Here is a 72,089-nt window from a genome sequence, read left to right as displayed (position 1 = left end):
GGTTTGCATGTTTCTCGGGCATCTCTTGCTATCTCGAATTATCTCGGCGATAGCGTCAGCCGTCTCGCTTCCACCTTTACTCTTGAGTGGTATGGCCCATGCGTACTTGCTCAACACATCGATGACGGTGAGTATGTAGTGGTAACCTCTGTTGAAACGAGAGTACGGACGCATCTCGACGATGTCAGCTTGCCACAGGTCATCGTATCCCCGCACTATGACGTGTCTTCGGGGAAAATTTTTCCTTGCCGGCGCGTGCAGTTCGTTCACCAACTGCCGTTTCTCTAAACTATGTTGTTTCATCGCTTCGTCGGTTTTTCTCGATCGCCGTTTGTCGCTCGTTTTATGATTCATTTTCGTTTGTCGTTCTTCAATAGCCGTTCGTAGCCGTTCCTGACCCGTTCTTGAGCCGTTCGTAGCCGTTCCTAACCCGTTCTTGAGCCGTTCCTGACCCGTTCGTAGCCGTTCCTGACCCGTTCGTAGCCGTTCCTGACCCGTTCGTAGCCGTTCTTGACCCGTTCGTAGCCGTTCCTGACCCGTTCTTGAGCCGTTCTTGAGCCGTTCTTGTGTTGTTTACTTCCGTTCTTGACCCATTCGAAAATCGTTCTTGATTCGTTCGCTGCCTTGTTCACAGTCGTTTCTAACCCGTTCGTAGCCTTTCCTGACCCGTTCACAGCCGTTACTGACCCGTTCGCAGCCCTGCTTGAGTTGTTTGTAGCCTTGCATGTAGCCTTTAAAGACTTGTTCGTAGCCTCGTTCGCAGCCCTGCTTGAGTTGTTGGTAGCCTCGTTCGCTGTTGCTAGGCCGTTCATAGCCTCGTTCGCAGCTGTTGCTAGGCCGTTCACTACCACTCATTGTAGTTAGATAGTAGTTCGATAATCCTTCGTAGCTGTTCGATAATTGTTCGTAGCCGTTCGATAACCCTTCGTAGATGTTCGATAACCGCTCGATAGCCGCTCCTAACCCGTTCACTGCTGCTCATTCAGGTTGATAGCCGTTTCTGAGTTAGCGTTAGCCGCGCGTTGAAGTTCGTTTATCACAATCTGTATTGCCCGCACATCCTTCTCGAACGAAGTCAGCTTCTCATCTGATTCTTTCTGTTGATTCATCAATCTTTTAACGCAGGATTCCACATACAGTTTGTTGACGGCATCGGTGTCAGCCTCAGGTTGCGCTACACGACGAATCTTCCTCGACCTTGCGTCATAGTCCGTAACGACGCGACACAGAGCGTTTTCGTGCACATAACTTTTCACCAATCTATCCCAAGAACCGCTTCTGCCGGTTGCATCATTTCTTGGTTCGAATAATCCAAATTTGTTGATAGGCATTTTTTTCCACCGATGAGTGACGCTGATCGACTGATTAGATTTGTCGAGACACCATTCAATTTATAATAATGCCTGCTTCGCGAAGTTCCTCGATGATCGACAGGATCTCATTGTCGTGAGCGTTGTGGCCAGCTCGGCGCGAAGCGTCCAGCAATCGTACCCGATCCACTAGCTCGTTGGGGTCATCCCAGTGTATGTAATCGATCTTATTGTCGGTTAGCGCCATCGCGTGAGGCATGAATACTCCCTTTCCAGATTTTTTCTTTTCAATCGATATCAATGGTGCGATTATATGTTTGTACTTGAATCCCCTGTTGCTTCGTAATTGGCCTTGTGTGTCATAATTGCGTTTATGCGCGTTCGTTGCCAATAATATACTCTTGTATTTACGCATATCATCCTCCGTGTAAATGTCATCATCGGGAATTCTCTTGAAGATCAATTCGTATAATCCTGGTGTACCAATGTACCTCACTTCATCTATAATTATAGAGTCATATTTGTCAATGTCGAATCGTTTATTACCGAGACGAATTTCATCCTTGTCGAAATAGACACCGTACACGTGATCGATTTTCCTTTCTTTGTCGCCACCGAGGAGAGTGCTCATGTACTCTTGTCCCAGTGGTCCCAAGTGCTTTCGCAACATTTCTTGACCTTCCAGCGTTTGTAATGTGTTTCGAACAAACGATGTTTCGAGCGTGCTACCCGAGGTTTCGAAAACATTTTCGTTTGCGAGTGTTTCGGGTATCATAGGTTGTATGATTCTCGTTGTCGCGAACGGTGTAGAGCTTATCATCGGTTCATCCAATAAAGCATTCGATGTACGCGGTGTCGATGAGCGATTCGGGTTTGACCGTTTCCTCTTTTTCGGTGTCGCATCATCCTTCTCCTCTTCCTCCTCTTCCTCCTCCTCCTCCTTGTACCGCTTGATGGGTAAGATTTTAATCTTTGCGGTACTTTCCGGCTCGTTTTTCACCGCGATCGAGTTGTCGACAATCTTTTGTAGCGGCTCAATAATAGGTCTAAAATGGGTCTTGACCGCGATATCGTCATCGATCTTACCGGTCTTCAAAGCGCGATGTTTCTTGCGGATTGCTTCACTCGTTTTCGCAATCTCCTTCGCTATCTTTTCACGTTCGCGAATATTATCGTTCTCAGCCATGTCGGTAGAGTGTCGAACGCTCGTGTTTCACCTCTCTCGACAGAACATCGACAACGACTAATTGTTTTGCGGTATCGCGAACACGTTAAATCCGTTTCTGTATCGGCCGTTCGTAAGCGAGCTATCCTTATCTATCACTAGAAATCCATACTTTTGCTGCCAACAAGTAAGACATAATTCACTGAAATCCTCGTATGACATGTCAGTATTCACGTGATCATTGTACACATGTTTCAAGTTGGTACCGTCCTGTTTAAACAAGATTAGCAGGTTTGCGTTGTCGCGTATAAGATGTTTCGGTATTCTTGCGTATGTCTGACAGAGATAGAAGCAGTCGACGTTCGAGTGGCGTCCCATTGAAAAGTATTCTCTTATCGTATTTTGTTTGTCACACGCCACGTCATCGAAAACGAAAATCGAGTTTGGACATGCTTCGCTCGGTGGAATGACGTCACTGTTATTGGAGAATGTAAAATAGCCGATTTCATCGATCGACGTCAACAAATTCTCCAGATACTGATATTTTGGCTGTTGCAGTGACTTTGAGTACACGTACACGTTTTCAAAGCGGACGCCGTGCGGGCTTTCTATCAAACTAATCAACACGTTAGTTTTACCGCAATTCGAGGGGCCGCAAACGATCGCGCGTATAGTAGTCGGCAGTATCGTACCGTGTCTACGCATCTCCGCATTGTCCCCCATCGATCGTAATCTGGCGTCGTAATTCGTCACGCGTATCGCGAAAGGTTGTCGCACGAATCTCATTTTCCCACTCCCCGATTGAATCGAACGTTTGCCTATTTATAGCTGCGCGGAACCACGAATCGCTCAGTAACGAAAAAATGTTTGTCTTGCTATCAAGTCCTTACGATATTTGTAATTTGAGCGCCGAACAGCTACAATTTGTGTCGAAAACAGTTTTATTGCGAATGTGTGGCAATTACGTCCACTGCGTGTGGGACAAGCTTCCGGAACATATAAAGGCGGATTTGGAGGTTCAAACTTATCGCCGCTGTTTCGAACATTACAATCGACCGTGGCAGCAGACGCACATCGACGGTCCAGCGCCGATGATAAAGGATTGCAGCGAATGTCAACGAAAATAGGTAGAGGCCTATTAAATCTCGCGATAAACGCACTTCCGATCGAATTCCATATCCCCGGCTATCAGTTTTGCGGTCCGGGCACGCGACTACAAAAGCGATTAGCCAGAGGCGATCGAGGTATCAACCCATTGGACGCAGCGTGCCGTGAACACGATATAGCGTACTCTCGAAGCAACGATCTCATCGAGAGACACGCGGCAGATAGGATACTCGCCAAGGAAGCGCAAACTCGCATCGTTGCGAGAGATTCGACTCTCGGTGAGAGAGCCGCCGCCACAGCTGTCTGGGCAGCGATGAAAGCCAAGACGAAGTTCGGTATGGGCCTGAAGACGACAAAGACGAAGACGAAGAAAAAGATGGCGAAGAAGCGAATACTTCCGGTAGCGAAACGTGGGGGTGTATTGCCGATTCTACCAATGTTGGGCGCGCTCGGATCTCTGGTCGGTGGAGCGGCTGGTGTAGCAAAGATGGTGAACGACGGAAAAGCCGCACAACGTCAGTTGCAAGAGATGCTACGTCACAATCGCGCCATGGAAGGTCACGGATTGTATCTCGCTCCATACAAACGCGGACGAGGAGTTTCAACGAGAAAAAAGGGGAAAAAAAAACGTCAAAGAGACGCTAAAAATGCCACAGGGCGTAACTACCAACATACAATTGCTACAACTGGCAAAACGTATGCACATTCCGTATTTTAGAGGTGTTTTCATGCGTGATTCATTACCGATCGGTGGTATATATCGAAACGAGAGCGGCATCGTAAATTTGGATAACGCTAAAGGATCGGGTACTCATTGGGTAGCGTATGCAAAGAGGGGGAATCGCGCTATATATTTTGACAGTTTCGGCAATCTTCGACCGCCGAATGAATTGGTGCGATATTTAAATGTGACAAAGATACAATACAATTACGCACCTGTTCAAACTTACAATCAAAGCATCTGTGGACAATTGTGCTTACAGTTTCTCCGAGCGGTCGATGCATGTGAATTTAAAGACTGACATCGCGCTATTTAACTCAGTATTCGTTAAACAGTTTTGCCGATATGTCTATGACATTCACACTGACCGGGAAGAGTAGTGTTCTCGCGGCAAACTACTTTCCCGCCGTAGATTTGAGCGACGATGAATACGAGCTAGGTCTAGCGGATTTTGAGACTTATCACACGATATCGAACGTGAATTCCTCGAATAATAAATTTTACTTTGGCAAAGATGACGCGGAAATTACGATTCCCGAGGGATCGTACGAGCTGCAAGCGATACATGAGTTTTTGAAACATGCAATTTTACGAAAACGTCCGCGACACGCTGTTCATGACGATGATAAAAAACACGCTGACACCACGCATATTCGGACGAATGACGACGGTGACTTTGAAGATGGAGAATATCCAATAGTGCTCCGCGCTAATTATAATACGATGAGGAGCGAGATCAAATGCGCCTACAGAATGAATTTTAGCAAGCCTAACAACATTGGATCGCTGCTGGGATTCTCGAACCGTATACTGCAGCCGCGAAAATGGTATAAGTCGGACATGCCGATTAATATTATCAACGTGAACATTATCCGCGTAGAATGTAATGTGACCGCGGGCGCGTACAGCAACGGCAAACTCGTTCATACGATACATGAATTTTCACCGAGGGTACCACCAGGATATAAGATATCGGAAACACCTGCGCACATCATTTACTTGCCGATCATCGTGCGGAGCATTACGGATTTAACGTTACGCGTTGTCGACCAGGACAGACGATTTTCGAGGAGAAGAGATCACCATTAGATTGCACGTACGACGACGACAGCGATAACGTACGTGTGTGGCGTATGAGATGCTCGTGTTGAACGGATCGAAAGATACGAGAGATAACACAATCTTTACGGAGCCAGCGACAACAACAACAACGTCGACATTCACTAATATCCAATCATCCGGTTGCAGTAAGAAAAAGAAACTGAACGCATCAAACGTTGCGTTTTTACAATCTTTGGGATTCGCGGTGCGAAACATCTGAACAATGACCGACATCCTCAACATTGGAGACGAGCCAATCTTCGACGATCGCATCGTCAAGATCGAGACTCACACGTACAACCCGTTCGCTAACACAACATTCGGACACAGTGATGAGATAAGAATACCCATACAACAACAGGATCTGTATACGTTGCCGTATGAAAGTTTCCTATACATCGAGGGAGAACTAAAGATAAATAAACCAGCCGAAGGATCTGCTGTGATACTGGGAAATAATTGTGTCGCATTCATGTTCGATGAGATTCGATACGAACTCGATGGCGTGGAGATTGATCGCAATAGAAACGTGGGAATAACAAGTTTGCTCAAAAACTATGTAACGATATCATCCGATAGAAGCGTGATTATGAGAAACGCCGGCTGGACTGATCCGACTACTGCGAATGGAAACTTCAATTTTTGCGTACCGCTCTACATGTTATTGGGATTTTGCGAGGATTACAGACGAGTGGTGATGAACGCTCGTCATGAGTTAATCTTAATACGATCGCGCAACGACAACAATTGTCTGATTGGAGATTCGACGCTGGAGCCTGTGATCAACATATTCAAGATACAATGGCGAATGCCGCATGTGTTGTTGAGCGAGATTAAGAAGCTGTCGATGCTGCGCGCTCTGGAAAGCGGACATTACCTCAGCATGGGTTTTCGCTCGTGGGATCTGTATGAGTATCCGCTATTGCAGCGTACAACCAAGCATTCATGGGCCATTAAGACAGCGACTCAGCTGGAGAAGCCACGATATGTTATCTTCGCTCTGCAGACAGGTCGGAAAAACATCATATCTGAGGATATGAGTCGATTCGACGATTGCAAGATGACCAATGTGAAACTCTATCTGAACTCGGAATGTTATCCGTACGACGATATGAATCTGGATTTCGATAAAAACAGATGGTCGATTCTGTACGATACGTATGCGCGTTTCTGCAAGAACTATTATGGATACGAGTATCTCGAGCCGAGTCTCACCGTCTCAATGTTTCTACGTAACGGTCCGTTCGTGATCATCGATTGTTCTCGACAAAACGAATCGGTCAAGAGCGCAACCGTGGATGTGAGATTGGAATTCGAGTGTAAGGAGAATGTGCCGATGAATACCACTGCGTACTGTCTCATCATACATGATCGCGTGATCCAGTACAACCCGTTGACCAACGTTGTGCGCAAAATCACCTAAACACACCAACAATTTAAAGAGAGGGGGAAGCATAGCAGAATATAAATCAAAGTGTTATGAGATAGTTGCCATTCTTCTTTTTAACTGATACATCGAAGAGAGAGAGAGAGATCTCGTCATGTCCGTACCAACGTTTGTGGATCTACAGGGGTTTATCCTCAATAAACAATTCATTGTAAAGGAAGCGGCAATCCTGAGAAGAGGATTTATTTTGTCACATTATTTTTTCGCATGTCCTGTACCATGGAGTGTACTCATAAAATCGGAGAGACACCAAGCCTCATGGTTGACTCGAAATCATCATGGATTGCAATGGGAAGATGGAAACGTTCCATACAGCATGGCTCAGCGTTTGATTACAACAGCTATCATTGGTGGACCACATGAAGAAGAAGAAGAATCCATTCTCGTATATGTAAAAGGACTTGAGAAGCGAGAATGGTTAGCCGATATATTGGATGATGCGGGAAACGGTTTCATTATTGAGACCTTGGATGCTGATTACGACGATATCGAGTCTCTAAATAATCTAGATGTTAAAAACACTATGCGATGTGGAAAACATGTTAAGAATTGCGCATTACAAAATGTATTCAAAATATTTAACTGGTGGTCGCAACGCCAGAAAGAATTGCAAGATTTGGAAAAATAAAATATTTAAACATTAATGTGTTTTATCTCTTATTCCCCTTCCCCAATCCTTTCCTCACAAATCGTTTCTAAGAATTCTTTTTATCCGAGTGCCGTTTCCCCTTCTCCTAAATTTCATAGCGCCAATAGTATTCTAGAATCTCCCACCACATTTACCCCACTACTTTTAAAAATAAGCGTCACGTATATTCTTAATTTTATACGATCAGTGTAGCGTTAACCGTTCATACTGGTGGTTCACTTTTAAAATCTGGAAATATGTACTACGCTAAAAGAAGCAGTGGCTCCGGCAGACCTGTGAATAATTACGTCCCGAGTCGTGATGACACTCCATCGTTTGAGAATAAATGTGACGAGTAAGTTTAACTTCTTTCTATCTTTATATTTTTTTTTTTTTTACAAATTGTATTATTTTCAAACTAATTTCATTTTTACAGCATTTCATTGGAGCGTCGTGCGGTTCGTATACTAGGCAGACGATACGCATTGACAGCTACGGAATTTAAATTCCTCGAAATTGGTATCAAAGTGGATCCACCGAGTTACGTGGAAATCGCCATAGGAGATCATCGAGGAAAGGAACTGATACTATCTCTCGAAGCGTGGAAAGGACTCTACGAGCAACGTCACAATATTCAGAATCTGCTTCGAAACGATTTTAAAGATGCCTACAGTTTTATAAGCGTTGGACCGGTAACAGTGCGAGTTCGTACGATTAACGATGCCAAGTTAATAAGTCTTGAATCTTCAAATGTATGCATGATGATGATCGAATCGACGTTACACCGTATGTTCGATCTCGATCCTTGCATTGATGTAACTTTTGACCGATTGGTTAAAATTACCAATACAGTCGATATCAAGTTTACGCAATTTTCAAATATCGCGTCCAATGTAACGAATCCTAAAGAAGTATCAAATGTAATACGCGCTAGCGACGCCTTCAACAAGCATCAGCTCATCGATTGCGAGCTGGCAGCTTTAGTTTTTAGTCCATAATATGTAAGAAAAAAATATTTAAAAGAAGAATAAAGAGTTTTTAAGTCTAAATTATGATGTAATTTCTTTGCATGCATTTCCATTCTCCATCTTTCTCCCACCCATAACCAGTCCCAGCTCTCATACGTAGCTCGTTGCACGGTCTTTGTGGGGGATGACGTCATGCGGGGAAGGGGGAACGTGACGCTAGAGACTGAGAGGCTAGGGATCGCGAGACTAGGGACTGAGAGGCTAGGGATCGCGAGGCTAGGGACCGAGAGGCTAGGGACTGCGAGAGAGGTAGCGCTTAGGAGAGAAAGAGAGAGCGCGAGGTGAACGCGAGAGAAAGAGAGGGTGTGAGGCGAACGTGAAGGAGAGAGATGTTGCGGCGAGGAGAGAGAGAGAGAGAGAGAGAGAGAGAGAGATGACGCGAGGTTAGGGACTGCTAGAGATAGCGCTTAGGAGAGAAAGAGAGAGCGCGAGGTGAACGCGAGAGACAGAGATAGCGAGAGGCGCATGCGAGAGATGACGCAGTGAAGGAAAAGAAGAGGAATTTTTAAAATGAATATATTAATTTAATATTAATTATTTTTAATTATGAATAAATGTGTATTATACATTTGTGTGTGTGTGTGTGTGTGTGTGTGTGTGTGTGTGTGTGTGTGTGTGTGTGTGTGTGTGTGTGTTTAAAAGAATATAAATGGATATAAATGTATATAAATGTGAATATATAAATGTGAATATAAAATGGATATAAAATTTTAAAAAATATATATAAATGAATATAAAGATAAGAATATAAAGATGAAAATATAAAGATGAAAATATAAATGAATATCATAATATATAAAAATTGTCGGTGATGGAGGTGGCTATGGTAAAGCCGACGATTGTGGATGCGAGGCGGTGAAGCAGCTGAATGCTAGGTGCTGTGAGAAGCGGAGGCGACGGCTGGGCGGGGACTCCTGCATAACAGAAAATTTTTATTAATTATTTTAATAATTTATAATTAAAAAGAAATACTTACTAGTTCCAATTTTCCACCACAGGTTCTGGTGGATATGGCTCTAGGCCAAACAGTTCCCGAAGAGCATACATGTTCTCCCATAGCCAACTGTTATTGGCATCCATTTCCCGCGCCTCTGCAGTTTCGCACCACATTTCTGCAAACATTTGTCGATGTTCCCACCTCAGCATTCTCACCCACTCTCGTTCAGTTAAACCTTGCTCCACCACATGTTGCGACCGTAAATTTTGCACAATGTTATAGATCATCTGAAAAATATGAATATTTAATATATATCTAAACATATTGCAATATTCTGTACAATAGTTTTAAATAAATTGTACAACTTACTATTTCGGGGAGCGTACGGCGCAGAAAACCTCCAGTCATTTTTTTCACTATTTTTTACACTCACTTCGCTCGGCGACTGTTCGAGACTTTTTGATGTGGAGACAGACTCTCTCTCCATAAGCTTCAACCCCACCCCTCTCAAAATTATCGCAATTCTTCCTTAAAAGATATTTAGAAAAATGTTTCGCTCTCGTTTACGACCGATTTTCCGCGAGGGTACAAAGCTGCCGAACGTCAACGCTTTTACATTTGCACCCCTATAAATAACGTTTGACATGTTCGTCGCAGCGTCGGCCCTAAAATCTTCATTCCTTTCCTAATGATAAAATGTCCATAAAATGAAAAACAGTTTTATGGCTTCGGGTAGCCATAAATCACAAAGATAATCAGTTGCCGAGCATGCTTAGACCCCCCCCCCCTCCTTTGTCGAAACATCCCCCTCCACCCGCGTGACGTCAGCCCCCGCGCCCCCGAGATACCCCCGCCCCGCGTGACGTCATACCCCTCGCCGCGGAGAACCCCCGCGCCCCGCACCCCCCTCGGAGCCCCATGGGTTAGAACCGGCATAGTATTACTACTGACGATAACAAAACTTGTTTACAGAATTAAAATTTCTTAAAAAATGACACTATTAGCTGTAACATCAATTAACAAAATTCGGTATATTTACACCTATAAAGATACAAACAAAACTGATAGCGGTACAAACGTCTGCAGGCAATTACAAAACAGCACCCGTATACAAAATTGAAATATCCCAAAAATGACATTATTATCTCTAATATCAATTTTGAACATTCGGTATATTTATACCTGTAAAGGTACAAACAAAACGGAAAACAATACAAACGTCTGCAGACGATAATAAAACAGCACTTGTTTACAGAATTAAAATTTCTTAAAAAATGACACTATTAGCTGTAACATCAATTTTTAAAACTCGGTGTATTTACACCTGTAGGGGTACAAACAAGACGTAAAGCAATACAAACGTCTGCAGACGGTAACAAAACAGCACCCGTTTACAGAATTAAAATATCTTAAAAAATGACACTATTAGCTGTAACATCAATTTTTAAAACTCGGTGTATTTACACCTGTAGGGGTATAAACAAAACGGAAAGCAATACAAACGTCTGCAGACGGTAACAAAACAGCGTTTACAGAATTAAAATTTTTCATAAAATGACACTATTATCTGTAACATCAATTTTTAAAATTCGGTGTATTTACACCTGTAGGGGTACAAACGAAACGGAAAGCAGTACAAACGTCTGCAGGCAATTACAAAACAGCACCCGTATACAAAATTGAAATATCCCAAAAATGACATTATTAGCTCTAATATCAATTTTGAACATTCGGTATATTTACACCTGTAAAGGTACAAACAAAACGGAAAGCAATACAAAAAAACGTCTGCAGACGGTAACAAAACAGCACCCGTTTACAGAATTAAAATATCTTAAAAAATGACACTGTTACGTCCTGGCCTGCACGAAGGAAAGGCCGCTCGAAGGTCGTAACAGCGTTTTCCCGAAAATCGGAGTGATTTCGGGTCGAACGGACTGTCTGGCCCTTTTGCAGGTCAACGACTGGATAGTCGCTTTTACCTGGCTTATTTCAGGGGTTCGTTCGTCGGTCCTTTTCGGTAAGGGAATTAAATCCCTTTTACGCGGGATAGGACCTTGTGCGATCTCGGGGGATATATGAAGGAACGCAGGGGTTTAAATAAGACTTTAAATTCGCGTAATGTAAATAATTATCATTTATTCAAAAAAAAAATAATAAAATCTTAATAATATTCGGAGAATTAGACATTTGAATTTGTGGACATGTATAAACAATTATATATGAGTGTGTGTGTAACGTTGATGTGCTATGAGGCGGTTGAGGATTCGCGTTGGCTTTTGATCGTCCCGTTTCAATCGGAGAGCGCGTTTCAATGCTCGACGGGCAGCGATTTCCACTACTTATTAAGTTTAGTCGCGATTCCGGGGATTTATTCACTTCCGTGATCGTAGAAGAATGAAAGTACTCACTGTTGGCTGTATATTATTTGGTGAGCGGGTTGGCGGCTATACGTTGATCCTCAGGATCGCTGGTTCCTTCGAGTGGTGTGGGCGAAGGTGTAGGTTGACTGGTAGCTGGTTGTTGAGCTCCGACGGTCACAATATATGTTTAATGCGAGGATCCAGAAGTGTGTAACTGCCACGACGTAGGCGGAATTAATAGAGCGTTCTTGGAAGATTCGCTGCTTTTATACTATTCGTCTGCCTTTCCTATAGGGCAAAGGGCGTCTTCTTTTCTTGTGACTCATAGTCATACGTTCGGTGTTTAATCCCCTTTACGCAACGTATTGCTTCCTTGTATGAAGAGTTCTTTCCTAATTCCGATCTTTGGTCTACTGATAGCGTGTGTCGATCGTGATATTTCAACATTACCTATGACTTATTGATCAAAGTGTAGGTTTCGTAATCTCACCGATCGAGTTGTTTCACAATCACTGTCTTTCTCCGTTTAATTCTTATAACTAATTTCGGTCTTATAATTAATATGTTCGCGGAACGCGAATCTGCGTAAATCGGGGAGGAGAAAAGAATCGTGCAGTCCACAGGACGTAACAACACTATTAGCTGTAACATCAATTTTTAAAACTCGGTGTATTTACTCCTGTAGGGGTACAAACAAAACGGAAAGCAGTACAAACGTCTGCAGGCAATTACAAAACAGCACCCGTATACAAAATTGAAATATCCCAAAAATGACATTATTAGTTCTAATATCAATTTTGAACATTCGGTATATTTACACCTGTAAGGGTACAAACAAAACGGAAAGCAATACAAACGTCTGCAGACGGTAACAAAACAGCGTTTACAGAATTAAAATTTCTCATAAAATGACATTATTAGCTGTAACATCAATTTTAATAATTCTGTATAATTACACCTGTATAGATACGAACAAAATGGAAAGCGGTACAAACGTCTGCAGGCAATTACAAAACAGCACCCGTATGCAGAATTGAAATATCCCAAAATTGACATTATCAGTGGCACTGTCCGCTCTTAGCATCCTTCGCAAAACCTTGCGAAGGGTGAGACCCCTCACCACGTCAAGATGGCGGACAACGAGGGGGGGCTTCTGCGACCTAGGTTTGATATATTTTTATCTGTAGGGATACAAAAATAATAAAAAGCGGTACAAACGTCTGCAAACGATTACAAAACAACATTCGTTTACAGAATTAAAAAATGACACTATTAGCTGTAACATCAATATTTAAAACTCGGTGTATTTACACCTGTAGGGGTACAAACGAAACGGAAAGCGGTACAAACGTCTACAAACAATTACAAAACATCACCCGTTTACAGATTTATAATATCTCAAGGAATGACAATGTTAGCTCTAATCTCAAAATAGAACATTCGGTATATTTTTTTTTAGGGATACAAACGGAAAACTTATGTTGTTGTTTTTTACGATGTACGTTTGCAACGTTTTCATGAATTTACTTTACAACATTTACCTCACATGAAGATAGGATTAGGATGAACGGCGGACTTCGAATACTTGATTTGTTGGCTTCTACGGCCTAGATTTGTTATGTTTCCATGATTTCAACGTGCCGTATGCACTTTTGATGAAGATAGGATCAGGATGTACGCCGGATTTCGAAAACTGGAATCGCTGGCTTCTACGACGTAGGTTTGCCTAATTCTCATGATTTCAACGTACCGCATGCACGAATGATGAAGATAGGATTAGGATGAACGGCGGATTTCGGAAACTCGATCCACTGGCTTCTGCGACCTAGGTTTGCCTCTCTCTGTCAATATCTTTGTCAGAGTTCAGCAAGAGCATCTCAAATATGGCACAATTGGAAGCAAGTTTGTTGGAGCAAGCCACAAGGGTGAATTCGGTGGAAGAATATATTGTGTGGGAGCAGCAATGTGACGAATACATCGAATCACTGGAAGAACAAAGTCGAATAAAACGACCACGATTACCGATCGGAGTTCGACAATCGCTTGTCTCCCAAATGGCGCGTCTCGAAGGGTTGAAGAATTCGGTACGCAGACGTTTTGTACATGCAGGTGCTGGAAGCAGTTCGCGAGACATCGGACTCATATGGCGAGAGATTGATACGGCGTTCGAGAGCCGCATCTTGACTGGTGCGGTGATAAACAGCAATCACATTGAACCTCGTCAATTTCTAGAGGAGGCCAAAGACATTGTGATCAGATACGTGCAAAAAGTGTTGCAAAAACACACTAGTGTGAAAGTGAACACTATATTTAATGGCGAGTTCATGTCGGGCGATAAGCGTGCTAATAAAAGTATGAATACGAAAAACTTTGAAATCTTTCGCACCTCCGATTTACATGATTGGTATAAACGCCGCGTTATCGACCCCACACTAGCATCGCTAGAATAGTTTCAAGAACGCGATAGTGGTTGGGCATTGTCGCGAATAATCAATTTAATTGTAAATATAAACAAGTATAATCCAATGCGTGCGGGATGCCACATTAAATTACCGCGAGAAATAATGAACAAAAGAGCAGTGGTTAATGTGCAATCAAAAGACTATGCATGTTTTATTATAATGCGCGTATTATTATACTCTCCCCGTGGGACGCCATGTTAAAGCATACACAAATTACGTTCGAATTACTTACAGACGTTGACATGATAATGTTTATCGAACGGGGTATACGCGGCGGTCTGAGTCAATGTTCAAACAGATATGCACACGCTAATAACAAGTACATGCAGTCGTACGATCCATTGAAACCATCTTCGTATCTAATGTATTTCGATGTAAATAATTTGTATGGATGGGCAATGTGTCAACCATTGCCTTATGCTGATTTTCAATGGGTCGACGATGTATCTAATTTCGACACATCATATATCGCGCTCGATTCACCCACAGGCTACATCCTCGAGGTAGATTTAGAATATCCACGACATATTCACGACACGCACACTGACCTACCGTTTTGCCCGACACGCGACAAGCCGCCAGGCAAGCGGGAAGATAAGCTTCTCGCAACGCTATATGATAAGAAGCGATATGTGATACACTACCGCAACCTGCAGCAATGTACGCGTCACGGCCTTCGCGTTGCAAAAATACATCGCATATTACAATTCGCGCAATCTCCATGGCATATATTTACAATTAAATTGATTATTCGCGACAATGCCCAATCACTATCGCGTTCTTGAAACTCTCCTAGCGATGCTAGTGTGGGGTCGATAACGCGACGTTTGTGCCAATCATGTAAATCGGAGGTGCGAAAGATTTCAAAGTTTTTCGTATTGATACTTTTATTAGCACGCTTATCGCCCGACATGAACTCGCCATTAAATATAGTGTTCACTTTCACACTAGTGTGTTTTTGCTGTTACGTCCGGAGCGCAGTCGCGGCGTGAAATTCGCGAGAAATAATTATCGCGGTACACGTGCTCGGATTATCGCGCTGAACAACGTCGTATTTCGGAAAACCTTTCCGGGGATACTCACGACGAAGGGTGTTCTGCCAAGGCTACACGCAACGGTTCAATGTCTTGCGGAGTGGAGGGTGTCGCCTTAAGATTCGTACGAGGGAGTTGCAAATGTTACTCAGGAGTATGGGGATATTATCGAATATAATCCTGAAAACATTCGAGGGAATCATCGACGGAGTGGAAAATTGTAATCACGATGTTACCATCGGTGTCGATACGAAAGGTTTCTTCGCCGTTGATGTACCGTAGGTAAGCGATCTGACAACGGTAACAGTGGAGATGAAGGTCGCGAGTTACCGACAGTCGATGGAAGTTACACGCTGAGCAAAGTATTCCGGTTGGTAAGTTACCGATTACGAGCAAATGTTTGGCAATGTTCAACCATTCGTTTCGAGCAGTACCGCGTAAACGCATATGGCAGTCTACACAAAGGGCGGCATTTGTTTCTTTATTAATAAACCCGACTGATATTTGGCAGTAAGGGGTTCCCTGTTCAATCTTCTTCCTCTTCGGGAAGAGGCAAGATGTACGTGGCGATGAGGTACTGAGGCCTTATTGGGCACATGGGTGAATTATTTAAATAAATGGAATTAAATAAATGAATAAAACGTTCGCGTTATTTTATTTGGAATTCTAGAATATTCATTGAGTGTGCTACGTTAGTTGCGCTTAGTTTGCAAAAGAGAAATCGTCGAGATCCCTTTTTTTTATCAAGGGTCTAAGGGTCAGTTTTATGACCCTAGGCAAAAAACAGAGTTTCACTTTTATGGCCCTTGGAAAACGCAGTTTTCCAAGAGTCTTTACGAATATTCTAAAGACCACGTGTAAAGTTATATTTCAAATTTCGTAGAAAATATTAATTTTAAATATGTTTAAACAATAATTATACACGCACGTGTTTGAAATTATTTCGATAATTTGGCTATTTGTGACGGCAAATAGTCTTATTCTTTAGTACTAGAATCTTAGCGTTGAATTTTATTATTTATTTCAATTGTTTATAATAGTTGAGACTTACCTTAGTGGATCTCTGGGGGGTGGACAGTGGTTCCCCGATGCTCTGGAATAGGCGCGTCGTAATGGGTGTGCAGATGTCCGCCCTGATTTGCAAATACCGGGTGCGACGAGGATCGTTGTCCGGGATGTCGTCTCTCGGAATACGAGGGTTCTCGAATTCGATTGGAGTCAATTGCACTGGCCACTTTCTCAGTTTAACGTCTTTATTATTAACAGCGAACGGCGCGGTTCCGTCAAATAAATTATCGTACTCTGAGTCGTTATGATAGTAGGTGCCGATGAGATTTGAATATTCACTCGATGATGCCGGATAGTAGAGTCGCGCGGTTAAACGGCGAAGTTGGTTTTTCCTGCCTGCACGGCGTGTCTTAGGCATAATGATTTATAATATAAAACATTATGAATATTGCGTCACTTTTACAATAAGTCGACGTGCGGCGGTCCTCACTGTCGGTTATTGTTCCAGTGCGTAACTACGAGCGGTTCGTCCTCTCGAAGTAGTCAGAACAGAATTCAGAAATTATAAGAAAAGTGAAATCGTGCGGCAGCGACGAGCGGTTCGTCCTCTCTAAGTCGCAGCTTGGATTCCACTAAGAAAATTATTTATATAATAGATTTTCACTACACGTGCAGATTGGAAGAACTCGTTTTAGAATATTTTAGAAATACTAAAATCGTAATATTAGAATAGTAATAATATTAAAGCAAAATATTATATTGGAAACGCGTGAAATTGGAATTGGAATTGTTTAAAATAAATGTGGAGAATTATTATAAATGAAACACACACTTTTATTCTAAATTAACACTGCACGATACAAAGTTAACTAAAGTTAAAGTTTTAATACTAGAGTTAGGACTTATAATATTAGAGTTAGAATGTTAGAATTGAATTAGATTTAGAATTAGGAGAGCGTTCAAGGTATGACTGCTCTAGTCGGAGTCGCGATATGATCTGCCGGATTTTGGGACCGCTCTGAGGTCCTTCGTTTTCGGTGGCTCGGCGCTGCGGCGGCCCGAGAGTGGGAGACGCTCGGTGTAGCGGGGGCGTTTCCCCGTAGTGGGAAGTTCCTAGACGTTACGCAGCGCCTCTCCTAGTCACTAGGCTGAGTTAGGCATCATGGCCGGCACTGGCGCGCTTTTCAAACAGCGCTTAGAGGACTTAGAATTTATTTCATGTGAAAGTAAAAATTTTATGTGACCGGACGTGACACCTCCCCCCTTAAGAGAAAATGTTGGATCATGTTCCAATGCTCCTCTGGCAATCGTGTTGAGCATAGAGGGCTTTTCCATGGGAAACATGATATGATCGCGGAGGCGATCAAGGTCCTCGCTGGTGTAGATGCCGCTAGAGGCGAGTGAGTCGGGACTCACGTATTTCCATGATGGTTTGGTTAGCGGTTTGATCGTTGACGGCGCCATTGATTCCACGAGTTTTGGCGTCAGTCGATACCAGGTGCTGCGGATTTGATACAACGCTGGTAGAAGTCCGTTGCAGTCCCTGAGTGTTCCAGATTTTGTGATTGTATTTTTGATCTGGGTAATAGGAAAAGGGATTTATTCTGGTGGGTGACGGGAAGCTCGTTGTAGCAATTGTACGTAGACCTCTTCCTTCTTTGGCTCGATGTCGTCGACTTTGCATTCTTCTATGTCCAATAGGGAGAGCGTAGTGATATTTAAACCGCGGCCACCGCAATCATAGCCTATTAGCCCGTTTGAGGCTGAGGCTAACAGTACGGTTATAGCTAAGATGGTTACGTATGTCTTCATTCTACTGGGGTTTGTCGACTACTGGCCGGTCCTCCGCCGGGGCATCCAAGTCGTCTGGTTCGGAGTGGGGGTCTTCCTCGGTGGGGGCCCGATGCGGCGAGGCTTTTAATTTATCCTCGTGTACAATTCTTGTTTTAGTTCTACTTATAGCTAACTTAACATTATGATTTCCTAAAAGATTAATTATTTTATAAGGACCCGTGTATTGGTCGCCCAATTTTCCTTTGCTCGGTTCTTTCAACAAATATACATAGTCTCCTGCTCTGAATTGTCGAGTATTAACTCTACGGTCATAATAAATTTTTGATCTTTGTTTAGCGGCAATTAGGTTTTCGCGGGCGATAGCCTGAATGTCTGTTAATTTGTTAAAAAGAGTTGTGAGATAGTTAGCATAGCTTTCGTCCGCGACGTCGGCGACGTCAGGATTGCTGGAAGGTGCCCTGGCTATCCTCCCGAAGACTAACTCGTGAGGGGTGTATCGCGTCCCCTCATGTACGCTCGTATTATAGGAGAATGATGCTAATTTTAGGTATATGTATATCCCATTCGTTATTTTTATCTACGTACTGTTTTAGGTATTCCCACAAAACGTGGTGGGAGCGCTCTATTGAGCCATTAGATTGCGGCCTATAGGCCGTAGTTTTAAAGAGTTTAATTCTAAATTTCTTCGCTATATTACGCATTAGGCTATTTAGAAAATGCGATCCCTGGTCCGTTAATATAGCTTTCGGTGCTCCGAAAACGCATATTAATTCATTCGTGAATGCGTCTGCTACATTAATCGCGTTTGCAAAGGGATCGTTAAAGAATACTTAGTTAGGAGGTCTTGTACAGTGAGTATATACATGTTGTTAGTTCGCGTAACGGGTAATGGACCCATGATGTCCATCGAGACCTTGTCGAAGGCCGCGTCAGGTGTATCTATCAATATCATGGGTTGTCTGGTTTTTACGCGGACCAGTTTCTTTAGTTGGCAAGGGCGGCAATTTTTGATGAACGTTTGGATATCGGTTTTCATGCCGTTCCATTGGTAGCGCTTTTTCATACGTTGGTATGTTTTGGAAATACCTTTATGGCCGCCAATCGCCGAGTTGTGATTTTCGGCAATAATATTTTCTCTTTCGTCCTCCGGTGGGACGGAGATTTCATTCCTACAAATAAATATTTTTACATTGGTTTCGCTTAAGACGCGCGTTAGCAATGAGTATACGATATCCCAAGGGACATTATCGATGTCGCCTCTGATTATCGAGATAGACGACAGCTCCGTTTCCCTGACGACGTCTAAAAGCGATCGAAATGATTCTTTTAGTATCTCTCTTTCCGTAGCTCCCGATTCGCGTTCTTCAATGACAAGCGATATAATTTGGCCATTTCCGTCGCAGTTTATTCTTGCCCTGGCTAGAGCTGCTCCTCTAATCATAGGCAAGGATTTACTTTCTCGGAGTATGTGAGCTCCGCGGTCGACTGGTACGCCTTGTTGTGTGACGAAGATAACAAGGTTATCTTTTCGCGTAGAGAAGTTATCTGGAATAGGTACCACTTGTGGTCCCATTCTAGTTCCTTGGACGAATGGTTCGTTTATGTTGTCGAAAATCGGGGCGTTGTCGCTAAGGTCGGAACTGTTGTCGTTCTCGGTCTCGCTTGTTTCACCCGATTCGTCATTAGCTTCGGTTTCGCTAGAAGATCGCGGGTTCGGCGGATCATCTATATTATCGTTTTCCGCTCGTTGCGGGGTTTCCTCGGTTTCTCGAGGCGCTTCTTCGGTTTTCTTTCTTTTAGCATTGAATAATGACTCTTCTGAGCTGGAGAGCTCTCGAGTCTGTTCGAGGGGTAGAATTTGTTCTATTTCGTTTAGCTAAAGAGTTAGATGGAATAGGGTTTCTGGAGAGTGCGTCGGCGTTATCGTTAATTTTACCTGGCTTATACACTACGTTATATTCGTATTCCGCGAGTTTAAGGCGCCATCGGATGAGTCGTGAGGTGGGATCTGTTACGGAGTGCATCCATACCAGCGGTCTGTGATCCGTGACTAGCGTGAACTCCGTCCATTGTAACGTGGTCGTCACGACGCGCGTCCGCCCCAGCCTAATCGCGGAAGCTTCTCCTTCCATCTGTCAACCGCGCGCTGCCGGGCCCTCGCCCTCTCCACTTCCGCCGCTCTTTGTGTCAGGGCCAGTCCCCGCTCGCGGAGGTCCCTCTTCTGATTGTACAGTTCTTTGTACACCTCCGCTAGCAGAGACCATGGTATCGACCCTGACACCACACACGCTGCTTCTACGGGGACGGTGCGATAGGCTCGGACAAGCCTGACAGCCAGCTGCCGCTGCAATTCATGCAGCGACTTTACGCTGGCGACTGTCAGGCTGCCCGACCACACCGGAGCCCCGTAGAGCGCAATGGACCCGACCACCCCCATGTAGAGGCGGCGGGTCCTCTCCTGGGCCCCCCGATGTTGGGCAGCAGTCGGCCAATACTGTTGACCGCCGCCCTAATTCGAGGGGCCAAGCGACGAAAGTGATCCTTCCAGTCCCAACGGCTATCAAATGTTAGTCCCAGATATTTCATCTGGGGCTTTACTTCCATTCGGACCCCTTCTACCGAGATATGGGACCAGGGTGGCCCTCCCCTTCGTTCCCCGGAGAAGAACATGATCTCTGTTTTTTGGAGGGCCACCCTTAGTCCCAATGCGCGAATCCGGCGAACGACGAGAGTCACCCCCGCGCGCGATCTGCGTGCGGCTTCGTCCCAATTATCCCCACGGGCCAGCACCAGCGTGTCATCGGCATAACACACCAGGTGCAGGCCCGCGAGGAGGGCGCCCCGCAGCACCCAGTTGTATCCAAGGTTCCACAGGATTGGTCCAAGGACCGAACCCTGCGGAACCCCACAGTATACTTCCCTTGTGTGCAGCTGTTTGTACCGTCCCCTGTATGTGATGCACCTATCACTAAGATAATAGTTCCCGATCACCTCCTGAATATAAAGAGGCACTTCGTGATAGCGAAGCGCCTCTCGTATATATCTCCAGGGCAACGTGTTGAAGGCGTTCGATATATCAAGGCTCGTCGCCAACAACACGTCGCCCCGGCGGACCGCCTCATCCGAGAAGGCCTTCACGCGCAGTACCGCATCTATCGTAGATCGACCTTCTCGGAATCCGTACTGACAGTCCGCCAGATCGGGCCCTACCCGCGACAGGTGCAGTCTGAGGCGGGCCGCAATAATACGCTCAAAGAGCTTGCCCGCCTCGTCCAACAAACAGATGGGACGGTACGCCGCGGGAGAGTCCGCGGGGCGCCCCTCTTTTCTTAGCAGAACGAGTCCCACCTCCTTCCATATGCGGGGAAAACGTCCCGTTTTGAGGCAGTTGTCAAACAACTGCCTCATCCGGCCTCCGAGAGCGCTCAGCGCGATGGGATCCCAGGCCTTTCCTGGGATCCCATCAGGCCCCGGGGCGGTATTTTTTGCCCGAAGCCTGCGGATTACCCAGGTGAGCTCCTCCCCCGTTATTTGCAAGTCCTCGGTCCAGTTAGTTTGGACCTCAGGACCTGCTGGTCCTTCCCCACTCTCCTCTCCGCTGTCACAGGGGAAGAGAGTGGAGACGACCTCCTCCAAGAATCGAGGGTGGAGACCCTCCGTGATCGGCGGACCCCCTGATCGCAGTTTCTTTCTAACGATCAGATAAGGGCGCCCCCACGGGTCCCTATCAAGGGTCTGCAGGAGCTCGTCCCATGCCTGAGCTTTCGCCTCCTTGATGGCTCGCTGAAGGGATTTCTTTGCAGTTTGATATCCCTCCAACAGCTCGGCCTCTGCTTCTTCATGGCGCCTGCGACGACAACGGGTGTACCTGCGCCTTGTCCGGATACATATGGCTCGGAGCCTCGCTATATCCGCGGACCACCAGTACACTCTCCTCCTTTTATTGTCGGCCTGGCACCGCGGCATGGCCGTATCACATATATCGGTCATGGCCGCTCGAAACCAGGCCGCCTCTTCATCCACGTCACAGGCACCAGGCGCGGGAGTTTCCTCCATCGCCTTTGCAATAGCGGCCACCCTCAAGGCGTCCCTGTCGAGATGCTTGAGCGCCCATCGGGGGGGCAGTGGTCTACCCCCGCCTGGAGAGCGCGGCTGACTGCCCAAGGAGGGGTCCGAGACCTCCATCCGTATGTATCTGTGATCAGAGAGGGTCTCAGACCCCCCCATCACACGCCAGCCGGTCACCATGCGCGCAGCTCTGGGAGATCCCCATGTCACATCGACAATTGATCCCCCGTTCTGCCGCACACAGGTGTGAGTCGATCCTTTGTTTAAGACTAAGAGATCGAGCTCCGTCCCCCATTCACCAAGGACATCGCCCCTTGCATTGGTCACGGGAGAACCCCACTCGCCAGATTTGGCATTGAGGTCCCCCATGACCAATAGCAAGCCGGGCAGGAAACGGTTAATCTTCGCCCCCACCCGTCCCAGATATGCCTCGAATTGGGCAAGGTCCCTGTTTGGCGAGAAGTAGACCCCCACCACGACGATCTCCCCCCATTTTGCGATCACATATCCCTCACCGCTCCCCTCAATGGAGAGCGGGAGGGAATTTGACCCCCTGTCCCCAATAATGGCGACGGAGCCCACTGTGTCCCCTAACCAATTTGTTCTTGGGAGGACCTGATATGGCTCCGCCACCACCGCCAAGTCAATATTCCACTCCGCCATGTGCTGCAATAATAGGTCCTGCGCCCTGGCGGAGTGATTAATATTTGTTTGGAGAAGGCGGCTATTGTGCAACATTTATGTTTGCACAGCCGCCTCCTCCTGGCAATTCTCCCTAGGGGCCACTTGGGCCGCATCCTTGGGGGGGAGGGGAGTTGTCTCTCCTTCTTCTTTCTCCTTCCCCTTATCTTTGCTTAACTCTTTTGAGTTTTTGACCCCCCCTTTCTTTCCGGCACGGGAATAGGAGCATCCCCCTCCCCCGTACCGGTGATCAGCCTTGCGCCCATTGTCACGGCAGAACGGGCAGCAAGGCCGGTCTGTGCAGCCGGCAGCTGTATGGCCGGGCTTTCCGCAGCGGTAACATAGTCCGCTGCGGTCCACCTCGGCCGTACACGTGGCCCTGGTGTGGCCCGCTCCCATGCATCTGTAGCACTGCAGTGGACGAGCCGCCAGGGCTTCTACTCTTGCCGTGATCCATCCTATTTGTATTGGACCCGAGCGCAGGATCTTGCTGGCTGCAAGAGCCGGGCATTGCACCCAGCAACTCCCCAGATCGCCCCTAGGGGATCTGGTGATTTTACCCACCTTGATGTTCCCCTCAGGACAGGCCCCCAGTTGAGGCCAAGGCCTCGACTATTCCCTCTGGGGATGCCGAGTCGTCTAGGCCAAAAACCCTGAGCTCGGCCATCTTTACGGGTACGGAGACCCTCACTCCTTTCGGCTCCAGAGCCGCCCTGAGGGTCTCCGCAAGTTTCTGCGCTTTGTCTGCGCTCCCCTCTCCTACTACTTCGTAGAGGATGCCGCCAGTAGCAGCCCTTCTCGGCTTGAGAGTGGGGATCCCGAAGTCCTTGAGACGAACATCTTTTTAGACCCCCGCTACAAGCTCCCCGAGTTGCCTATTAACAGGTTGCCCGGCGGAATCCGTCACCTCCATAGCGTCCCCCCCCTGAACGGCCATACTAATCAGTATAGCCGTTCTCTTGGGGGGGTGGACTTTGGTTTTCTTCTTCGCCTGAGGCTGAGGGGTATCCCCAGCCTTCAGGCGCACTGCTTCCTCTTTATTAGGAGTCCCCTTCTTCTTCTCGGCGTTGCCCCCTTTAGGCAAACTTCCTTTTGGGGGCTGCGCCTTTTCTACGGAAGGCTTATTGGCCTTCCTTTTGCTCCTCCTTGATTCCACTTTGGTGAAGCTGCCCTTTTCCACAGCTATCTTAGTCTGCTGCGGTGTGTCGGACTTCCTTAGTGGAGCTGCTGGGGCTTTGGAAGGCTACGCTGTCGCAGCGCCCTTAGCTTTTTTCCGCCCCTCTCGGGATGTGGAAGCTTTAGAGGGATTAGCCCTCTCGAGCATCTCCTCCCGGACCCTCCCCCCGGACTTCAACGCTGCTGCGTATGATGTCGGGGGGGCGGCCCCAGGCGGTTCCCTCTTTTTAGAGAAGGAATTCCCGAGCTCGGGGCGGAAGTCTTTATCCGCCGGAAGCCTCTCCTCGACCACCGCCAAACGGGCCGAGACCATCTCCATAATCCGTTTAGAGATGTTGGCCTCCATGGCGATGAAATTGGGATTTCCCCCCAGGGTGGTGATGGGGGGCTTACTACCTCCCTCCCCTATCCTCATAGCAGCTCCTTCTCCCTTTCGGGAAGACTGGGTGGAGATTTCCATGGGGGAGGGGGTACAGGCAAGGAAAGCCTCCCTTCGTTGAAGGGAAGCGATTTCTCCCCTCAGTACCTGGACCTCCCCTAAGATTTTTTCCATATTTTGCCTCGTTAAGGCTAGTTCTTCCTTAAGCCTGTTATTTTCTTCTAACAGCCTCCTAGACTCGCCGCTTTGTGTCCGGCGGCATAATTCCATCACTGCCGAGGTAAAAACCTCGGCAGTTTCCCTGAGAGTTTTACGAGAGGTACCCTTGTAGCCTTTCGTAAAAGTGGATATTTTCTTAATCGCCCCCACACTCTTCATTGTCTCTGCAACGATCTCTGTGGCAGTGAGATCCCTGAGCCCGCGTTGGTCCTCCATCCTCTCCTCAGAGGGGCATCCCAGAAGGACCTGCATGGAGCGGGTGCTACACCCCTCCAGCCAATTTTCTCTAAGCTCTCTATCCGCTTGGAGGTAGGTATCTTCTTCCTCCTCCTTCTTCATTTGGCGGCGAACTGCTTGCACGCCGATTTTCAGCCCTGTGCTATAAGGCATTCCCTTCCTTATTTTTGGACGTCATCGGGAGTAGTCCCCATGATGTCCATTTCCTCCTGCTCCGAACCAGAGTTGAGGGAGGACCTATCTCTACTCCGGTTCTCCTCCGCATCCCCCTCATCGTCGCTATTTAACGCCGCAGACAAAGGGGTCAAGGATGTCCCTAACGTCCTCTTCTTTGAATAGCCTTCCGTCCTTACGTTCTTCCGGCGTTTGTCCCTCATGAGTCTCTCCCGCTTTTTATAGTCTGTTGGAGGGACAAACGTTCCCCCAACAGCCTCCTCTGTTCCCATTTGCACGCGGTCCAGAACCACTCTGGGAGAAGCATCCCCTATAAGACTCCTGACCCGTTCCTGAGTCAAGGCCCCCTCAGTTGTAGTGGAGACAGGGGTGTTGGGAGCCGAGCTTGCTCCGTTCCTCGTCGCCCTCCTGTTCTCTCCTTCTTCTCCGTTCTCCCCCGCTGTAAACGAGGGGTTACTGCCCGTATTTATTTTTTTTGTTGTAATTAGATCCGTCATTTTTAGTTAATCCCACTACCCCCAGCGGCTCGGTGGGCCGGCGTATCTCCCACCGACCGACGAAGTGCCCGAAACGTGACCGGCACACTCCGCCGGCCGGGCCCGATGGACTCACCGGGAGCCCACCTATGCCGAAACCAGAGGGGATAAAGACCCCCCCTGGCCCGGCTCCAGCCCCTTACTCCCCCGTGTGAAGCTTTGACACCGCACACGGGTTTTTCGGGGGTCCCGCGCCTCCGACAGCGCGGGCACCGCTGGGGTGGCGCCACCCAGGGGGCCCCACGGACGGTTGGGGTGAGGACGCCGCTCCCCGTCCACACCTTGCCCGCCGTGGCGACCAGCACGTCCCCCCGCCGGGAATCACGTCCAGCGGAAGAGACTACGCCTCTCCTGACCGGCCGGTTCGGAAGGGGAAACGGTCCCGACCGGCCAGGAGTACCTGCTCTCGCCGCCGAGCCCTGCCTCGGAATAAGTCCGAGCGGCCTCGGCGGCAGGTCCGCGTGGCACCCTCCGGGCTATGCCCCTTGGGTAACCCCTCCGGGCAAAGCCCCTCGGGTAACCGCGCGTGACCTCCGCGCCGCGCCCGACCCGAGCTCGGAATACGTCCGAGTGGCCCGGGCTCGGCTACCCCCCAGGGACGCTGGGACGGAGACCCAGGCTACCCAGCCTGGGAACTCCCAACCAGCACCCTGGGGTACTTCTTGTCGCCGGGCCCCGCCTCGGAATACGTCCGAGCGGCCCCGGCGACTGACCGCTGTGATCCCCTCCGGGCGCCGCCCCTCGGGTTAAACCCTCCGGGCAAGGCCCCTCGGGTGATCACAGCTGGTCCCCTCCCCCGCGGCCCAAGCCGCATGAAATCCCCACCCCGAGACCCCGGGGGGAATACCCCCGGGAGAAAAACCCCCGAAAACACCCCCCCGGGAAAACAGAGCAAGAACCCCGCGGCCCGGGCCGCAAAATGCATGGCGGTAGGGCAAGCGCCGAAGCGCCGTGCAATGCCCTCTCCTAACGGTGCCATGCCACCGGGCGTTTGTATTCAAGGTCGCCATCCTCTACCACATACGAGCCGAAGCTCTGTAGGGGAAGTGGGCCCCCTCCTCCCAAAGGGAGGGCTCCCCGGGACTGGGGAAAACTCCCAGACTCGGGGAGTTGATGTACCCGACGTTACTCGGGTACGGGATGCTGTTAGCACCCCTTGCAAGACTATCCTCTTGCAAGGGGTGAGCCCTCTCGCCACGGCAAGGCCGCATCCCACGAGAGAGATATAGGCTAAACCTTTTTTTTTTTTTTTTTTGATTCGTAGTGGAAATCCTCATGGATACCCCCGCCTCCGGGTAGAGGACGGGTGGTTATGTGGGACTCCTTGCCCCCCTTGGCCGATCCACGTATGGATCGGTCAGGGGGCGCAAGACCTACCCACTAAAACCACTACGGATACCTTCTCGGGCGTTAATGGGGGACGGCCAGGATGCTGGAATCCCATGCCGTCTGGCCGCCCCCCCCGCCTTTATCCCTCCTAAGGAAAGTGCCGCAGAAGGCGACACTTTCCCCCCGTAAGCGCGGGTTCTCGCGGTTGCGGCGCAGGGCGGTATCAACCCCACGCCGCGCCCTCCCATAAGTTTGGGGGGCGGGGTCACGGCTCGAGTGTGCCCGCTCGGAGCCCTGGGACCTAAACGTCCCCAGCCCCCACCCGCAGACCTCATCCCGCGTCATAGTGTGACGCGGGTATGTGTTGGGCGGACCCTCCCCGATCCCCGCCACCACAGACGAGCAAGCTCGCCGATGGCGGGGAAAGAGAGGGCCCTCCCCCGTCCTCCGCGCTTTCATCACCTATTCTCCTCCTTTTTCTGAGGGCGTACCCCCCCCGATCCCCGCCGCCACAAGTGGGCAAGCCCAGCAACGGCGGGGATGGAGGGGGCACGCCCCCCTTCTCCTCGCTACTCCTTCTTCTTACACTGGGGGTGCGCCCCCCCCCGATTCCCGCCACCACAAACGAGCAAGCTCGCCGATGGCGGGAAAAGAGGGGGCCCGTCCCCGTCTTCCATCTCCTCCTGTTCATCCTTCTCTTCTTCTTCTTCTGAGGGCCAGGTATTTCTCCCGGCCCTTTCCCTCTCTCTTTCCGCTTCCTCCTTCGAGTACTCTCGCAGAAGGAGGAAAAAGCTCCCCACCTTTCTTTCGCACCGACTATTGCGGATACTACCATTGGCAGGGACAGGTCGCGCCCCACTGCGGCCACCAGGTCAGCCCTCTCGCCCACCCACGCAGGACAATCCGCGAGGGTGTGCTGGGCGTCATCCCTTGGATGGTCGCAGTGGTGGCAGCTTGTTGTCCTCTCCCTGCCTATGCGACCCAGATACTCACCGAAGCATCCATGCCCGGTGAGCACCTGGGTCATCCTGTACGTGACACCCCCATGTTCCCTGCCGAGCCACTGGTTCAGGCAGGGAAGGACAGCCTCGACGGTCCTGCGGCCCGGCAGCCTCGGGTCTTGGAGGCGGCCGGTCCATCTCTCTATCAGGACCCGTCGCTGTTGGACTCTTATGGCACAACGAGTACGGTCCGTTATGACAATCCCCTCCATTTGTAGCCCGCGTGTACACCTATAAACTTCGGCGTACATGCGGGCTAACAAGTCTGCAGGGGGTACTCCAGAGAGCACCCCCACTGCTACACCGCTTACTGTACGGTAGCCCCGACAGATTCTACACGCCACCCGCCTCTGGACTCTGAGGATCGAGTCCCTCAGTTTGCGGGTGGCGCACACCTTCTCCGCCCATACCGGGGCCCCGTACAGCAGCATTGAATGGACCGTACTCGCGTATAATCGACGAACACTCCCACCCGGTCCCCCGAGGTTTGGAAGTAGACGACATAGCGCCATCGCTGTTTTTTCCACCCTCGGGGTCAATTGGCGGAAGTGCTCGCCAAAAGTCCAACGGCTGTCCAGGTGGAGACCCAGGTACTTGATATGGGTCCCCACCTTTATGGGGGTGCCTTCCACCACGAGAGAGAACCTAACCTAACCTTTTTTTTTTTTTTTTTTTTCGTGTGGAAATGCGCGACCGCATACCCTCACACCTCGGGGGAGGTGAGAGGGTTATGTGGGGCTGGGATCAACGCCCACCGGGACTCAAATGCGTCCCGGGGACTCCCCCGACCCACTAAAACCACACGGTGGCCCTCTGAGCGCTTGTGCAGCGGCCCCGGGAATCGCTTTCGCATACGCCGGAGTCGCTGCACGCTGAGCTTGCGCTCCAAACCTTGATAAAAGGACCGGGTTTTACCCCGGTCCTGGAAGGAAGAGAATGGGGCCACCCATTCTCTTCCCCCTCGTGAGAGCCCGCGTGCAGTGGATCTCCGAAGCCCCCGCTCCAAAGATCCTGCGAGCCCTCCGCCCCCCCGTGTCACGGCTCCCTCCGCCCCCGGAGGGGGTTAGGATTCGGCCGTGACACGGGGGGGGCACCTCTCGGAAGACCCCCTCGAGAGAGGGAGTATCCCTAAGCGGGAGGGAGGGGCCCGTGAACCTCGTCCCGTGGGGCGAGGATCGTGTCCCCTCCATTCCGCCTCTCTTTTGGTTTTCTTCCGGGGATCGGGCTCCCTCCGCCCCCAGAGGGGGTTGGGATTCGGCCACGGTCCCCGAGAGAACCTCCTCGCGAGGGGAAGAGCCGTCCCCCTAGAGGAACGACTCTCCCCCCCCTCCGAGGCGGGATCTGGGGAACACTGTTCTCCCGATCCCGCCTTCTTCGCACAACTCCTTCCCGCTATCCTCTCGCCGCGGCTGCGGCGAATCTCCTTCTCCGGACGCCAGCCCTCTTGCGACGCATCGGGTCGGCGTCCGGGTCTTCCTCTCTCTCCCTTTCCGCCACCTCCTTCCGCGTTAGGACGTCCTCGTAGAAGGAGGCGACGGCGCTCCACTTTTCTTTGCTCTCCAGCATGGCCTTGATGCTGGAGAGCTGCAAATCTCCCCCTATTGCATCGGTCAGGGCACGGCGCTGTTCCGCCCATGCTGGGCAGAATTCCACTGTGTGTTGCGCCGTGTCCCTGACTTCCGTACAGTGGTGGCACTTCGTCGTTGGCTCCCTCCGCGCCTTATCGTGCAGGTACTCACCGAAGCACCCGTGCCCGGTGAGCACCTGCACAACCCTATAAGAGAGTCCGAAATCTCTCGACAGCCAATCCGATAGAACCGGCTGAATTGCTTGGACAGCGCGCAGACCGGCCCTCGGTCGGAGTAGTTCCTCCGACCATCGTTCCACTGCGCGCTGTCTTGCCCTTTGCCGGGCCACTTCTGCCGCTTTCGGTGTCAGGGCCAGGCCCCGCTGGCGAAGGTCCCTCCTCTGCTCGTACAGTTCCTTGTACACCTCCGCCAGCAGGGTCCAGGGTATCGACCCCGACACCACGCATGCCGCTTCCACGGGGACCGTGCGATAACCGCGGACGATTCTGATGGCCAGCCTTCGCTGCAGACCTAGCAGCAGTCTTTGACTGGGTACCATCAGGTCGCCCGCCCACACAGGTGCCCCGTAGAGCGCCATGGATCCGATCGCCCCCATGTAGAGGCGACGGATCTTCTCCCTCGGCCCCCCGATGTTGGGCAGCAAGCAACCAATACTGTTGACCGCTGCCCTTATCCGGGGGGCTAAGCGACAGAAATGTTCCATCGGCTGTCGAGCGTGAGTCCCAAATATTTCAAATGGGGCTTCACCTCCATTCGGACTCCCTCTACCTCTATATGGGACCGAGGTGGTCCCCTCCTTGGACCGTTGAAGTGAATAACTTCGGTCTTTTGGAGGGCCACCTTCAGTCCCAAAGCGCGGATCCGTCCAACAACGAGTGCCAGACCCACCGATGCAAGTCGGCGGGCCCCCTCCCAATTGTCGCCCCGGGCAAGCACCAGCGCATCGTCAGCGTAACACACTAGGTGCATGCCCGGGAGAAGTGCGCCCCGCAACACCCAATCGTATCCGAGGTTCCACAGGAGTGGTCCTAAGACCGACCCCTGCGGAACCCCCCGACTCATCCTCCTGCGATGCGGCGTTTGGTACCGCCCCGTGTAGGATATCCACCTATCGCTGAAGTAGTCCCCGACCACATCCTGAATGTACCGAGGCACCCGGTGGTACCGGAGTGCCTCGCGGATGCATTCCCAGGGCAGCGTGTTGAACGCGTTCGAGATATCTAAACTCGTCCCGATCAACACGCCGCCCCTTGCCGTTGCTTCATCCGAGAGGGCCTTGACGCGCATAATAGCGTCGATCGTCGATCTGCCCTCTCGGAATCCGCATTGGCATTCCGCCAGGTCGGGTCCTACCCGCGATAGGTGGTCCCTGAGGCGGGCAGCTACTATTCTTTCGAATAGCTTGCCCGCCTCATCCAATAAGCAAATGGGGCGGTACGCCGCAGGTGAGTCTACGGGGCGCCCCTCTTTCCTAAGGAGAACCAGTTTGGCCTCCTTCCAAATATTGGGAAACCGTCCCGTCTTGAGGCAACTGTCAAACAACTGTCTCAGACGGCCCCCGAGGACGCCTAGGGCCATGGCCCAGGCCTTGCCCGGTATTCCGTCCGGCCCCGGAGCAGTGTTCTTAGCCCGGAGCCGCTTAACCGCTTGGACGAGCTCCTTCCCGGTGACCCTTAGGTCCTCCGTCCATTGATTTTGGACTATTGGACCCAAGGGTCTGTCCCCGCCCTCTTCCTCCGCGTCCGGAGGAAAGAGAGTGGTGACCACCTCCTCTAACACGTCGGGTTGGAGACCCTCTGTGATCGGGGGTCCACCGGACTGCAGCTTCTTCCTTACAATCCGGTATGGACGCCCCCACGGATCCTTATTGAGGGTTTCCAGGAGCTCGTCCCAGGCCCGGGCCTTGGCCTCCTTAATGGCTCGTTGGAGGGATCTCTTCGCCTCTTTATATACCTCCAACAATTCGGCCGCCTCGTCAGCAGTGTGACGCCTGCGTCGACAGTGGGTGTACCGGTGTCTCGAACGGATACACGTCGCGCGTAGTCGCGATACTTCCTGAGACCACCAGTACACTCCCCTCTTCTTATGATTGGCCTGGCTCCTCGGCATGGCGGAATCGCAAATCTCCGTCATTGCCGATCGGAACCAGGCCGCCTCCTCGTTTGCGTCGCAGGCGTCAGGCGCGGGAGGTTCTTCCCACGCCTTGGCTGTGGCGGCCGCCATTAAGGCGTCCTCATCAAGGCGCTTGAGCGCCCATCGGGGTGGCAGAGGTGCACCGCGTCTTTCCTCTCGGGGGCGTGGCCGGCGTCCTAAGGAGGGGTCAGAGACCTCCATCCTTATATTTCTATGATCCGATAGGGTCTCCGACCCCACCATCACACGCCAGCCACTTACCATACGTGCGGCTTGAGGGGATCCCCATGTGACATCTACGATGGATCCCCCGTTGTCCCGCACGCAGGTAAACTCCGACCCTCTGTTGATGACCAGAAGGTCGAGTTGTGCCCCCCACTCTTCCAGGATCTCACCCCTTGCATTGGTCACGGGGGAACCCCACGCGTCCGATTTGGCGTTTAGGTCCCCCATGACCAAGACCCGGCCCGGGAGGTGGCGGCTTATTTCGTCCGCCAACCTACCCAGGTACTCCTCGAACTGGGTGAGATCCCTATTGGGAGAGTAGTACACCCCTACTACGACGGTTTCCCCCCATCTTCCGGACACAAAGCCCTCCCCTTTCCCCATTAGGGATAATGGTAGGGCTTCCCTTTCTCCTTTTCCAACAATGGCAACGGAGCCCAAAGTGTCCCCCAGCCAGTTTCCCTGCTGTGGGATCTGGTACGGCTCCGCCACTACCGCCAGGTCGATGCCCCACTCAGCCAGGTGTTGCATGAGCAGGTCTTGTGCCCTGGCCGAGTGGTTAATATTAACCTGGAGGAGATGAGCATTGTCACGAGGCATAATTACACCTTGCTCACCTCCTCCAGGCCAGCCTCCCCAACATCAGCAGTTACTTGAGCTGGCTTCTCGGGTACTTGCTTCCCCTTAACCCCCCTTCTTCTTTTTTCTTCGGCTGCTCCTGCTTGCTTCCGTTCCCTCCCCTTTTTATTTTCGCATAGGCACAGGCCCTCCCCCCGTACCTGTGGTCGGCCTTGCGCCCGTGATCTTTACAATACGGGCAGCAAGGCCGCTCTGTGCATCCACCCATCTTTACCGCAGCGGTAACAAAGACCGCTGCGGTCTGTCTCAGCCTTACATGTGGCGCGAGTATGACCCGCGCCCATGCACCTGAAGCACTGTAGCGGGCGGGCCTCCAGTACTTCCACTTTCACTGTGGTCCAACCAACCATCAGTGGGCTAGCCTTCGCTATCTTACTGGCCGCTATAGACGGGACTTGCGCCCAGCAAGAACTCAGGCCGTCCCGGGGGGACCTGGATATTTTCCCGATCCTGATATCCCCCTCGAGACAGCCTCCTGCCCCAGCCAATGAGGCCAAGACGCCTTCTGCTGTCGCAGAGTCGTCCAGGCCGGAGATACGCATCTCCGACCTCTTTACAGGGACGGAGACCCTGATTCCCTTGGGTTCAAGGGACTTCTTCAAGGCCTCCGCCAACAGTTTCGCCTTTTCGGCATTCCCCTCCCCGGCCACTTCGTACAATAGGCCCCCAGTGGCGGCCCTCTTTGGTTTCAACGACGAAATGCCGAAATCCTGCAGACGAATCTCCTTCTGGATTCCGGCCATCGCTTCGCCCAAAGACCGTTGGGTCGCCACTCCGTCGGCGTCCGTGGTCTCCATCTCGTTTCCCCCATGAGATGGCATGCTAATTAGGATTGCCGCTCTCCTGGGGGGGCGGATGTTGACCTTTGGTTGGATCCTTTTTCAGCCGCTCCACTGGTCTCCTTTGCCGCTGTACCCTTTTTCGCTGCTGCTCCCCGATTCGCTGCCGCTACTATCGGTAGAGCTCTTGCCTCCTTCCTGATAGGCTGAGGAGGATTCTCGGAGTTCTTCGTCCCCTTCTTCTTCTTGTTCCCCTTCTTCCTCGCCTCCGCCACCATCCACTCCTGCTCCTCTTTCCTGTTATGAGGAGCAGAGAGTATTTTGACGTCAGTGCAGACCTCTTGGATTAAAGTAATCCTCGGTTTCTGCACTGCCGTCACGCCAACTTTTGGCCCGCTCTTTGTTGGAGCGGAGTTCTTTGGGGGTTGCGGAGGTTGACAAGTCTTGCTCCTCAGCACCCTCTTCTCCTTGGGCTCGTCGCCGGATTTTGCAGCCGCTGCTGCAGCATATGTTTTTGGAGCCTTCGCCCCTGCCGGTACTGTCTTATTGGCAGAAGCTCCCACCGGAGGTCGAAAGCTCCTTTCCGGTGGGAGCCTCTCCTCGACCGCCGCGAATCTTGCATTGATCATCTCACCTACTTGTTTGATGATCGAGGCCTCTATGTTGCCTATTGCAAGTTCGCTCTCCTGTTGACAGGATCTCGGTGGTCCCCACTCCTCTCTGCCTGATAGGACATTGTCCTATCAAAGTCGGTCCAAGGGCAACGCCCTTGTCGCTGCACTTTCCCTTCGTTTTGAGGTTGGCTAGAGACGTGTCCTCCTTGGCGGCCAGATTGTCACCCCCTTTTCCGGAGGTGACAAATTCCTCCCTCAGATTCCGAATTTCCACCCGAAATCCTTGAACCGTCCGATCATGGAGGCTATTTCCGCTTTCAATTGGCGGTTTTCCTCCCTCAGCTTGAGGTTCTCCTCATTTGCCGTCCGGCGACATAATTCTTTAGTAGCCGTTGTGACCACCTCTGCCGCTTCCTTGAGGACTTTGCGGGAGGTCCCCTTGTACCCTTTGGTGAAAGAGGAAATTTTCCTAATCACCTGGACAACTTTGTTGACCTCCGCTATAATTTCGGAGGCGGGGAGATCAGGGATTTCCCGTTTCTCCACCTCCGCCTCTTCACCGTCCTCGATGATCTCACCCTTGAGAACCTTCATCGACCGAGTCTTGGCCGCTTCGGTCCACTCCTCCTCTAGTTCCCTCTCGACTTGGAGGTATTCCTCCTCCTTCGCCTTAGCGCGTCCTATGTATAGGCCGTACCCTTCCTTGGGAGGCCATCCCCTTCCTCTCTTGGGAACATCTATCGGCCCCTTAGCCGTCTCTACGGCTTCCTCCACGTCCTCTACTTCCACTTCCACCTCCTCTGTCTCCGTAGAGGAATACTGAGCAGGTGACCTGATTCTCCTTCTCTTCTTTCCCTTGCCGCTCTTCATTCTTCCCTTCGCTCCACTGATCCGGATAACTTCTTCCATCCGGAAGTCCGCGTCCGGGGGAAGAGGAGTCGATGCAGCAGCATCCTTCAGCTCCGTGCTGAACTTCATCGCCTCCTTGGCCCCAACCCTGGAGCGTATTTCCTCGACTTTACCCGAGGACTTCATGCTCGCGGAAGACGGGCGTCTCTCCTCCTTACCGATAGCCGGTGTATCCCGACCCGAGCCATGGTCACTCTCCGTGTCCATCTTCTCGGTGTCGTGTCCCGACTCATCCCTTTTGCTGTTAGGGATTTCCGCCTCCCTCTTTGTATTCGTACTTTTAGTTTTATTGTTAAACCTAACCTAACCTAACCTAACCTAACCTTTTTTTTTTTTTTTTTTTTTTTTGCGTCAGGAATGTGTTAAACACATACCTTCCACCTCGGGGGAGGCTTCGGGTTATGCGGGGATGGGAAAGGGCGGAAGGCCCATTTCCCGACCTGCTAAACCTGACGGTGGTCCTCCTGGCGCTACTCGGAGGCCCCGGGAATCGCTTTCGCATGCACACGGGGCCTCCGAAGCGCCGTGACGCACCACTTTCTGGTGCGTCCCCTCCGTTTGATAGGACAATGTCCTATCAGGCAGAGAGGAGTGGGGACCACCACCACTCCTCTCCCCTCCGTGGGGAGGCGGCGTGCAATGGGACCCGGGAGCCCCCGCTCCTAAGTCCCTGCCGCCCCCCCCGGCCCCCAATGTTGCCGCTCCCTCCGCCCCCAAAGGGGGGTTAGATTTGGCGACAACAAAGGAGGCCCCCTCTCTCGACGGCGGCCGCTCCCTCCCCCCGGGAGAACCCCTAGGGGGTATACTCCCGGTGGAAGGGCCACAAACCACCGCCTACCTCGCAGGGGGGGAACCGCGTGCAATGGGGATCAAGCCGGAGCTTGGACCCCCTGCGGCACCCTCCCACTGCCAGACGCCATGACTCCCCCCCTCCCCAAAGGGGTTAGGAGTTCGGCCAGTGGCGTCCGGCACTAACGCCGAGGCCTCTCCGAGGAGACGCCCCGGCTGGACGGGGACGCAGGGCCGCCCGCCATCCCACCGGCCAACTCTTACGAGCCGCCGGCGGGCGGGCAAGCGGCCAAGCGCCCCCGTCCCTCCTTCTACTCACTATGAACTCACAGCGCTCCTCCCTCCTCCCCCCACTCCCCCTTTAATGGGGGAGACAGTCAGGCCCACGCGCCCGGGGGGCCTCCACCTCGGCTGTTTCGCCGAGGGAACCCCCCCGAGCCCGCGGCCGGGTTCTCTCCTCATTCCCCCCGGGATGCGCGAGGGCGCCGCCCTAGCGCATCCCGGCCCCCCAAGTTGGTGCGCAGACGGTCGTCGGAGGTCCACACACAGTGGACACCGAGGGCCGCCCACGCACTCCGACGCCCTGTGGCCAGGGGCGGCGCAGCGATAACACCGTCCGCCCCTGTCCACCAACGAGGTGCACCGGTACCGCACGTGCCCAGGGCACAGGCACCGGTAGCACCTCGCCGTCCCCATTGCATTGGCGGCCGTGGCCCCGCCGAGGGACACGGCCCCCGCAACACCCTTAACCCTAACTCCATCTCCATTACTACCCCTGACACCAGCGCCAACGCCGACGCCAACGCCAACCCCCGCTCCCACAATCCCCACAACCCTTCTCCTCTTTTTTCCACCACCTCGCCCCACAACCTCCACCCATTCCCCCTTATCTCCCCCATCAGAGGACGAACCGGACAAGTCCGGCTCCTTCCTCTCCATCCTCTCTTTCTTCCTCCTCGCACCCGTCTTGTTCTCAGCGATCCCCTTCTCGAGCAAGGCGAGCCTTTCCATGTTGGAATCCAGTCTGGACATTATGTCGTCCAGCCTGGACTCCAGCCCATCCTTCATTTTGTCCCGAGGCGGAGTCTCCGGTGACGCGGCCCGACCGATGACTTCTTCCGTCATCGTGGCCGCATCACAAACCCTCACCTCGGGCCGACGCTTGAGCCGCTCGCATTCGCTCTCAAACAAGCATGCCCTGCGAGCCAGCTCCATCGTCCCCTCCGTTATGTCATTGATTTTATCCGTCAATGCGTTTAGTATTTTACCTTGGTCCACCGTAATGTCCATATTTTCCACGAGCTTGTGGATTAATTCCTCCGCATCACATCGGTCATCGACACATCTCGCGGTAATATCGCGCGAAGGACGATCGGCCAGAGACTCCTCGTACCAAGTACCCATTTCTGGTCCAAAGAGCTCCTCCATCTGAAGGGCCCCAAGCTGTTCCCTCTTTTTTGCCTCTTGCTGCCCGTCGTTCGATGACGACAGGGTAGAGGCCGGGACTATACCCCCCTCCCTGCCGGGCCCTGAAGCATCCGAGTTCTTCTGGGCCGGTACTACCTTCTTTGTCTTTTTGCCTCCCATATTTGTGTTTTTATTTCGGGGTGAGCTCCCCTAGGGCGGTGGGCCTAGGCTCTTAGGCAGCCGCCCACTGCCATCATACACTCATTCATACATAGCCCCCATGTTTGTCTACTCCCCCGACGGCCCGTCCGGCATGGGTGGCCCTACCGGGGCGAACCCCGCCGGCATGGCCCGTCAGGATCATCGTTAGACAATCATGAGAACTTCACGCATACCGCCTTTCCAGGCATGGAAAGGCCTTGTACCAAGAATTCTTGGTACTGGTCGCTCTTAGCACCCAGTACGACAGTGTACTGGGTGAGCCCTCTCACCACGACAAGGTGGCGACCGACGAGAGGGGACGGGAGAGAACCTAACCTAACCTAACCTAACCTAACCTAACCTTTTTTTTTTTTTTTTTTTTTTTTTAATTTAGCGATACGGCGCTGGGCAGGGGAATCCATTACGGATACCCATGGGGCCGGCCCCATGGGTTATGTGGGACTCCTCCGGTCGCGGCTCCACGTCTCAAGTGGTCGATCGGGGTTAATACCCAATCCCCCACGAGGGACAACAAGCCACGGTCGGCCCTACCCACTAAACCCCTGCCCGTGACCGGAAGGCATTCCTCCTTCCTGGTCAATGTTGGGCCCAGGAGAACTGCTGTCGGCATTACGTTCCCAGACCCAACCCAGCTTCGCGTTTCACTGCGAAACCCTCCTCACGGTAATCTCCTTAAAATACATATATACACACACATATTTACATACACATATGCATACACATATCTTCGTTATACATACACACACACATACACTACACTCATACACACTCAGAGCTAAGTTAAATACATAGCTATACGGTACATAGAGTATAGCTCCCAATAATACATATATATACATAACGTATTTACATATATCTGCAAACCTATATACACATTGCACACATACCAAGCAGTATTGCGCACATCCCTATATGCTTAGTTCTAATTAGAGCTAAACCAATCCAGTCCAACTATTAGCTAGACTAAGCCATCCCTATGTAGATTATTCTAGTATATATATATATCGATATACACATACGCGCATGATCTTTCCTCTCTTATTTACACCTAAACTATATACAGATTAGATCATCACTATTCGACACTTCCTTATTGTGACGAATCACTTGTGGAAGTGTCAGACTCCTCTTCATCGCTGGACTCGGGTGGGATCAGTGCCTCGCGCGCTTGTCTCTCCCTTTCCCGATTTTCCTTATTGAGCATAACTGACTCAGCAAATTGAGTCAGCGCTCTCCAGGCTGTCTCTTCCAAGGTGATAGCCTTCACCACCGTTTCCAGTTTCAAGTCATTCCCAATAACAGACTTCAGGACATCTCTATCCACGTTCCACTTCACGCACTCCTGTAAGGTGTGTTCAGCTGTGTCCACCTTGTTCTCGTCACAGTGTTCACACACTAGCGATCCCATTTTACCTATTCTATACAAATAGGAGGCAAAACAACCATGTCCCGTCATCAGTTGGGTCAGATGGAAGGCCATTCTCCCATGTTTCCTGTCTAACCAAGCTGAGAAGTTAGGCAGGACGGCGTCCCTGGTGCGGATTCCAGCGATCATAGGTCTTCGGAGATAAATCTCCCATTGTCGCCTTGTCAGCAGAGCCTCGGAAACTCTGATCTCCTCTGCTGCCTTCGGAGACCAGTCATTTTGCCGTCTCAGATCGACCGTCCTCGCATATACTCGTTTCCTCATTGCTGCCATCAGGTGGAGCGGTGGCATTCTCGCCAAGATTCGCCGCGTCGAGAGAGACTGTCCGGTATGCCGATATCACCCTCAAATTGGTGATTTTTATCAGCCGATCGAGCCTCTCGCGATTACGTCTCGCCGTTGTCAGGGCGTCGCACCAAATTGGCGCGGCATATAACACAATTGATATCACAACATTGGCGTAGAGTCTTCTTTTAGCTTCTCTGAGGCCCCTTAGGTTGGGCATGAGCCTGCCTAATGCTCGAGTTACTTTGGAGACTTTGGTCTCTACGTACTCAAAGTGGTCTTTGAACATCATTCTGTTGTCCAAGATAACTCCAAGATACTTCATCGACGTTCCGGTTGGGATTAGTTCGTCACCGATAACAACGCTCGGATGTTGATCTGGCTTCCTCCGTCCATGAAACAATACCGCTTCGGTTTTGCTAGCTGAGACCGATAAACCCAATCTTTTTATTCTGTTAAGAATAAGAGCCGTCTGTGTATTGGCCCTCGCTGTGGCCGTAGCAATCGTGTCGGCAGTCGCCAGGATAAGAGTGTCGTCCGCGTAACAAATGGTCCGACACCCATACTCACAGCCGTCCTGAAGCACGCTGTCGTACCCAATGTTCCATAGGGTCGGGCCGAGGACCGATCCCTGAGGTACTCCGGCAGTCATTGGCCTGGTAATAATATCGCCCTGTTTATCTACATATTCGACAGTTCTCTGATGTAAATAACTGTCAATGACTCTTCGTAAGTACTCGGGAAAGCCTTTCTGTTCGAGTGCCTTCCTAATAACAGGCCACGGGAGTGAATTAAACGCATTGCTAATGTCGATGCTTATCGCAATTACCACACCGTCCTGCTGAATCGCTTCCTCTATTGCGGTCTGAACCTGTGCAAGGGCGTCGCAAGTTGACCTCTCCTCTCTGAAGCCAAATTGGTCCTCCGAGAGCTGGAACCTTGGGTTTTCCTTCATCCATTTGTTAAGCCGATCTACAATGGTCTTTTCAAAAACCTTGCCCAGTTCATCGAGGAGACATATCGGGCGGACTTTCGGCATTTCCTCGATTGAGTTGTCCCCGCCTTTGGGTATTAGAACCAGCATAGCTCTTTTCCATCGCACGGGGAAAGTGCCTTCCTTAAGACATGTATTGAAACATTCGGCAATGTCGAGGATCATTTCTCCTGGCAGTTTCCCAAGGATTTTAGCCTTGATCCCGTCAGGTCCTGGCGCGGTATTGCCACCAGCTTTACGCTTGATGACTTCGAAAACTTCCCGACCAGTTATGAGGTTGACCTCTTCTTCCTCCTCGTTCCATCGCCAATCTATCCATGCCTCCGCTGGGTTAGATTCTCTGCCACTGGGAAATAGAGACTCCAAAAGGGTCTCAACTATATCCTCATTTAAGGTCTCGGTGAGACTTGGAGATGACCTCCTTAATCTCTTCAGAACGATTTTATAGGGTAACCCCCAGGGATCATCCTCAATCGTCTGAATGAGTTCTTGCCAAGCTTGAAATTTGGCCTTATCGATCTCATGTTTCAGAACCCTTCTGGCGTCTATATACTCATTTCTGAGTTGTTTTGTCATTTCCGGGCGTCTGCCTCTTTGCTTGGCTTTAGACCAAGCTCTTCTTTTCATTATCGAGATCTTTCTAAATCTCTCGATTTCCGAGCTCCACCAATACGTTTGCTCTTTCAATGGATGCTTCTTTATCCTGTTTGCTCCTGCATCGCAGGCTTGATGGATAGCTTGCTCGATCCGTTTAGCCATTTGTTCGGCCGTTTCTTCGGCATCCAGTTCACTGGCGTTTGCACAGTTCCAGGACACAACTGCTCGAAATTTGTGTTCGTCCAGTTTCTTAACATTCCACCTCGGGTATATTAGTCTTCTATGATCTTTGTTCTTTATACTCGAACATTTGTCATCTTGACCGATCAACATTTGTATGTATTCGTGATCCGATAAAGATTCGATATCACGCATAACTTTCCATTCACTAATGATACTGCGGATATCCGCAGTTGACCATGTGAGGTCGATTATCGACCATCCTTGTGGTCTGATGCAAGTCGGAAGGGTACCTGAATTTACTAGTCGCAAATCATGTTCCGCGGCCCACTCGTCAACCAACTCGCCTCGATGATCGGTGCGCTTTGACCCCCAATGTGAGGACTTTGCATTAAAGTCCCCACATATGAGGGTCCTTCCACTCAAAATTCTGATTGCCACGCTCAGCTCATCAAGGAACGCAAGGAATTCTTCCCTGGAGCTGTTTGGTGATATGTAGCACGATATAATGTTGATGCCACCGTGTTCCACTACGACGAAATCCCGAGCTTTGTAGACTAAGGAGCAGGCTTGAAAAGCCCCCACAGGTCTCCAATGTATGGCTGCTAACTTGTTGCAGCTTCCATACCAGAAGATATTGTCCGGTATATTGCGTGGTTCAGATACCGCGCAAATGGCGACATTTAACTCCGCCATGTATTGATCCAGCAGATTCTGGGCTTGCCAGCCTCTGCCCAGATTACATTGGAGGATTTTCCGTTTCATCCTCGATCTCCATCGCTACCGGCCTCCGATCCGGTCTCTTTTCCAAACCAGCAACGGGCTTTGTTTTAAAGTCTGCCTTGCATTGGTTTGAACCCACTCTGTGGTTGGGATCTTTCCCTTGTTCTACACAGAGGATGCATCTAACTGGGTTCTGACACGCCAGTGCAGAATGGTTCATCTCGCCACATCTGAAACAGGTCTTGCTTCTATCCACAGTGGCGGTGCACTTTCCTCTCAGGTGTCCGTGTCCCCAGCACTTGTAGCACTGGGTCGGTCTGGCTTTAAGAAGTTCTATTCTGGCTACTGTCCAGCCAATCTTTATTTTTCCCTGTTGGGTTGCTTTAATCGCAGCCGCTAAGGGACATTGAGCCCAGACCGTGAACAAACCATTGGACATGGGTCTTATTATGCCAACTTTCACCTCCTCGGATTTGCATTCTCCCGCAATAGCGATGACGTCCGCAACTTCATCCGTGACGACCGAGTCGTCTATTCCAATTAGTCTAACTTCACCCTTGACTACGGGTCTTGTGACTATTGCCGTTTCACCTAATACGCCGGCAACTTTCTCTTTTAAGGCCTCAGCCTTAAGAGCCTTATCTTTGCCAGGTACCTCGATCACAATGCCACCATTGGCCGAGTGCCTTATGGATGGCTTGTCTATCTGTAGGTCACTGAGCGAAATTTCCTCTCTCAGTTTTTTCAGGGCAGCAGCGTAGGAGAAGCCATCTGCTACTCCTCTTATTGCGACTGCAGCTGTTCTGGGAGGTCTCCTCCTCTTAGCTTCACCGCTATTGGCTCCTTTCGGTTTTTCAGTGCCGGACTTTTGGCTATCCAAGACAGCCTGTTTAGCCTTCTTCCTTCTTTGTCGCTTGTCTTTTTTCGACTCTACCTGTTGCCAGGCTTCGTCCTTTTTACTGTTTACAACCATTGAATCACTTGATTGTGTCTCGAGTAAAGTCTGTGTCACTTTTCCCTTGGGGGCAACAACTTGAACGTTGCTAATTATCTTAGGTCTGTTCGCTGCAGCCACTTGTGCAACTTGAGCAGGAACAGCTCCTGGAGCGGAGTTCTGACCATGTTCCTTAAGGGATTGCCTCAGCTCTTTTCTTTGTGAGGTTAACTCTACAATGCGGCGTGATAGTTCTGCATCAACGTCTTGATACGCTTTCAGCGTACTCCTCTCAACTGCTGGGATCGGCACAGAGATACCTTTTAACGGGGGTCTCATGACCACATCTGTAAGTTGCATATTAGCCACATTTACACTAGGACTTGCAGATATGTCCTTTCTTTCCTTAGATTTAGATTTGGATTTAGAACCCTTATTGGGGATCTCGATCGGGGAGGTTGCTTTTTCTGATTTTTCAGTAAATCGACCTCCGTCTACAGCCTTTTTTAGATCTCCTACTATCTTTTGGAGATCTTGCACGTCCCGTCTCAGCTTGGCGGTCTCCCTTTTCGATAAGGCGAGTTCCGCAGCTAACTCTGTGTTCCGTCTCCTTAAATAACCAGGATCACCGGAATCTTCAATTTTCTCACCAAAGACTCTTAAGATTTCCTTGATGACACTGACTCTCTTTCTTATTTGGCCACTCAGGTAACCCTAATAGCTACTATTAACCCTAATCGTTTCAATGTCATCGAGCCATTCAATGGCCGACGCTCTTATCTGTGAGACGGGGGTCCAATTCCTCAATGTTTTGCGGGAGTGGGCGGAGCCTCTGCTCAATTGTCGGCTCATCAACGCTCCTCTTCCTTCTTCCAGGTTTCTTAGGAGGTTTCCTGGCACCTCTACCCTCTGCCTCGGAACACGATTGTGATTGCGGTTCAGAGTCCGTATTCACATTGATATGCGTACTCCGAGTGATCGCATTTGTACCACGCGTGATCCTCTTACTGGAAGTTTCTTCGTCCGTGGCAACGCATGGGACTTTGCTCGTTCTCGAACTCCTCCTGATTTGTGGAGTCGGATCGTCCGTATCACTATCCCGATCCGGTTTCTTCCTTTTCCCCAGAACTTGAGCTGAGGATGATGCCACTGAGGCATTGTCTATTTCAAACTCCATCTCTTGCGATGGATTATAGCTAACTTCAGATCCAGTAACCTGATTGTTTACACTAAGGTTACCTAACTCTCCCTTGCTCAGAAGAAAATGCTGAGGGAAGACATCGATTACACTTTGTTCCGGTGCATCGATTGTCACCGCATCACCATTGTTGTTATTAACCACAGAAGATTGTGGTTCTTCCATAGGCTCTGTGTCTGAGCGTGTATCCCGTTCCGATTGATTATGGACCGGTGATTGACTCAATCTTCGCTGAAGATTCACCAAGGATCGAATCAGGGAGGCATCCTCCCCGTCGGTTTTTTTCCCGGCCTTCGCCACTATGTTGGCGGGCAATGTCTCCCATGGTTCACCGTCCGGCAACCAATCTTGCAGAACCTGCTGCACCGTCGTTCTTGCAGGAGCAAGGCTGTCGCTCACTGCTTGCGCATCTTCTTGCGCATCCTCCCTCACCTCCTCATTCTCCCCAATTTTGATTGTAGATTTGTTGATGCTCATTGTAATGTATCCCACTCCTTGCCGCGGCTCGACCGGCCGGCGAATCTCCCGCCGGCCGGGGAGACGACCCGAAGCGTGACCCGAAACGTGACCGGAATCACGACGGAGTCGCCCCCCACAACCCCGGGACTCCCGGGGGGCCGGCTTATGCCTCTGGCCGGGGGGAATACGCGCACCCCGGCACAGGACTCCGAGCCCCTTACCGGCCCACAGGAATTTTAACGTTCCTGTGGGTTTTCAGGGGTCCCCCTCCTCCGACAGAGGGGGCACCGCGGCAAGTGGCGCCACCCGGGGGGCCCCACGGACGGTTGGGGTGAGGACGCCGCTCCCCGTCCACACCTTGCCCGCCGTGGCGACCAGCCGTCCCCCCACCGGTAATCACATCCAGTGGAAGGGACCCCACCTCTCCCGGCCGGCCGGTTCGGAACGGGAAACGGTCCCGACCGGCCAGGAGTACAAACTCTCGCCGCCAAGCCCCGCCTCGGAATAAGTCCGAGCGGCCCCAGCGGCAGGCCCGCGTGGTACCTTCCGGGCGATGGCCCGGGCGCGGCCGACCCCAGGGACGCTGGGACGGGGACCCAGGCTACCCAGCCTGGAGACCCCCAACCAGCACCCTGAGGCCGCACTTGTCGCCGGGCCCCGCCTCGGAATACGTCCGAGCGGCCCCGGCGACCGACCACCGTGACTCCCTCCGGGCGATGCCCCTCGGGTAAACCCTCCGGGCAAAGCCCCTCGGGTAGTCACGGATGGTCACCCACCCCCGCGGCCCCAGCCGCACGAGACCCCACCCCGAGACCCCGGGGGGAACACCCCCGGGAGAAAACCCCCGAAAACATCCCCCCCGAGAAAACGACGCAAGAACCCCGCGGCCCGGGCCGCAAATACATGGCGGGAGGGCAAGCGCCAAAGCGCCGTGCAATGCCCAATCCTAACGGTGCCATGCCACCGGGCGTTTGAATTCAAGGTCGCCATCCTCTACCACATACGAGCCGAAGCTCTATAGGGGAAGTGGGCCCCCTCCTCCCACAGGGAGGGCTCCCCAGGACTGGGGAAACTCCCCAGACTCGGGGAGTTGATGTACCCGACGTTACTCGGGTACGGGATGCTGTTAGCACCCCCTTTTTTTTTTTTTTTTTTTTTTTACGTCTGGAAAATGCGCAACCGCATACCCACCCGCCTCGGGGGAGGCAAGGTGGGTTATGTGGGGCTGGGGGTGTAAGCGACCCCCGACCCACTAAAAACCAGACGGCGACACTCGGCCTTGCGAGATGCTCTCGGGAACCGCTAAAGCATGACATCCGAGAGCATCTCAGGCTGCGCGTTGACTCGCGCCCTTCTCGCGAGGAGGGAGACGTTTGTCTCACTCCTCATGAGGAGAGGTGGGTGTCGCGCCACACTCTCCTCCTCACGGGGGACTACGTGCAATGACCCACAAGTCCCCCGACTTGTGGATCTGCAGTCCCCGTAAACCCCCCTTGACTGGGGGATTTACTCCATCCTCCGAATTGAGGATGGTGGTCTGCGAGGCCGACTAAGTGTCGGTCTCCATCTCCTCTTCCTCCCTACAACTGGCCGGTTTCTGTCGGCCAGAGGACGATGCTGTTGGTGGCCCGGCAGGGACTCGCTTCGCCGCGAGTGTACCGGGCTTTTTCGCCTTCGTCAACGACGCTTGCTTCGAGGAAGCTGTAGTTACCCTCTCGGCGAGCGGCATGTCCTCCTTCCGCCTCGAGGGAGGCCTGGGTCTACACCCTTTGCCTCCCAATCGGTGCGCGGCTGGCAAACCCAGGTCGGCGCAAGCCAGGCATTTGGGCTGCGCCGTGCACCCCTTGGCACTGTGGCCCAGCTCCCCGCACCGGTAACAGGCGGTGCTGCGGTCCACTGCCGCTTTGCACCGGGCCCGGACGTGACCGTGTCCGAGGCACCGGAAACAAAATACGGGTCGAGCCTTTAGTGTCTCCACCCTGACACTGCTCCACCCGACTTGCAGCTTACCTGCTCTGGCCAGCTTACTGGCCACCGAGATCGGGCAGCAGACCCAGACTGAGCCTGGGCCAACGTCCGAGCTGCGCCGGATCTCCCCCACTCGAATGTGCTCCTCCAGGCACCCCGTCTCCGCGGCGATAGCCAGGGAGACATCTTTGGAGGTGGAGGCCACGTCGAGACCCCGGACCCTAAGCTCCGCGGTCTTCTGGGGCTGCGTGACCTTCACCTCCTCCTTCTCCTTGAACACATCCTTCATCCGCTCGGCCAACTGCCGAGCTTTGGACAGGCGGTCCTTTCCGGGGATCTCTATAACAAGGCCCCCCATCATTGATGGCCTGAGCCTCGACCCCGAGATGCCGAGGTCTTGGAGGGAGATCTTCTCCCTCGCCTCGCCCATCACCCGGGCATAGGTCAGACCACTGCCCGCATTGTCCGCAATCGTGACCGTTACGGCCGCGGTTGCGGGCGCTCGCGGGCCCCTCTTCTTTTTCCTCCGCGATGTTTTGCGGCGCCCCTTATCTGGCTTCGCCGCTTGACCCGCGCCTGTCTGCTCCCCGGCTAGCGGAGCCACAGACCCCTTGGAAGCCCGCGGTAGGCGCTTATCAGCGCTCGCGGACTTCCTTCCTACGACCTTCGACCATAGTTCGTTCGTGTTCCCCCCCGAGCCAATACAGTCCCTCACCCCAGAAGATCCCCCCCCCTTCCCAGAAGACGACGGACCCCCCGTAGTTTTAACCCCCCGCGGAACCCCGGCTGATGGAGGTTTATTCCTCCCCCGGAGTTCTAGTTGCCCACGCAGCTCTCTATTCTCATCCCGACATTTCTGCATTGCCGAGATGGAGGAGTCCAGGACTTCCGCCATCTCGGCCCGCGTGTTGTCGACTTCCTGCTTTAATTCTGTGATCCTGCACAGAAGAGCCTCAACCTCTTGTGGGCTAAGCCCACTAGAGGCCGCGTTGTCCTCCACTACGGTTGGGCAGGGGGAGGTCCCCCTGTCCACTGTTCTCAGAGCAGAGCTTGGTGCCGGAATGTTCGGGCACCACTCCGAATCCCGTGCAGGCGGGTCGGACTCCTCCTCCTTCTCCATGTCGACGTCCCTGTTTCTGAGCTTGCGCTTCAGAGCAGGGGGTCGGCGCGACGGAGAGACGGATGCCCTCGCAGTGGCCAGCTCTGCTTTGGCTGCCGCGAGTGATCTCTTGAGATCATCGATCTCGGCATCCGCCTTCTCCTTACCACTCTTAAGCGTCTGAACGTACGCTTTCAGGGCGCTCAGCTCCTGGGAGGGGACCGGTTCCTCCGAGGCGCTGCGCGCTCTCTCCATCAGGACGCCCAGCGCGACCTGGACCTCCCGCGCCGCTCTCCTTAGCGCCGTGCTAAGGGTCGACTGCAGCCCCTTTGAAACGTCGGAGGTCTTGTCGACAGCCATAAGATGCCGACAAGCCTTCGCGTAAATCTCCGATGTTTTCTGTGTTGAGAGCACAGTTCTCATCTCCTCCTCGGTGGGAAGGCTGTCCCTTCCCCTGGTGCGCTTTGGAGGGGCGTTCGCGTCAAGGACGTAGAGCGCCTCCTTCAGGCGGACCTCCTTCTCTAATATGGCAAGGCGGTCGGCGCGGGCCGCCGTCATGCCAGTATATTCTTGGGTAGTTGGGGGCCGACCTCGGCCTCTCTCCACCGCCTCCGTAGCCTTCCTCTGATCGCTATGGACCTCCTCCACGTCCACATCCATGTCCTCCTCCTCGTCAGAAGACGAGGAGGAGGAGGAGGAATGTTCCCACTGGGGGTCCGGGGAGACATGCGCCTGCCTCATCGTCCCAGTGGTGGCTTTACTTCCGCTCTCCCTTTTGGTTAAGGGAGCGGTGCTTGCGGAAATCTTTCCGCCTCGGTCCACTCTTGTAAGCCGTAAGTACTCTGCGTTGATACCACTGCTTGGACTAGCCTTAGGCTTCCCCCGCACTTGCACGGCCTTAAGCCCACCCTTGGTGAAGCGGATAGCCAATTCACCACGGGAGCTCGCTTCCAACTCCCGTGGAGGCCCGACGTACGATGACGATGAGGAGGCTGCCGGGACAATACAGCCTCTCCCACCGGCCGCTGCGGTATCCGATCCCGCTGCGACAGTAATGATCGTCTCGTTCTTAGTGTCCATCATGAGTAGTGTAAAAGAAGTTGGCTTTATTCTCTGGGGATCCCACCCATAGGACGGTTGGGTACCAACCCTATAGAGCCCGTCCTGCCCTCATTCATTCATCCACACACACACGCATACCGCCTTTCCAATCAAGGAAAGGCCTTGTACCAGGAAATCCTGGTACTGGTCGCTCTTGGCACCCAGTACGACAGTGTACTGGGTGAGCCCTCCCACCACGACAAGGTGGCGACCGACGGGAGAGTGCCACCCAGGAGGGTGCGATAGATTTCGGGTCCCCGCAGAGACCGTCCACCCCAAAATGTCCCTCTGCCCGGACATACCTCTCGTTTGGGGGAGGAGCCTGTACACCTGCTAGACAGACATCCCCCCCCGATCGCGTGTCACTCGCCGAATGTTTATAGTGGACCGAGTGATCCCCACTAGACAGACGTCTGTATTGGCAGGGAGTCGCCTCTCCTGCGAAACCCCTCTTGGCACCTAGCCTCTGACAGAAGAGGGGAGGTGGGCCGCTCCAAGTGTCATATGGGGTGAGGGGGCTCACCAGGGACCCACCCCGACACAAGGAACAACCGAAATCGCAGGAGCACGTGCCCGTCCACCGGTCAGACCATGCCATTTAACCAGGATGTTTCCATTTCGAATACATCCCAGCACCGGCCGCCTTCGCGTTTTTATACGAGGGGAAAGGCGGACCCCTGTTTGTATGATGCATTGCCCTCTGAGTAAAGACCCAGAGAACCATCATCATCTCTACCCGTGTCCCCGCCTCCGAGTTTTTATACGAGGGGGAGGCGGACCCCTGTTGCTGGCGATGTCAGGCTTCGGGATCCCCCTTCACTTGACATCACCGCGCCCCGGTGGGCATCCGTGTCTCGACATAAGTGACTCGATGTAAGTGTGCTTCCGTATTTCCGGAGGGTGAAGCACAACCCTCATCACCCACTCTACTTGGGTCTCTTTCGAGCCCCATGCGGAGCGGGTAACGCGTGCAGACCTCAGGCGATCCGCGAATCCCAGCCAACAGATCACCCCGGCACGGCCAAAGCCCACCGGTACATCACCGTCAGCCAGGACGCGCAGTGAGGCCGCTCCTGCCCGAGCATCTCCGACCCCGGAGGCGCAACCTACTAGCGGAGAGGATGGCTGTTCCCAGTAGGCTCGTCGAGGCGTGCCTCGCCTCCCACCAAGCCGCCACCTCTCCGTGAGCACCCCGCAAGCAAGGCACCCGAGCCGGTTCTCCCTCAGATTCGGAAACAAGCCAAGCTATATTTCCTTCCTCCTCAGGTCGGCCATCCCGAGGAACAAGCTTCCTCGAGATTGCGCCTAATGCGCCGCGATGACACCTTTGCGATCACCCGACATCCCCTGCCACGGCTTAAGGATAATTACCCCCAGCCTATCGACCGGGCATTCGCCCAGTTTTCGGCTGTGACCGCAGCATTCGAAGGGATATCAAGCGATCACGCCAGTGTCCAGAGACACATAGCGATATATGCGCTCTGCCCGAAGCCAGTGACCCGTTAGCCGCCGAGGGGGTACCTCGACGTTTCCAACTCTCACCACGTGGAGGAGGGTTTGGCACATGGACCGTCGTCCTTTGAGAGTCAGTTAGCACCCCTTGCAAGACTATCCTCTTGCAAGGGGTGAGCCCTCTCGCCACGGCAAGGCCGCATCCCACGAGAGGGAACCTAACCTAACCTAACCTAACCTTTTTTTTTTTTTTTTTAACGTCTGGAAAATGCGCAACCGCATACCCACCCGCCTCGGGGGAGGCAAGGTGGGTTATGTGGGGCTGGGGGTATATAAACGACCCCCGACCCACTAAAAACCAGACGGCGACACTCGGCCTTACGAGATGTTCTCGGGAACCGCTAAAGCATGACGTCCAAGAACATCTCAGGCTGCGCGTTAACTCGCGCCCTTCTCGCGAGGAGGGAGACGTTTGTCTCACTCCTCATGAGGAGAGGTGGGTGTCGCGCCACACTCTCCTCCTCACGGGGGACAGCGTGCAATGACCCACAAGTCCCCCGACTTGTGGATCTGCAGTCCCCGTAAATCCCACTTGACTGTGGGATTTATTCCATCCTCCGAACTGAGGATGGTGGTCTACGAGGCCGACTAAGTGTCGGTCTCCATCGCCTCCGCCTCCCTACTACTGGCCGGTTTCTGCCGGCCAGAGGACGATGCTGTTGTTGGCCCGGCAGGGACTCGCTTCGCCGCGAGTGTACCGGGCTTTTTCGCCTTTGTCGACGCTTGCTTCGAGGAAGCCGTGGCTATCCTCTCCGCAAGCGGCACGTCCTCTTTTCTTCTCGAGGGAGGTTTGGGTTTACACCCTCTACCTCCCATTCGGTGCGCAACTGGCAAACCCAGGTCGGCGCAAGCCAGGCACCTGGGTTGCGCCGTGCACCCCTTCGCACTATGACCGAGATCACCGCAGCGGTAGCATGCGGTGCTTCGGTCAACCGCTGCCTTGCACCGGGCCCGGACATGGCCATGTCCGAGACACCGGAAACAAAACACAAGTCGAGCCTTTAGAGTCTCCACCCTGACTCTGTTCCACCCGATCTGCAGCTTTCCTTCTCTGGCCAGTTTGCTGGCCGCCGAGACCGGGCAGCAGACCCAGGCTGAGCCTGGGCCGTTGTCGGTGCTGCGCTGTATCTCCCCCACTCTGATGAGCTCCTCTAGGCATCCCGTCTCCGCGGCGATTGCCAAGGAGACATCCTTAGAGGTGGAGGCCACGTCGAGGCCCCGGACCCTCAACTCCGCGGTCTTCTGGGGCTGCGTGACCTTCACCTCCTCTTTCTCTTTGAGAACCTCCCTCATCCGCTCAGCCAGCTGCCGAGCTTTAGAGAGCCGGTCCCTACCGGGGATCTCAATGACCAGTCCCCCCATCATTGATGGCCTGATCCTCGACCCTACGATGCCGAGGTCCTGGAGGGAGATCTTCTCCCTCGCCTCGCTCATCACCTGGGCGTAGGTCAGACCACTGCCCTCTTTCTCCGCGATGGTGACTGTAACAGCCGCGGTCGCCGGAGCTCTCGGGCCCTTCTTCCTTTTCTTCTTTGTTGTCTTGCGGCGCTTTCTGTCTGGCTTTGCCGCTTGACCAGAGCCTGTCTGCTCCCCGGCTGTCGGAGCCGCAGACCCCTTGGAAGCCCGCGATTGCCGCTTATCGGCGTTCGCGGACTTCCTACCTACAACCTTAGACCCAGGTCCTTAGTGTCCCCCCCAGAATTAGGAATATTCCCCGTCACATGAGATCCCCCCCCCTTCTCTCGTACAGCATCGAAGAAAAGAACATTGTCTCGATACGTCTCAGTGAGCAGAAGAAAGACAGACACGTCAACTTGCTGTACGTGGAAGACAGCAACAACATTGGACATTTCGCATGGATCAAGAATCTCTTCCGGCTCGTGAGCTCGCAATTGAGCAAAAATAATGACAGAAAATATATCTGCGATCGGTACGTATATTTAATTAAAAACGCAATATATATATATATACATATAATATAAAAATGTAATATACAGGGTGTCCTATAATTTGCGAACCACCCGTCAGTTGCAGGTAGAGCACGTTGAACTGAATAGAAAAGTCCTCTACCATTTTGCGATTTTCGCAATAATTAATGAGAAATAAATTAAAGAAGATCAGCCAATTCGCGTGACGACGGCGAGAAAAGACAGCCCAGTTTCACATCGTTACTAAGCATGCGGCGAAAAGAAACAGTATAATGTTACACGGTTGCTAGGCGCGCGATGAAGCGGGGAGGAGCGCTTTACAAAAGACAGTAACTACATACGAGTAGCGCTAACTCTGGACCCCCGAGTGGGCTGTCTCTTCTCGCTGCACGCTTATCATCGCTTGAATTGGCTGATTTTCTTTAATTTATTTCTCATTAATTATTGAGAAAATCGCAAAATGGTAGAGGACTTTTTGACTCAGTTTAACCTACTCTACCTACAACTGACGGGTGGTTCGCGAATTATGGGACACCCTATATAAGTTATATATGGGAAAAAAACTAATTATTTGTTTTTACAGATGCTTGCATTATTTCGGTTCGGAAGACAAATTGCAGTCACATACAAAGTCACCGAAAAACTTTTAAATACGATATACAGTAACGTAAAAATTGCTGCTCCGGCAAGATTCAAAGTAGGCTGTCAGGTACGCGTGAGTAAATTCAAGACCATCTTCGAAAAAGGTTTTACACCAAATTGGATTACCGAAAATATTTAAAATTATCAAAGTGCAGAAAACTAATCCTGCGACATATATACTTGAAGATTCGCGCGGAAATTCCGTCGCCGGAGGATTCTACGAGTACGAGTTACATCATGTTGCAAATCCCGATGTATATCGCGTGGTAAAGGTTTTGCGGAAAAGAGGTGATGATGTTTATGTGAAATGGTTGGGACTGGATAAATCTCACAACTCATGGATTCATAAAAATAATATATTATAAACATTTACTTAAAATATATGTACACTCTTTATTTTACAATATATTTATCTAATAATTTTATAAATACAAATATACATATAATATACATATTTATACAAAATATTTTACAACAAATATTATTTACAAAGATATTTTATAATGTCTCCATGGCAATGTATCAGTGGTTTCAGGTATGATATACCGCTTGTCATCGTGAGGACTTAGAGCAATTTTTGTCTCGCGAATGGTGTATACTTCATGCAATTTCGATCTTATACATGACTGACTACGTGTCATTTCAATCTCTTCATTCAAACACCGCGTATAATCATCAAACGTTATCGTTCTCGCGACAACGTTACTCTTGACTCCTTTTACTTTTTTCGTATCTTTCTTGCCATCCACTCGCATACATTTTTGCTCTAAGCCCTACAAATTCGGTCATATCACACCGTTATTTTTATCTTTCATTAGACCAGGTACTTTTTTATTCACGAGCGGTATACCGTACACATTGTCCGCAGCGTAATCGCTCGTATCAAATTTGTCGAGGTTGCGCTTTATATTCTCGTACACATCTTCACATTCGAAGTGGTATATTAGGCTGTCTGTGTCGGTGTACATTACCCTGCATCTGTCACGATACAGCGGTGACATGTACTCATGATGAAATTCGTATAAACATGTTTTGGAGATGTCGAGTATGCACATGCCGACATAGATTGATTTGTAAAATTTTACTTCGAGTTTACGTAATTCTACAGCAATAAGATTTTCCGAAAAGATGCTTCTACTGTGGAAATTTGGTTTCGCAATCATTGCCTCTGCACCGTATCTTCTTTCCCAATGTGTGATAAGTTTTACAATCCGATTACGCACATTTTCCATCGTTTTGCCGAATACTGCATTATTCATCATTTTATATAAATTTTTTTCAAAATTATTTTTCGCGTGTGTTCTAAATTGCGTATTAAGTTCGATATAATTTTGAAGCCAGGGAGATTGCGCGAATTGTAATATGCGATGTATTTTTGCAACGCGAAGGCCGTGACGCGTACATTGCTGCAGGTTGCGGTAGTGTATGTAGTGCAAAACGGTAGGTCAGTGTGCGTGTCGTGAAGATGTCGTGGATATTCTAAATCTATCTCGAGGATGTAGCCTGTGGGTGAATCGAGCGCGATATATGATGTGTCGAAATTAGATACATCGTCGACCCATTGAAAATCAGCATAAGGCAATGGTTGACACATTGCCCATCCATATAAATTATTTACATCGAAATACATTAGATACGAAGATGGTTTCAATGAATCGTACGACTGCATGTACTTGTTATTAGCGTGTGCATATCTGTTTGAACGTTGACTCAGACCGCCGCGTATACCCCGTTCGATAAACATTACCATATCAACGTCTGTAAGTAATTCGAACGTAATTTTTGTATGCTTTAACATGGCGTCCCACGTATACCCGGGGAGAGTATAATAATACGCGGGGTCGAGCCCATAACTCACGATACATTTATCCCGGAAATTTTCAAAAATGTCAGCTAATAACAAGACATCAGTTTTTAAATATAAGTCGCTATATTCGCCCAGCGTTTGAATGGAGAACCGCTCCCATACGTTTTCGGCGTGCGCGTAATCGCTCTCGGATACTGTGTCGCCGGTCAAGGATCTGTAGAATGATTCGCGGGGCGGTAAACACGTATCTTGCAACCTTTCAAAACAGTTGATATATTCGTATGGAAAGACGCCCTTCCGTGTTAATAGATTGAAATTTTCGGTTGATAAATTTTGAAATTCCGAATGTAAAATTTTGAGTTTTTCTTTACTTAGAAATGATGCCAATTTGTCGAGACTAGTATTGAGATATTTATATAAATCGATAAAATCATAATTTTATGCAAGCTTTCCAATCTTTGTCATCGTTGGTACTATTGACAGTTTTTGTAAATGATATATATTTTTCCTTAGTTATTGGAAGTAAATCGATTCCCCCTTCGAAAGCTGTAGCTATTTCCTTAATTATGAAATGTGAGTCGTAACCGGATAAATTATGAAATACTATTGGAATACAAAAAGAGTTTTTATAATTTAAGTTGCAATTTGAGTGTGCTGGACCTCTGTACCGCCCGGTCAGCTGGCAATGATCGCGTACGCGTGTATCGTCATCTTGCGTGAATGGTTTCTCACATATATGACAATGTGTCGCGCTATGAAATTTTTCCCACTCGTCTGATGTTAAATTTACCATGAGGACGTTAGTTGCCAAAATATTCTTTACGCGTATCGCTAAATTTTGTAGTTGTTTGGAAAACCACGCAACGCAATCTACACTACGACGAGAATAAAATGCAATAAAGTAATAGTAACAATCAAACCGGCGATAAACTGCAGGGACTGCATAGAAGAATATCTATACGTTGACCAGACATACTAGGCCGAAGGTTGGGGTCAAGCTGTGATCCCCAGAGGGATAGAAGAGCAATAAAAGGAAGGGACCTGCTACTTGACACCAGAGACTACTGACGAAAATCAGGCAGATAAAAACGTGCCTAGTTCTTTTCTTTTTCTTTATATATAACATATATATATTTTCTTATATATATATATATGTTATGTATCCCTCTATTTTCATTAGAATTTTTATACGATAGAAAAAGGGCTCCACACCTGCGTTACATGTATTAGCGGTAATAAATTTAAATAAATAAGTACAATTAAAAATAAGCTATGAGTAAAGAATAAAACGACACAAGAAGGACGAAAGAACAAAGGAAGGGGTTTTGGAGGTCGCCTTGTCTTTCCTCCTTCTCTACACAATTAAGAAGACAATTAATAATTCAAGGTAATACATTTAATAAAATAAAAATTAAATGTGAGCCCTTCCAATCAACAAGTCGTGATTCCTCCGAAAGAAAAGAATCGGATTATTCCATATAATTCTCTTTGCAAATGTCGTGTTTTACACCCCAACATTTATCTAAGGCGGGGGGTGTTACGTCCTGTGGACTCCACGATTCTTTTCTTTCAAAGAATGCAAGGCGATGATTGAAAAATCACAGGCGTGGGAATAAGACTATGATTTGGCAGGCGAAGCAGCTGACCGGAGACGGTTAATCGTAAAAATAAAAATAAAAAAAAGGGAGAGATACATACCAGATGTAACTCGCGGTGTCTGAAATTCTCGCTTTGACTAGTTGACAACTCGCGCTTGAAAAGCAATAAAAATCTTTCTTTTAAAGGAAAATTTTACTTAAAAGGTAATAAAAACTTTTTAGAAGGAAATCTCCACTTGAAAATCAATAAAAATTTAGAAGAAAACTTCCACTTGAAAACGAATAAAATTTTACCAGACTAACAACGATAACCGAATCCAAACAAATGCCGCCTGACAGATCACCGAGATAATCTCGAGAGGATAATAAAAATATAAACCTCAACAAATTCTCCATTGGTCAAAACCTAGGGCCCTAAACAAAAGCCCTGACCAATCCCGATAAACTTTTAAAGTCAAGAGACGCATCCGGGACTGAAAGGGCGTCATTGAAAAATTTCTTATTCGTCAGGAAATGTTAACAAACTAACGGGAAGGAGGAGCAAGAAGATTTATATACCCGCGATATCCCTCGAGAGGTGAGATTTTTGTCCGAACTTTCGAGCGCAGTTTGCCGTGTATAAGCTATCCGAGATCGTATCTATACTCTTCGGACTTTTATACTTTCAATTTCGAAATCCGCTTTCAACTCAAATTTCGACGTTCGTTAGAGTGCAAGTGAAGAAAAAAGACATAGTGGAAGTCCGGACGACCACACAACCAGACTAGAACCCTGCAGCAATTATTAACAACGCACTCTACTAACAGTAAGTCAAGACACACATATATGTATATAACAAGGGAAAAAGATAAAGTACAATTTTCACCCCGTATCAAAATAATTCTTGGATTTAAGATAAAGCCATTTTCTTTATCTCCTTTTGCGCAAGTGCTATCATATCCAACCCTAAACCTTCTTCTCCCTCTCTATTTCATCCCGAAAAATCACTCAGGATTTCCCGTGATAACGGCGAGATCCGTGATTTCATCCATCTCCAAAAATCACTCAGGATTTCCCGTGATAACGGCGAGATCCGTGATTTCCTTCACTCCGAAAATCACTCAGGATTTCCCGTGATAACGGCGAAATCCGTGATTTCACCCATCTCCAAAAAATCACTCAGGATTTCCCGTGATAACGGCGAGATTCGTGATTACCGTCTCTCTCTCTCTCTCTCTCTCTCTCTCTCTCTCTCTCTCTCTCTCTCTCTCTCTCTCTCACCCTCCCTCTCCTCGTCTCAATCATTCTCCCTCCCCCTCGCCACTTAATATAGAGTGTGACGAAGGTTGCACTTGCCAAGATGCAGTAGAAATCCCCTTCATTTATAACGAGGCCTATTCCTTTTTAAGGAGACACATCGGGCAAATTCCATTCCAACGCGAAGACGAATAGATGGCTCCTTTCTAATTTCCCTATACTAGAGCTCCCACTCCCAGAAGGTGTTTACACCTGCGGGCCAGACGTTCCCGATGAAGAGCAGTTCATGAGAATTGTAGCGGGAAGTCTCCCCGGCGCCCTCATCCCTATGTTTACTCCTATCCATCCCAAGCCCATCGGATTCCCCGTCGATATCCTCCGCGCTTTCCTTTTCCCTTCCACCGTCGAAATTACCGAACTTTCATAACCTAGCATTCTCTCTCACACGCACAAACATGGACACAAAATTATACATCTATTAGCATTTAGATTATTGTAACCACCAATTGGGACTCTAAAATTTAAACAATAACTTTTACCCCTTTCTGCCCCGATTGAAGACCTCCGTACTAATGTATCACCCGCGACCCATACACATACACTCACTCTTCATTAGCAACTAAGTCCGTCGATTATATTATTATGTATATAAATTCTTTCGTCTCTATATTAGGAATAAATTTATAAATTTCAACACAAATGATTTTCATTTATTAATAACCTGTTCCCACTCATTCCCGTAAATTAAGATCGCACAAGGTCCCATCTTGCGTAAAAGAGATTAAATTCTCTTGCCAAAAAGGGACCACCGAGCGAACGGCCCTTTAAATAGAGTAAGAGCGACCCTTGCGGTCGTTGACCTATTTGGGCCCAGACGTTCGTTCGGGTCGAACAGACGGATAGTCTGCCGTCGTTCGAAAAGATAAATTTAGTTACGTCCTTCCTTTCGACTCTTTCTTCCTTGAGTCTGGACGTAACACCATATATAACTTATATATTACGTTTTTATATTATATATATATTGCGTTTTTAATTAAATATACATACCGATCGCAGATATATTTTCTGTCATTGTTTTTGCTCAATTGCGAGCTCACGAGCCGGGAGAGATTCTTGATCCATGCGAAATGTCCAATGTTGTTGCTGTCTTCCACGTACAGCAAGTTGACGTGTCTGTCTTTCTTCTGCTCACTGAGACGTATCGAGACAATGTTCTTTTCTTCGATGCTGTACACATTTATCGAAATGTTGTTTGATAGTTCAAACTTTTTAATTTGATTCACAGTCACTGGAAACTCAATGTCTTGGAGATTCAGCACTGTTGTGTAATGCGGATATGAAGATTCCCGTTCCACATTTCTTTCTGCGGGGTATAGAGCTGCGACCACCGCCCATGCAAAACATGCATTGTCTTTTGATTGCACATTAACCACTGCTCTTTTGTTCATTATTTCTCGCGGTAATTTAATGTGGCATCCCGCACGCATTGCATTATACTTGTTTATATTTACAATTAAATTGATTATTCGCGACAATGCCCAACCACTATCGCGTTCTTGAAACTCTTCTAGCGATGCTAGTGTGGGGTCGATAACGCGGCGTTTGTACCAATCATGTAAATCGGAGGTGCGAAAGATTTCAAAGTTTTTCGTATTGATACTTTTATTAGCACGCTTATCGCCCGACATGAACTCGCCATTAAATATAGTGTTCACTTTCACACTAGTGTGTTTTTGCAACACTTTTTGCACGTGTCTGATCACAATGTCTTTGGCCTCCTCTAGAAATTGACGAGGTTCAATGTGATTGCTGTTTATCACCGCACCAGTCAAGATGCGGCTCTCGAACGCCGTATCAATCTCTCGCCATATGAGTCCGATGTCTCGCGAACTGCTTCCGGCATCTGCATGTACAAAACGTCCGCGTACCGAATTCTTCAACCCTTCGAGACGCGCGATTTGGGAGACAAGCGATTGTCGAACTCCGATCGGTAATCGTGGTCGTTTTATTTTATTCGACTTTGTTCTTCTAGTGATTCGATGTATTCGTCACATTGCTGCTCCCACACAATATATTCTTCCACCGAATTCACCCTTGTGGCTTGCTCCAACAAACTTGCTTCCAATTGTGCCATATTTGAGATGCTCTTGCTGAACCTCTGACAAATATACTGACAGAGTATGCCTCCTTACCAGCATTTTTATTTGATCACTGACACTTGAAAAACTCTTAGCTGTAACATCAATTAACAAAATACGGTATATTTACACCTATAAAGGTACAAACAAAACGGATAGCGGTACAAACGTCTGCAGGCAATTACAAAACAGCACCCATAAACAAAATTGAAATATCCCAAAAATGACACTATTAGCTCTAATATCAATTTTGAACATTCGATATATTTACACCTGTAAGAGTACAAACAAAACGGATAGCGGTACAAACGTCTGCAGGCAATTACAAAACAGCACCCGTATGCAGAATTGAAATATCCCAAAAATGACAAAATTAGCTTTAACATCAATTTTGAACATTCGATATATTTACACCTGTAAGGGTACAAACAAAACGGAAAGCAATACAAACGTCTGCAGACGGTAACAAAACACTTGTTTACAGAATTAAAATTTCTTAAAAAATGACACTATTAGCTGTAACATCAATTAACAAAGTTCGGTATATTTACGCCTATAAAAGTACAAACAAAACGGATAGCGGTACAAACGTCTGCAGGCAATTACAAAACAGCATCCGTATACAAAATTGAAATATCCCAAAAATGACATTCTATTGGGATCCATAGATGACAATGTCGTCTAAGTAAACCAGGCATCTGAGTCCTTGTATCCCTGTGAATGATAGCAAGGCTGCGCAACGTCAGCTTGAAGAAATGCAACGTCATAATCGCGCTATGGAAGGTTGTGGAGTTTATCTCGCTCCATACAAGCGTGGACAGGGATTCTCAACTAAGAAAAAAAAACGTAAAAAAAAACGCTAAAAATGCCTGTGGGTGTAACAACTAATGTACAATTAGAATAACTGGCAAGATGTATACGTATACCATTCTTTAGAGGTGTTTTCATGCGCAATAATTTACCGATAAGCGGTATACGACAAAATGAAAGCGGTATTGTAAATTTGGATGACGTTGATGGTTCCGGTACCCATTGGGTAGCATATGTAAAGAGGGGAAATCGATCAATATATTTCGATAGTTTTGGTAATCTACGACCACCCAAAGAATTGGTGCAACATTTAAATGTTACGAAAATAGAATACAATCACACATCCTATCAAAATAATCAGAATAATTGTGGACAATTGTGTTTACGATTTCTTCAAACGGTTGATATAAAACCTGTCAATCCATCATCACGATTCAGTTTGACAACATGTTGCTAACACTAACGTTGACTGGCAAAAGTAGCGTTCTCACTGTAAGCTACTTTCCAGCTATAGATTTATCGAATGGTGATTATGAGCTCGGTTTAACAGATTTTGAAACTTATCATACGATTCCGAATGTAAATTCTAAGAATAATAAATTTTACTTTGATAACGATGACAAGGAAATTACAATACCCGAAGGATCATACGAAATACATGCTATAGATGAGTATCTGAGACGTGCAATTTCACAATATCCTTCCAATAAAGAGCAGAATGAAGATGCAATAGCGCTTGGCGCCAATCATAATACTCTAAAGAGCGAAATCAAATGCATCTATAGAATAAACTTTAATAAACCATACAATATAGGATCGTTGTTGGGATTCTCGTCGAATCGTATATTGCAACCTCACAAATGGCATGATTCGGATTTACCTATAAATATTATTAGCGTGAATATTATCCGTATAGAATGTAGCGTCACCACTGGTGCGTACAGTAATGACAAGCGCGTACACACGATACATGAATTTTCACCGAGCGTGCCGCCAGGATATAAGATATCGGAAACGCCTGCACAGATCATTTATCTCCCGATCGTCGTACGGAGCATTACTGATCTAACGATACGCATTGTTGATCAAGAAGGACGATTGTTGGATTTTCGAGGAGAGGAAGTTACTGTAAGATTGCACGTACGGCGTCGACAAAATTAGCGTGTGATGCTCGTGCTAAATGATACGGAGCACGTGAGAGATAATAATTTTACGAGGGACATTACGAGGGACAATACTTTTGCGAGAGCAGCTGCGGCAGTGAGCGACAATAATCAGAGATCTCGTTACACTAAAAAGAAACTCAGCGCATTGAATCGCGAATTTTTAAAATCATTGGGATTCATCGTACGAAAAGATGATTGATATTTTGAATATTGGTGGTGAACCAGTCTTTGATGATCGTATCGTCAAGGTTGAGACACATACATACAATCCATATGCTAACACATCGCTTGGACATAGCGACGAGATACGGATACCTATACACCACCAGGATTTGTACACGTTGCCGTGCGAAAGCTTTTTGTATGTCGAGGGAAAGTTGATGACATCTAAAATAGATGCAAATGAAACGATGATATTAACAAATAATTGTGTTGCGTTCATGTTTGATGAAATTCGATATGAACTCAATGGTGTGGAGATTGATCGCAACAGAAACGTTGGAATAACTTCAACGATGAAAAATTATGTTTCTTTAACAACCGAGAGAAGTAAAATCTTGAAGAATGCTGGATGGGATATGACACATAATGGGTCATGTAATGAAATTTGTATGTTCAACTTTTGCGTGCCGCTCAACATGCTATTGAGATTTTGCGAAGATTACAAACGTGTTGTGATTAATGCTCGCCATGAATTAATTTTGATACGTTCGCGCAGCGACAACAATTGTCTGTATGGACCTGCTGAAGCTGCTATTGAATTACTCAAGATACAATGGCGTATGCCTCATGTACTATTGAATGAGGTTAATAAACTGTCCTTGCTATTGGCATTGGAAAGCGGGCAATTCTTAAACATGAGTTTTCGCGCATGGGATCTATACGAATTTCCTCTGCTACATAGTACAACCAAGCATTCATGGACTGTGAAAACTGCTTCTCAGCTGGAAAAGCCGCGATATGTGATCTTTGCACTGCAGACTGGTAGAAAAAATATTATGACAAAAGATGTTACTGTATTCGATCATTGTAAATTAGCCAACGTAAAGCTGTATCTAAACTCTGAATCTTATCCCTATGATGATTTAAATTTAGATTTTGAAAAAAATAGATTCGCCCTCTTGTTTGATATGTACTCTCGTTTTCGTAAATCTTATTACGGGTGTGATATTGAGAATGTACTAACTATCGCGAAATTTCTACATTGCGGTCCTCTCGCAGTTATTGATTGTTCGCGACAAAATGATTCTGTCAAAAATTCTACCGTGGACATGAGAATAGAGTTTGAATGTAAGGAAGATGTACCGGCAAATACTACAGCATATTGTCTCATCTTGCTGATCGTGTTGTCGAATATTGTCCTTTGTCCAACGTAGTTCGTAAAATTACATAATCAGCAATTATCCCCTCCTCCGATGTAATATAAATGATTGAGATTTAAATGATTGAGATTTAACAATCTACATCAGTCGTCCAACATTCTTGCAACAAAATGGTTGTACCGACGTTTGTGGATCTGCAAGGATTTATTCTCAATAAACGATTTATCGTGAAGGAAGCGGCGATTCTGAGAAGAGGATTCATTGTTTCACATTATTTTTTCGAGTACTCTGCGTTGATACCACTGCTTATAAAATCGGAGAGACGTCAAGCTTCATTGGTTGACTCGAAATCATCATGCTCATAAAATCGGAGAGACGTCAAGCTTCGTTGGTTGACTCGAAATCATCATGGATTGCAATGGGAAGATGGAAGCGTTCCATACTGCATGGCTCAGCGTTTGATTACAACAGCTATCGCTGGTATGATACAAGAAGAAGAAGAGACATCCTCTCTTGTGTACGTAAAAGGCCATGAAAAGCGAGAATAGTTGACCAATATAATGGACGATGCGAGAAACGGTTTCATTATTGAGACCTTGGATGCAACTATGAAGATATTCCTGCATTAAACAACTTAGATACTACCTATAGCCTACGTTGCGATAAACATGTAAAAAATTGTGCTTTAGAAAATGTATTTAAAATATTTAATTGGTAGTCAAATCATCACAATGATTCGCCACACACTTTTTTTGAATAAATTAATATTGAAATAATATTATCTTTGTTCGCTCATTTTCCTCATACGCATACAAGTATTATATGTCACGTGCTCGTATTAATTTCAGCATGTGACAGAATTCTTATGTTATAATTTTTTAAATGTAGTCGATTGAGGTTTGACTGTAGTTGATTGATGTTCGATCGAGGTACGAACATGGTTCGAAAGTGGTTCGAAGGTGGTTGATCGATGTATGTACGTGGTTCGATTGATGTTCGATCGAGGTTGATTGATGTTTGATCGAGGTTCGAAGGTGGTTCGATCGAAATTGATTGATGTTTGATCGAGGTTCGAAGGTGGTTCGAAAGTGGTTGATTGAGGTATGAAAGTGGTTGATTGATGTTCAATCGATGTTCGAACGTGGTTGATCGAGGTACGAAAGTGGTTCGAAAGTGGTTGATTGACGTTCGATCGATGTTCGAACGTGGTTCGAAAGTGGTTCGAAGGTGGTTGATTGACGTTCAATCGATGTTCGAACGTGGTTGATCGAGGTACGAATGTGGTTCGAAAGTGGTTCGAAGGTGTTTGATTGATGTTTGAACGTGGTTCGATCGAGGTTCGATTGTGATTCGAACGTGGTTCTATTGACGTTCGAAGGTGGTTTCAATTTTAAATATTATTCATATGCTTATTCTCATCATGGAATCTTTGTCTCGGACCATCTGTTTTCTTATCTCATGTGCCGAGTAAGCGTTCAAGCTATTATGTCATACTACTCCCCTACTCTTTTTAACGTGAGCGGGTCTGTCTCCGCGATGTTCGTCATAAAGTTTTTAGCGTTTGACACGTTAGTATCTTAAAAAAGAGTGAAAAAAAACAAAAAAAATGACTGGAAGTTTTCTGCGCCGTACGCTTCCCGAAATAGTAAGTTGTACAATTTATTTAAAACTATTGTACAGAATGTTGCAATATGTTTAGATATATATTAAATATTCATATTTTTCAGATGATCTATAACATTGTGCAAAATTTACGGCCGCAACACGTGGTGGAGCAAGATTTAACTGAACTGGGTGAGAATGCTGAGGTGGGAACATCGATAAATGTTTGCAGAAATGTGGTGCGAAACTGCAGAGGCGCGGGAAATGGATGCCAATAACAGTTGGCTATGGGAGAACATGTATGCTCTTCGGGAACTGTTTGGCCTAGAGCCATATCCACCAGAACCTGTGGTGGAAAATTGGAACTAGTAAGTATTTCTTTTTAATTATAAATTATTAAATTAATTAATAACAAATTTCTGTTATGCAGGAGTCCCCGCCCAGCCGTCGCCTCCGCTTCGCGCTGCATCAAACATTTGACCGCCTCATCATATCCAGACACTCTCGTTCAGACAGGCATTGCTTAACCATGTGTTGCTGTCGTAAATATTATATTTTATATTATTATATTATATTTTAGATTTTATGATTATATTATATTTTATATTATATTTTATATTTTATATTATATTTTATATTATATTTTATATTTTATATTTTATATATTATTATTATTATATTTTAAATTTTAAATTCACACACACACACACACACATACACACACAAACATTTTGTAAAATATACACACACACATAGTTATATAATAAAAATTATTTTAAATATTAAAAATATATAGTTTATTTTAGATTAGATCTTCTCCCCTTCCTCATCCTAAAAATATTAATTTAAAAAAAAAATATTATTAAAAAAAAGTCTCTCTCGCGTCCACCTCTTTCTTTGCGTTCTCCTTCGCTGCATCAGCTCTCGCGCTCTCCATCGCCGCATCGTCTCGCAACATCTCTCTCTCGCTCTTGTGATATCTCTCTCGCGTGCACCTCGCGCTCTCCTTCGCTGCATCAGCTCTCCTTCGCGTCATCTCGCTACCTCTCGTCATCTCGCGCTATCTCTCTCGCTCTTGCGTCATCTCTCTCGCGTGCGCCTCGCGCTCTCCTTCGCGTTCCTCTCTCCGCGCGGACCCCTTATCCAAAAAGCTTCATGCGGTCTTTCGCGGACGCCTCCCCCTCCCCGCGGACCCCTCGCGGACCCTAACCTCGCGGACGCCTCCCCCTCCCCGCGGACCCCTCGCGGACCAGGCACCAAAATCGCGGACGCTTCCCCCTCCCCGCGGACGCCTCCCCCTCCCCGTGTGACGTCATTCCCCCTCCCCGCGTGACGTCATCCCCCGCGCCCTGGGTTCCCCTCGCCCCTCACCCCCCTCATTGCTCCATGGGTTAGAACTCTCCTTATATCACTACTTACGCCTTTCTATTAAAAAAGATTTTTTATCTTTAAAGAAATAATTGTAATAAAATAATATTTTAATTTATAAATATTGTTTAAGACTTTATTCTTTTTATTCCCTATTTATTTTGTATTAATGTACGACGTAGAGATCACGGGCCAACCATTGCAAAAGAATCTCCGAGAGGCGGAAGACCGCCAACGTTGGACGACGGTGGTTCGCCACTGCACATGACCATAATGTCACGATTCTTCAGGCATGAAGATACGACGAGGAAGAAGAAGAAATGTACGACGTACATATTGTTGCTCAACGGAAACCGCGAGAAAGTGGTGGTTTCTTCAGTCAAAAAATTTAAAATGTATATTGGGAAATGTCATTATTAAAAAAATATTAAAATTATAAAATAATAAAAATAAATAAATATTTAAAATAAAAAAAAATTAATAAAAAAATTAATAAAATAAATAAAAAAGAAATAAAAAGTCAATTATATATAATTAATTAATAAAAAGTGAATTGCATCCCAATATACTTCAATATAAATATATTATGTGTATGTGTGTGTGTATATATATATTTATATACACAATTTTCTTACATGCTTTTAAGCATGACGTCTTTCAAATAAAATGTTTATTAATAAGACGAGGGACCAGGTATGTCGGCAACATCAGCGTCTGCAGCATGTAGCTTTAAAATATTTTTATTTTTTTTACAGCAGTAGCATATAATTTGTCCGCCGACATAAGAAACAAATGTTTTTCATTAACTTGCATGTTTATAGCTGTTTCTCCCCTCGTCTTTAATGCAGATTTAAATACACAAATAGCATTAACAGAAGCCGACGAAAATTTATTACGTTTTTTTGTTTTTACATTATTTAAAAGAGAAAACATTCTCTTCGGATCGGCATTAGAATTTGGAAGCGATCTAATAGTATTTATAACATTTTTTAAATTAGGATATTTAGCATTATTATTGGTGTCTCGACGTTGTAAAATTTCTTTCCAAGCATTATCAAAATTTAATTTAGTGAGGCTTTGTTTTTCTACCATTGTAAAATCTGATGCTAATGCAATCCATTCTTTTTTTAAAGCATCTTCATCAAAACCGCTAATAGTTTTAATGACGAAAGAAACGTTATTGAATGATGTTTCTCTATTATAAAAGCTTACAAATGGTTGAAAAACTATTAATTGTGATAAAAATATGTCATTTATTGGTAATCTTTTACGAATTTCTTCTGCAGCAGTCACATAAAATGTTAAACAATTTTCTCGAATAATTTTAACAATGTCTACGTGACCTTCCAGTAGTAATTCGTTAAGATATTCCTCACATTCTGAACCCAAAGTAACTTCATTAAGATCTTTTTGGTTCTCCTTTAGAGAGAATGCAATATTTTCAGAAAATGGTTCTAAATGCTCTTCTTTTAAAAAATTTTTGCAGATTTGGAAAAGAAATTTTTTGGATTTTAGTTGTAATAAATGAATTCTGGTTTCTAATACTTGAAAAAATGCATTAAATGCATTAAAGAAATTTAAAGTATATTTTAAAAAAAGAAAATAAGCTTTTAGTTCAACGTTGTTCATCATAGACAGTAGATATTCTCCAGAATTTTTTTTTTCCCTTACAACCATTTCGGTAAGAAAATATTTAATTGTATCCCAAGATTCAAGAAGTCGTTCGACACATAAATAATGAGACAGCCAGCGTGTATCACATAATTTTAATATTTTGCGATTTGTTTCTTGGAAACATTCACAAAATTCTTTGAAAATTGCTGTACGTTTTGGGCTGCTGTTCAAATAATTAGAAATTTTTTAAATAAATTCATTGCAATACGCAGGTATTTTATTACATGCAGTATGCGCTGCTAATGCAGCGGAGTGGCAAGGGCATGTTAAAGTTAGTAAACGTGGACATAGTTCTTCCAACTTTTTTTTGAACGATAAATATTTCCCTGTCATCACAGATGCGTTATCGCACGATAAGGCGACAATATTTGGAAATGGTATCTGCAGTTTCCACATTTCACATTTAAATGCCTGAAACAACTTTTCTGCGCTTGGATCTTTGGCATCAATATCGATTAATTTGACTAATTGCGAGCGAACATCTAATGTCTCCGAATCAACGCATCGGACAAAAAAAGTCATCCATTGTCTGATGTTTCGTCAATAAAAACTGAAAACTTTGTATTTTGAATTTTATTGACGACACGATCCGTCTAAATCGGACACAAAACGTTTGTAATAATGCCTTTACATTTCGTTCGACTCATGCTCATGCTTTTCAATACGTCAGAATCTTCTCCTATTTGTTGAAAAAATGTAAGAATCTCTGTTGTATTTTGATGAGAAATGTTTTTATCAGCAATTAATGCTGCATATCTGATTTCCGCGGATTTTTTACGCTCATTAAATGGCAAAAGAGATTTATTTTGCATATTTAAATCTTCTAAATTTGATTGATTTTTTTCTAGATATTTTTTATATATATTTATGTGTGTTTTGGATTCTGCATGACGATGGATTTGCGATAAACTACTAGCGATAGATTTATCGCAAATCAAACAAAAAAATAAACTTTCGTCATGTGGCACTTCACGCAACCAAAGTTTAAATTCTTCAATATCTAACCATTCTTTTTTAAATATTGATTTACGCGATTTTTTTATTGGTATAAATCGGGAATAGATTGGCTATTCGAGCCGTACGCGGATGTCGGTGCGTCGATTCCAACGAAAATTAATTTTTCGTTGGAATTAACTAATTGTGCACGGGGCACACATTTTGCTTGGTACACCGCCAAGACTTTATTAAGGAACAATCTCAATTCGAGATTTTTAATTCCAAAGATCCCCTCTAACCCCCCTACAGAATTATAGGCGAGAAAAATATAGATCCGAAAGTCGCTGAATCGGGAATCGAACCCGAGACCTTTCGCTTGCCGGGCGACTGCTCTCACCATCTGAGCTATTCAGACCCTTCGACTCTATATTTTTCTCTGCCTTGATAAAATAACTATTTGTAAATAACGCCTTTTTCAGCCGGCGTGAATTAAACACTAAGAATATAAAGGCTCGATATATATCAAATATAAATCGGGACTAGATTGGCTATTCGAGCCATACGCGGATGTCGGTGCGTCGATTCCAACGAAAATTAATTTTTCGTTGGAATTAACTAATTGTGCACGGGGCACACATTTTGCTTGGTACACCGCCAAGACTTTATTAAGGAACAATCTCAATTCGAGATTTTTAATTCCAAAGATCCCCTCTAACCCCCCTACAGAATTATAGGCGAGAAAAAGGCGTTATTTACAAATAGTTATTTTATTAAGGCAGAGAAAAATATAGGGTCGAAGGGTCTGAATAGCTCAGATGGTGAGAGCAGTCGCCCGGCAAGCGAAAGGTCTCGGGTTCGATTCCCGATTCAGCGACTTTCGGATCTATATTTTTCTCGCCTTGATAATTCTGTAGGGGGGTTAGAGCTCTATTCTATCAAAAGAAAATAAAGGACAAAAGATATATACCTGTCCTCTTCTACATATGTTCGAAGGACAAGGGTTCTCATCTTTTCGGTGCGCTCTGCGCTGCCGACCTACCCCCTCCACTGCAAGATGGCTGTCGCGAAGTGGCTGTCGCGCGTGAAATCTTGCATCACTGCTCTGGAGGTGTCGGGACCTCCACCCGTGTCAGGGGTCGTCTCGGTATCTGCCTAGGCTCCCCCCCGATCGCCCTCTCTTCCTCTTTCGGTTCGTCTTCGGAGGAATTATCGGATATTTCGGGGGTAGACACGTGTTCCTTCCCGGCTAAGTTCGCGGCCTCGAATCTAAGCAGTCTACTCCGGAGAGTGGGGAGAATCCCTTTTACTGACAATTGTTCCCAACAACCCTAGCCGCGAGTTCCTTCTTTAGTTCGTCCACCTTAAGAGCGCATATCCATCCCAGGCTCTTCTTAGTGGTCATTGTTGCGAAATATCGCGAGAGAAAGAAATATTGTCGATAATCAACGCGCATCTCTCGTTATTAAACCCAGTATGGACGTCGCCGAGCGATAAGAGACGGAACCAGTACGCTTTAAATATTTGGCCGTCAGTAGGGATACTATGAGAGTTCTAACTCAGGTCCTCTGAGGGGGGTGCGGGGCGCGGGGGGTTCTCCGTGGCGAGGGTATGACGTCACGCGGGGCGGGGGTATCTCGTAGGCGCGGGGGCTGACGTCACGCGGGTGGAGGGGGATGTTTCGACAAAGGAGGGGGAGTTTTCTGAGTGCAATATTTGTAGATGGTATCTTTACGACTTTTTTATGAGGGTTCTTAGACATTTTCCCCAAAAAGGTATAGAACAAGCGCCGATGATTAACAATTTTGTACCCTCGTTAATATAATTTTATTACGGAAGCGCCGATGTCCGGCTGCTCGAACTTGTCAACGGAGCGTTCTAGAGTTCATTAAAACTATGTTTTTCATTTTATGGACATTTTATCATTAGGAAAGGAATGAAGATTTTAAGCCGACGCTGCGACGAACATGTCAAACGTGATTTAATAGGCCTCTACCTATTTGCGTTGACGTTCGGCAGCTTTGTACCCTCGCGAAAAATCTCCCATAAAAACGAGAGCGAAACATTTTTCTTAATATTTTTTAAGGAAGAATGCAACGTATCGGCGCCAACGTTCGGCTGCTTTGTACCCTCGCAGAAAATCGGTCGTAAACGAGAGCGAAACATCTTCCTAAATATCTTTTTAAGGAAGAATTGCGATAATTTTGAGAGGGATGGGGGTTGAAACTTATGGAGAGAGTCTGTCTCCGCGTCAAAAAGTCTTTAGCATTCGACGAGTTAAAGTGTCCTATGCGAAGTGTCAGTGGCACAGTGTAGTGAGTTAAAAAGAAATGGAAAATAATAATTTCGAGAGAATATTAGACGAGTCATCTGATGAAGATCACGAGTTGTCGGATAACAATGTAGACGAATCTGACGAAGATCATTGTTGTTGAGTGACAGTAATTATATTAGTGATCGCAGTGAGGACCTTACGGATATTCACGACAAGGTAGTGTCTAATTCACAAATCCTTGCGCTAAACGGACGTACAAAAGTTTGCGCCATATACTTTTATTATTCTACGGGTGGTGCTCTGGCTTTATGTACTTCATGTATGATCTCTATTCAAGATTTCGGACACATGTATGCTGTACGAAAGCATGTGATTAAATTACACAATGCAGTGGATTGTCGATGGTGTTGCTATTGTAGAAAATCATTGTGTCAGATATTTCCATGTGATATGTGTCCTATTTGCACAAAATAAACTTTTGGAGATTGTGCTGGGACACTTAAAGTGAGAATTCTACAAGTGTTGTGAAAATGGCGAGTCAGAAAAAATCGAAGGTGTCTTCGGTGGTACAGTTTCTACGAAATCGTGAACTCGGTGTACAGAAACCCCAAACAAAAGATTTGGCCCATTTTATAGAAATTCATGAAGATATTTTAAAAACAACTGGAGGTTTATCTAAATGCTTCAGAGCACACAACAATATCAAATGCTTTCGACGTCGCTATAAAAGCTGTGTGGTTTACTTTAAAGGATCTGAGGACCCATATATTGGTCGAATGGATATGCCATCACCATCGGCATTATGCGAATCATCAGATTATGATTTTTCGGACCAAGATATTGAGGAACCATTATAATTTTTCAGACCGAGATATTGAGGAACCATATTCTCCCTAACCTGTCATGGAGGTAGTATGTAATACTTGTAAGTATTTATTTAAATAAATTAAAATATTTATAAATTAATAAAAAAAAATTTTCTGTTATGCAGAAGGGACCCCTTGCTGTCCCATAATGGTCCTCTACCGCCTCGCTGCCACCGCCCTACCACCTCGCAGCCGCTACTCAACCGCCGACGCATTAAAAATTTTTATATTTTGTATTTTAAATTTATATTGTTTATCTATTTATCTTATTATTTGTATTTTTCTTATATATTCATATTATATTATTATATTTTTTATATTTTTATATTATATTCATATTATATTATTATATTCTTATATATTCTTATATTTTAAATTTTAAATTCACATACACACATATTCATACGCACACACACACACGCACACACACACACACACACACAAAATTATAAATATTACACATACCTATTTTATGAATAAAAAAAAAATTATTTTAAACATAAAAACACATATTTTACTTTAGAATAATTCCTCTCCTTCCTCCCATTTATATTAAGAATATTATTATAAAAGAATTATTATTATTAATATTGGAAAAAAATATTTAAAAAAAAAATCTCCTTCGCATGCACCTCGCGCTATCTCTTTCTTCTCTCTCGCGTTATCTCTCTCACGGTTCCTAGTCTCGCGCTATCTGTCACTCTTTCGTGTACCTCGCCGCGACATATCTCTCCTTCACATGCGCTATCTCTTTCTTCTCTCTCACGCTACCTCTCAGTCTCTAGCCTGGCGTTTCCCCTTCCCCGTATGACGTCAGACCCCGCAAGGACCCCGCAACAAGTTATGTATGAGAGCTGCTTACGGGTGGGAGAAAGATGGAGAATGGAAATGCATGCAAAAATTACATCATAATTTAGACTTTAAAAACTCTTTATTTATATATTTTTTCTTACATATTATGGACTAAAAATGAAAGCTGTCAGCTCACAATCGATGAGTTGATGTTTATTGAAGGCGTCGCTAGCGCGTATTACATT

The 72,089-nt window shown here is 48.0% G+C and overlaps 1 protein-coding gene across 1 annotated transcript; it reads right to left on the bottom strand.

The window, feature by feature from the left end:
- Nucleotides 1–38,301: 38,301 nt before the first annotated feature.
- Nucleotides 38,302–38,691, bottom strand: LOC145947483 (uncharacterized). Its single transcript, XM_083057265.1, has one exon. It carries the CDS (start codon nucleotides 38,689–38,691, stop codon nucleotides 38,302–38,304), a length of 390 nt encoding a protein of 129 aa, XP_082913391.1.
- Between the last annotated feature and the right edge of the window lie 33,398 nt (nucleotides 38,692–72,089).

Source organism: Prenolepis imparis, unplaced genomic scaffold, assembly GCF_030444845.1.
Source record: "Prenolepis imparis isolate NDT839.2.m4 unplaced genomic scaffold, iyPreImpa1.0 SCAF_91, whole genome shotgun sequence".
Classification (NCBI taxonomy): Eukaryota; Metazoa; Arthropoda; class Insecta; order Hymenoptera; family Formicidae; genus Prenolepis; species Prenolepis imparis.
The sequence above is the reverse complement of the archived record's forward strand: the minus strand, read 5'-3'. Positions and strand labels throughout refer to the sequence as shown.

Coding starts and splice junctions, on each gene's coding strand:
- LOC145947483 (XM_083057265.1), bottom strand. CDS start 38,691: ATGGCCTTCCATCTGACCCAACTGATGACGGGACATGGTTGTTTTGCC.